Below are 72,089 nucleotides of genomic sequence, written 5' to 3' on the forward strand. Positions count from 1 at the left end.
TTTGAATTTTTGTCAAATTAATTTTTAGCTATCATTTTGTCACTTACAGGTTTTATAGCACACAAGGGCTTCCAGAGGCTCCTAATCATGTTCCTCCTGATAGAGATCAAGAAGTTTTAAGTTTAAGAGAAAAATGCTTCCAAAGGTACTTTACTAATGATGTGGAGAGAAGGAAGGTTAATGAATAATATGCTTATTTTTTGGCGGGTTGTAGAGAGTTTGGATCGATTGATTCCTTGAAGGATAGAGGACTTATGGAGCCGGCAATTTGGTGGGTTTCTTATGGAGCTTCAACACCCCTAATCTAATCTTTAGCTTTGAAGGTACTTAGACATCCTTGTTCCTTCTTATGTTGTGAGAGGAATTAGAGTACATATTCTTTTATCCAATCTTTGAAGAGGAACAAGATAGCACCATAAAGAGCCGAAGATTTGGTATTTGTACATTCCAATCTTCGTTTTCTATCAAGGAGAATTCCATAATATAATGTGGGTGAAACTAAGATGTGGGATGTTGGGGGAGATGCATTTGATTCCTTAGAGGGTAGTGGAATACTTGAGATTGCAAATCTTTCACTTGATGGACCGGACTTGGAGGCCATGATATTTATCGATGAAAGGGATGGAAATGACGATGAGTTTCTAGAAGATCTAACTCAATAAAGAGGATTATAGAGTTCCTTTTATTTTTTGGGCTCTCTCTTATGTGTTATCAACTGATCACTGTTCTGTTATTGAACTTATGTGATCATTGGCCAATGATGAAAGATGCATATATTGTAGATTTTGGTTATTGAATTTAGGACTTTTAGGTGATAAATTAAGAATGTTGAACTTAGGCGATGAACTGATGAATGAAGAATGTTAAACATGTTGGAAATGTACTTGGATTTTATTTGTCTAATTTTGTTGATAACCTTGCTTGGTTCTTAATTGCTTAGATGATGAATTGATATATTTCTTTTATTGCAGTATTTTTTTTTATGGTGTGAATTTTGAATATATATATAATTTTATAGGCGTATCCCCGTTGTGTCCGTGTCCTATTTTTTTGAAATTTTTCGTGTCACCGTATCTATGTCGTGTCGTACCTATCTCCTGTGTCCTGTGTCCGTACTTCATAGATAATAACATAAGCAAGTTCCGTTATTGGAGACACTTCAACCATATTTGCAAAGTCCGATTCAAGATCCACATTTTCAAAACCCTATTTGGAGAGGAGGTGAATGCCTTTCCAAAACCCCATTTGGAGAGAGTATAGTCTTTTTAGAAAAGAGGATGCCACTCTGATAGTATATCCATGGTGGTCGTGAAGGACAAAACCGCTACCCATGCCATTGATGTGCGACGGAATGGTAACATATATGTTGAGCTTGATTTATACAAAAGTTGGGGGAAGCTAGTGATTGGGATGTGAAGGGGTGGAGGAAGGAGATGGATTCATGAGAGAGTCTTGGGAATTGGATTCGCAAAACTCATGAAAGCAAAAAAGGGCATGATCCATTGTTGATTTAGGATCCTAACAATGATGATTAAAGTGTCAATTGTTGCAGCTCTTCCAAAGTTACTAGCAAAGAAAGTGAAAAAGCTCTTGAAAGAGCCTGAATCAGGGTGGGACCGCCAGAGAGAAGATAAGATGTTCCATATCTGAGCCCATGAGATGCAGTTGATGGATCAGAAATACAATCACAAGGGACTGATATTCCAGGTAGTGATCGAGGAAGGATATTGGAAGAACAGACGAATGATTCTTCTTTAAAGCCATAGACTAGACAAATGCTACAATCAACTATATGCCTGATTTTGAGAATTTATAAGATAAGAAAACAACAGTGAGCACACTGCCAGATGAAAAATTGGAACTTTCGCCTTATTTTTAACTTCCATATATCCGGCTAGTTTAGGGTGGATGTGGGCGTTGCTACTTCCCGTCGAAGGAGGAGTAATGATTTGGAAGGTTTTAGGGACATGGCTACTTGGTAGGCGCTACTAACAGAGAATTGACCTGAAGAGGAAGCTTCCCAGAGGATAAAATCTTCACCACCTTGCTCTCTAAGTGGAATTTCTAAAATAAGATTGGCGTTTCTAGACTTAAAAATTTCTCTAATGAGGGAAATATTCCATCAGATGGGGCAAGGAATTGTTAAGTCAGCAATGGTGGAGATGGGCAATTGTCAAGGATTAGGGTGGGAATGTAATGGTTGTTTGGGTCGAAAAGTTATTGGTTTTCCCAGCAAATGATACGAGAACCATTAGAGATATACCATTTCCTACCTTTGAGGATGATAGGGATAGTGTTATGGATACGATGCCATATCCAGGAAGCTGTGGATTTGCAAAGGGATTCAAGTAAGGAGTTGTTATAGAAATATTTGGATTTAAGGGTCTAAAAAATGAGGGAATTGTCATCTTTGAATACGCGACATGCTAGTTTAGAGAGAAGGGCCAAATTGAATGAGTGAATGTCTCTAAAACTAAGACCTCCTTATTTTTTTTGGAGACATAGAGTGCCCCATTTTATCCAGTGGGAGTGAGTATAGTCCTTAGAACCAATCCACCAGAATCTCATCATCTTTTGCTGAAAGTTGTCACAAGTCTTGATTGGGAGTTTATAACATAACATTGAATAGGAAGGCATTGAGGCTAGGATAGATTTGAGGAAGACTTCATGTCCTACTTTGAAGAGAAGTGAACCTTTAAGAACCTTGATTTTGGAACTTACTATCTTCTAGAAATTTGAAAGAGGCCAATTTGGAGCCTTTAAGCACAGCAAGGAAACTCGGGTACTTATTACTCTATCCTTGCTCTTGGATATGTAAAATTTTGACTATTTTCCTTCAACGGGTAGGCTTTGTATTGTGTTAAAGAAAACTACAGATTTATAAAAGTTTATTACTTGTCCTGATAAAAGCTTATATCTTATGAGTAGGTTTTTCAAGTTATGGGTTTCAGATATAGAAAAGTAAAGAGTCGTCTGCAAAAAAAAGATGAAAGATTGGGGTGCAATACCTGTTAAGTTTACAAAAACACTTTATGAGGTTTTGATGGTGAGTATGATGAAAAGGTGTTGATAGGCCCTTAGTACAAATAAGGAACAAATATGGGGATATAGGGTCACCCTGACGTAGACCTTTAGAGGGCTTAATAAAATCACACGATTTGCCATTGATGGTGATAGGGTAAGAGACAGTTGAAACACATTCCATGATCAGAGTGATGCAGTGGTCATGAAATCCCAAGTGTTTCATCCTCAGTTGGAGAAAATCTCAATCAACGCGGTCAAAAGCTTTAGCAATGTCCAATTAGAGGGCAGGGTACCCAATTTTACCATTTTGTCGTCTACGAAGACTGTTGAGAAGTTTATGAGCAATGATGATGTTGTCATGGATTAATTTACCAGGGACAAATACACTTTGGTTATTGCCGATGATCCCATTAAAGAGTGGTTTGAGGTGGTTGGCAAGAACTTTTGAGAAAATTTTATAGAGGACATTGTATAGGGCAATTGGTCTGAAGTGAGACATTTGGAATGAGTTATTGATTTTGGGGACAAGAACTATGTTACTGTGGTTTAGGCTCTTAAAGAGATGACCATTTTAGATAAATGAATTAAAAGCTTTGAGAAGGTCATGCTTAATAGTGCTCCAGTTATATTGGAAGAAGAAATGGGTGAAACCATCAGGCCTTGGAGCTTTAAAGGAGCCCATACTATGAATAAAAACTTGCATGTAGTTCTTCTTCTGGGCCTTTTTATTTTTATTATTAGAAGAATGTGATTCATATCATAAGTGACCTTAGGAGTTATTAAATTCCAGAATTCAGTGTCTTGGTGAGACCATTGGGTGAGGTATAGGTTGGAGAAGTGACCTTCTGCTACTCTCCTAACATCTTCTTTAGAATCATGCTATTGGCCTGTAAGTTTTCAATACCCAAAATGGTTTTCTTTTGTCTTCTAATAAGAGTTTTCATATGAAAAAAGCTTGTGTTGTGATCACCATGTTTTTTAGGAGGTGAAGTTGATCGATCTTGAAGATGCTGGATTCTGTCATTAGAGTTGTAGTTCCTGCTATGGTTCCATAATTTCAGTTAAAGTTTACAAGACTTCAGGTTTTCTTAAAATTGGAACATATTTGATTTAGAAGATGGCGAGTTCCAGACTGACTTGATGAAGGAGTTAAAATCTCTTTCTTTAACCCATTTTGAGTCAAAATGGAATTGCCTCTTAATAGGAGAAAGAATTTCATTAAAGTTAAAGATGAGGGCGTTATGATCAAAGTCAAAGATAGGGACTGTACACACAAATTTTGTAAGTCTGCAAATAGAGACAAAATATGGAGCAAATATAATATTTTTATTAATTTAGAAAATTTGAGTACAATCCTCTGTAATAATAGTCTTTACAAAGAAGGCAGTCCTCTGATTCGATCTCCTTTTTTTTATGTTGGTTGGATCCAAGGGCTGCACGAGCTTGTTCTTGAATCACCGTGGAATTTGATGAAGATGGCTGCACAAGCTTGATCTTGAATTACCGTGGAATTTGGATGAAGAACGGCACGTCTTTGGATGTGCTTGTTGTTGATCACCGTGGAATTTGGATAAAGAACGACACGTCTTTAGATGTGCTTATTGTTGATCACCGTGAAATTTGATGAAGAACGGCATGATTTGATGTGCTAGTTGTTCTTCGTTTTCAGAGAGGATTTGTTGAATTTGATGAAGAATGGCACGGCTTTGGATGTGCTTAATGTTCTTCGCTTTTGGGTTTGGATTCTGAATTTGTGTATCTGACTTCTGAGTTTCTGGATTTCTGAGTCTCTGGATTTCTGGACTTCTGAATTCTGAATTTGTGTCCTTTGTTTCTGGACTTCTGAATTCTGAATTTGTGTCTGAATTTTTGAACTTCTGAATTCTGAATTTCTGTCCTTTGTTGAATTTGAGGAAGAATAGCACGTCTTTGGATGTGCTTGTTGTTCTTCGTCTTCAGAGAGGAGAGAATTTGTTGAATTTGGTGAAGAACGGCACAACTTTGGATATGCTTGGTATTCTTCGCCTTCAGGTTTGCCCTCCGGATTTCTGGCCCTCTGGATTTCTAATTCTCTTAATTTCTGGACCTTCTGGATTTCTGGACTCTGAATTTCTGAATTTTTGTCCTCCTTCTCCCTTCCCCAGGCCTCTATTTATAGGGTTCTTGGGTTGATAGGATGATGACACGTGTCATCTACTGATAAGGATAAAATTATAACTGGGCCGGGCCGGTTATATTATGATAATTATCCTTAAAAATAATTATTCCAAATATATTTTATTAGGAATAATTATCTTTTTATTTAACCATCTGGTCTGGGCTAATTAAATAATTTAAGTAGACCAAACTTGGGCAATTAAAAAACTTAATTAAACATTAGGCCCATATTTTATGGGTCCATTTGTCAACACCAAAGCCCACTAAAATTTTAGTGTCTACAGGGACATTATGGAGCTTGTTATGTTGGAACAAGGAGAGCCATTCCGGTGTGTAGGGGCCATGATGGAGGCGAGATCTAATAGTGTGACTAGAGCTTCTATTGTTACACCAAGTGAAAAACGGACCTTTGAAGCCCATGCACGTCCATGAGCTTGCAGTCTTTAATAAAGGTTTTGAAGCTCTTCAAGATTCATTTCAACTTTGGGTCACCCCTCTTTTTTCAAAGTTAAAGGTAATAGAATTGAAGTCTCTCGTAATGATTCATCTCTTACCAAGAGTCAATTGCTGTTAGAATGTTGAAAATGCTTTTAGTAGTATAGCTGTCATAAAACTGTTGTTAATAAAACGCAGTCATGCGTTTAGTGACACATTGTATAAAACACTTTTTATACTTGAAACACTTTTAAATTTGTTTGGTAATAATGTTGCATAAATCATTTTTATTACTAATTTTACTATATTACTCTTACACTAATAAATATGTGTTAATTTCCTAATATTAAAATATTATAAAATTTCATTGAGTTCAATAATTTATGAAGATCAACTTGTATTGGTTTTTATTTATTTATTAAATATCACATATTTTGTTTATGATATAGTATTTTTATTTAGTACTAAATTATAAATAAGTTAAACATAATTTAATGATTATTAATGTGATGCGGATTGGAAGGCAGCACTGGTGAGGTTGGAAGGCAGTTGCAGAATCCAAAAAAACTAGGATATAAATTTAATAAAAAGATTCGGTGAATTTTCGATGATAATCATTCGGTTGTTCTATCATTACTCTAAATTTAAACTAGGATATTCATTTCCTGTTGTACCCAGAAAATTTAGGACATTTGTTTGCTATTTGTTTGTAACAGGGACAAGCTTGTATCTATAAAAAATAAAAAGGGATTACATTGTCTAAAAAAACTTAGCTATCTAAAATAATAAACCTCTACACGTAATGCAATTTTAAAATGTACAATTCATAACTTTACTTAAGCGCCTTGAACATATTTGACCGTAAATTTTTTAAAATAAAAGTGCTTATCAGTGATAGAGAACAATCCAAACAGGCAAACACCCACCAACCCACCTTTGAAGATGCCTGAGGTGGATCCATTGAGAGACTCGGGTAGCACCATCATCGGAAACATGGATTGATGCGAGGAACCATGGTCATGTTTTATTGTTATAAAATTAATGGGACTAAACTAAATTGAATTGTGATAAATTGATTCGGTTATGAATTTTTTAATAGTTCAGACCAATAATTTAGTTCAATGGATACTATCAATTTATTTTTTTATTCGACAAACTAACCTATCTGGTGTGCGTTGGTTTTGATGTTTTAATTTTTGTCAGGTATATATTATAGTAGTAAACAATGGAAAAAATGTGTTTAGTAAAAAATATTTTATTTTATATAGCGCCAAAACGTTTCGTTAATAGTAGTTAAAATTCGAAACACCAATTTAGTGTTCTACATGTTTTCACAATGTAGTACCAGGTATTGTAGCAATGAACATTATAAAAAGAATAAAAATGAAAAATTCTGAAATGACCCTTTTAAATTAGTCATTTTATTTTTTAAACTTGTTTCCCAAGGGCTAGCAGAATCGAAATAGCGAAATTCTTGCCTGAAGTTCTTCTGATTATCTCAAGGGCCTAATGGCTGAAAGCAGAGGATGAGGGGCAAGCCGAATGCCCATCACGAGAACGCATCAGCTTTCAGCTAATGGAAAAATCTCTTCTTTTTTTCTATTCTTTTCGTTCTACTTAGGTGGAGCAATCCGAACTCTCGACAGAAGCTTAAGAAAGAAAGGAAGTCACTTGTGATCCGCAACATTTATTTATCAAACATATTTTTACGTTTTTGTTTTAATTTTTTTTTTTTTTTTGCAACAATAAGCATTACCAAGCATGAATTTGATTACTATTCAAGACACTTATTGTGTTTCGAATTAAAATAAAAATGCAAAAACAAAACGTATACTAAACAAATTCTAATATTTTAAAAATGTTTTGAAAAATATCATTCAATCACCTAGATGAAAATTACCACACAAAACAAATATTGTAAAGAGCTTTGACAAGCAATTATGTAATTATATACTTAGTAATTATAGTCAATCAACAAAATGCTTTAGAAACCAATTATAGGGATTTGGAGTGGAGCATTGCCCCGTGGTAATTACATGCTCTACTCCTGATTATATTTCTTTCTCCCCTTAAATGTGAATTCTATGTTGTTTGGTCAAAAAAAAAAAAAAAAATGTACTGATAAGCAGAACGTAATTACTACATACGGAGAATATTAGTTGACAAACCTTTTAAAAATATATATATAATATTTATACAGTCCAGCTGTTCACATTCGCTTGATCATTGAGGCGCCCTATGTCTGGCCCCACTACAAGCATCAAAGGTATAGGAGCTTTGGGCTCCCAATTCAGCTCCATAATTTTGGCTATCAAATCATTTTCTTACTCTAAATATCAGATGTAGAGTTACAAAGAAGAAATAGTATGACTATTTATTTTATTTATTTATTTTTATGAAACTCACACATTCATTACAATTACTCCGTATATCTTATTATGGTCAAAATAGCATATTTTATACTGACAAAATCCCACTTAAATCATAACAAACAACTCCATATTTCAATTATGCTATATATATACACACACACACACATATTTATATAACGGTCTTGTTTGATTCATAAACAATTTCATATTTTTAAAAGCAGAATCAAATTAAAAAGTAAAAACTCGAACCGGTGTAATGCTAGCAATACAGGCTAGCAAAGCTTTGTTGGATTGCTAGCCACGTCAGCAATTGTGCTGATGTGGCTTGCAACAGTATATTGCTATCTTTTAGTCACGGTATGGGTTAATTGATATTTATTATTTTTTAAATATTTTTTTAATACATATAATATTTTGAGTAAAAAAAATTTAAAACATATTTATTTTTTAGTTTGCTTGTATTTTTTAAAACGGTTACTTTTTCAATTACTTGAAAACTTTTTTATTATATATTTGAATAGAATACTTCTTTTAATACATTTAAATTAATATATTTTCTCATAATTAAATAAATCAAAAATACATTATGTTGAGGCTGAAATTCGCGCAATCCGATACGATATCGTTTTCCTGCAAGGAAGAGAGGAGAAGATCGATGAACCTTGACGGCACCGGTGTGGTGCCTGCCAAGAGCTCTCCGACGATCAAATTAGTCACGGAGGTCTAAAAAGAAGGCAGGGATGGCTTGATGCCCTATTTATGGCTGTCAATTGGAATCAAAATCGTTCCGCTGATATCTATGGTTGACCTTATTTTCCGCTTTTGCGAAATCATAGGAGATTTATTACCAGATTTGTTGGGATATAATTTAATCCTTTTGACCTCCTCCAGTTATAGTAGGATTATTCTTACTTGTTGAACCACGTCAGATTTGATTTCATTATTCTTGATAATGAAATCTACAATCTTATCGAGGGTATGGTAGGTTTATATTTTTTCCTATCAGTTGCCCCCAATTCCCAAGCTTACACGTCTAGCTTTGGGAATGTTATAAATAATAATAATATATATATATATTTTTTTCCAACCCCGGTGAACAGTACTCGCGGGTACTATTCAGGGAATTTTTTTTTTCTTGTGAAATCTAATCAATCTTATCGAGGGTAGGGTAGGTTTACATATTGTTTCACAATTACATAAATAAAATAAAAAAAAGACATTACATATTTTCTCACAATTAAATAAATAAAATAAAAAGACATTGCATATTTTCTCACAAATATAAATAAATTACATATGACCACCACCTTCATTTAAATTACATATAAAAGGAAATAGTAATGAAAAAAAAAAAAAACCGTTTCTAACAATATGATTTTTTTAATAAAAAATTCATATATATTTGTTGACAATTTTTTAAAAAAAAAAAATTTCAAAAGACTGAGAAATAGAAATCATAAATATTTATTTCAAAATAAAAATAAAATAAAATAATCAAAATCATAAATATTTTTTTTACAATAAAAATAAATTACATATAAAAAGAAATAGTAAAGAAAAAAACCAAAAGAAAAAAAAGAAAAAAAAAGAAGAAGAAAAGAGCCATTGCAGTAGTTGTGGGCCTTGTTTGGCTCGCAATAGCATTTTTCCTGTTGCGATGTCCTTTGCTATTCTTCCTTCCGGGTCTCACAAATTGCTATTGTACCAAGCCAAACACTAGCAATACTGACTTCCTAGCTGGCAATAAAGGCCTACTACCGATTACTCTTAGTTTGATGTTTTGTTTGGAAGTGTGGAATTGATTATTTAAAATTAGAATAGTTGGAATTTTATTATTTAGACATATACTGTAATTGCAGTAGACAAGTAGGGATAAATTTGTAATTTGAGCCGATACCTCCGTTCACCTCTTTAGTTTCTGCACTCCAAATCCATTGAATTCACAACTCTTCGCTGGAAACAAAGTGTCGAAGCCATTTACAGCAGAGCAGAAAACTAGAAAATGGTAGCATTTCCTCTCTCTCTCTCTCTCTCTCTCTCACACACACACACACACACACACAAAACATGGTGGTTCAGATTTGCACATTGTATTCGATCAATCTCTGAATTTTATGCACTCTTAATCTGTTCATTCTAGGGTTTTGAGTAACTTCTTTTTTGGGTGAATGTTTTGAGTAGTTTCACTTGAATTGATCTAAACATCTCTACTCGACAACAGATTGTCTTGTGTTTAAAATCATATATGATCCGTTTTAGTTGTGATTTCACTATGTCATTTTGTATTTCAGCTTCGAAATTATTCATTTATGCTCGGTTGCCGAGAAAATGTGGGAAACGAAAATTAATTAGACGTTAGAAACAAATTTTGTTGTTGTTGTTGTTGTTGTTGTCTGAGTCTATAATACAATTCTTTGGTTCAGCTGGGCTGAAGTTTTTATTTCATTGAAAACCAAAACGATTTTGGTCACTGGGTTGAAAATTTTATGTTTGATTATTTTCCCCTTGTTAGTCTCAGCAACCAAACAAAGATTTAGTTCGAAATTAAAGTGGGCATTTATCTTTCTAATTATGTAACTATTTCATGGAGTTGGATGTTACAATTTCATTGTTGATTCATTATATACGGCAATATAGAGTGAAAATTGGATGTATAATATACAGATTATTGTAAATTCTTCTATGCACTTGTTCATATTGCTCCATTTATCAAAATTTGGAGCTCTTTCTCAAAAGATTGTCGTCTATGATTGAGTAATGCAACGGTTGTTTACGGATCATTTAACTTGGTGATCCCAAACTAGAATTATGGTTAATGCACTTCTCGCGCAGGAACTCCTTGATAGTTTAGTTCTGCTAGAGATGGTTCTTATGATACCCTTTCTAAAAGTAATTTTCTTTCCTTGTAGACAAAAATATTATTAAGCACACGTACTACCTTCCAATAGCATTTCCCTAACCTGGGATTTGTGTAATTTCTTTTTCAACCGTGAAAATGTGACTAAAAGAAATTAATTCCTATATGTTCAATGACAAAAATTTGCTGCCCAACTTGTACCCTTCAGACAGGGAATGTAATCAAAGAAGAAAAATCTTCCATCATTGTTTTGATGTCCTGGATTGGCTATATCTTCTGTGAGATATTGGTTCTTGCTTCTTATTGGTTCAATAGTCACTTTTGGATCTGATTTAATTGATATTCTTCTCAGCTGCCACTTTTGCCTGTCATATAGATACTTAATTCTACCCATTGAAGAAATTTCAATGACACAAACAAATTACTTTTTTATTTCATTTGCATCTCTCTCAGATGCACACTCCTTTAGTATGCACACACCTTTAGTATGATAATTATCAAGGTCTCAGATGCACACTCCTTTAGTCTGCACACGCCTTTAGTATGATAATTATCAAGGTAAGCATATAAAAAAATGGACAAATATTATAGTTATTTAGTTTATTTGTTTGCCTTTGGTTAACAAAATATAGTTCTCTGATAAAAAAAGGCAAAGATGGCTATGTGATCTTTTAGCGGTAGGATACATCACTACATCTTTTTGGTGGAGCATGTATATCTCTTTATTTATTTCTATTTTATTTTTTATTTTTTATTATTATTATTTTTTGATAAGTAAGATTTTATTAAAAACGCTCAAAAGGGGAGCGGAACCCAAAGAAACAAAAAACAAAACAAAACAAAAGAAACAAAAGGCCAAAGGGCGCCTTAGACCTTCAAAGAGGCCAAAAAAACAATAATCATGTATATCTCTTTAACAAGGTAGATAACTTTAAGTCTCAAAAAAGAAAACAAAGGTCTGCAAGATTGCAAAACAACTTTGTATAGCTCATAATTGTTTTATCTGTTTAGCATTGTTGATATGCAAAATATATAATTTTTTTTTCTAATTTAAAAATAACTCCCTCAAATGGGAAATTGTTCTCCTATTTGCTATAGTTTTTTTCTTTCTTTAGAAAGTTTCAAATAAAGAAAAAGATAGAAGAAAGAGAGATCAAAGCAAGGATGAATAAGTGGTTTTATTCACTCAATTATACCAGATTTGGATGTAAGCTACCAGTAGCACACAGCCTTGTATTTTCTGAAGGCCGATGCTGACAAATTGTGAACACGAATTGTTGTGGGCTATGCAATGTAAATTACTCTCCCTATGGATTATGTCTACCATGGAAGATGTATCTGCTTATGTTTTGATCAACAACAAATGCGTTGAATTATTTCTGATTATATATTGCCATTGTCACACATTTTGTTACTTTAAAACTGTGTTATTTATTTTAATTTTATTTTGTTCTGCGGCAACATAGCACTTAAAAAATGTGCACAAGCATATGAATAGTATGCTCATTCAATAAATTATTTTTTGATAAATTGTCATTCAATAAATTATCTTCATTTAGTAATTTATAACTTCATGATGCTCAAAGCACTTGGTATTCCTTGAATACCAAAAAATTTAGAGATTGAGGCTGTCAGAGTACTATTACTGAATTATCCATTCCACAATGTTATTTGATCCGTAATGTCTACTACATAGTTGTCTGACATCATGACATTAGTTCTGGCACATCCCTTCAGAATGAAATCCACTTGGTTTGTGACACACTTGGGCATATATAAAAAGGGGGGAAGTGAAAAAACACCCTCACTATAGTCATATGGTGCATATAACCCTTTCTTGTTTGGAAAGCACCCCTAACCTTCACTTTCGGTGCAAATGAGGACCTAAAGTCATTTTGCCGTTAACGGATGTTTGAAAAGACAAAAATATCCTTCTCAGGAAAAAAAGGGAAAGAAAAGAAGAAGTAGAGAGACAAAACGGGCACACACGGGGTAGCTCAACTGGTAAGGCCTTTGGAGGTACTTCCCTTAGGTATCTAGTTCGAGATTCATCAAATATGAGATATGAACTTAAATGATGCACGTGGTTTGCGGGCAATTGCATGCATCCGGAGTTTGCAAGCCATCTAAGAGTCCAAAGTGACTAGGGGGTGAATTAATTCCTTGTTACTAAAAAAAGGGCAAACCAAACATCGTCATCTTGGTTTGCCCTAAAACCCCGACCTTTGCATTCTCTCACTGTCAATGAGTGGCCCACCTTGATCTGTACACAATCTCTCTAATTATACATTCTCTCTCATTCCGTTGGCTAGTGACGCACATTGATATGTACACGGTTGAGAGAGAGAGAGAGAGATCTGGTCAGGTAACCATGCATTGTCATTTACGAAATGGCTTTTAGACCCAAAGAAGAATTGGTTCGCAGCTCTAACACATGAATGCCTTCTACAAGCGCCTTTGCAAATACAGTTCCCTTCGATTTTCTCTCTCTATATATGTACATATAAATAAATATTTATATATATCGTCAGGTTTCTCTTCTATTTCAATTTTGAGTCACTAATTCTAAACCTATCATCAATTCTTCATTTGAGTCCTACTTTATTTTTCAATTCTTATATTTAATATATACATATATGAATTAAGGTCTTTGGTACAATGATTTATACAATCCGATATGCTATAGGAAGCCCTGATTAAAAAACTTACAGTTACAGCAAGAGAGAGAAACAGAGTTGCAGAGGGAGTTCCTCCTTGTGTGGGTGTATATGTATATATATGTGTATATATACATGATTGTGGAGTATTCTTGGAACAAAGAAAGGATATTTTTTGGTTTTCATAACTTAAGCAAGTCCGGTGACATGCGCGTGATCACTTTAATGGTCAAATTGTAACGGCAATTAGATGGAAGGTGGTAGTTTGCAACGATTTTAAAAAATATAAGGACTTTTATGTACACAAAAAGTAGTACAGGGGTGTTATATGCACAATATGAATACAATAAGTGTGTTTTTTTTTTTTTTTTTGTAATTTTTCCTAAAAAACTGTTGGTTTATTTCCTTGAAGGTCTTATATGAAGGCTTAGGGTCTCTCTCCCTCCCTCCCTCCCTTTTGGGCATAATTACTGACATTCTTGTTAGTTGTGGACCAAGCCACCATAAAGGTTTTGGTTTAAAAGGATTTAGAGATGGGTTTGATTTAAATGTACTTTGAAGTTTATGAAGCTCTATGTGACATGCAGATTGGGGCAAGTGGATTTCTTAGTATTAGACCTCCCCTAAATTAACATAAAATGTAACAAAAAGTTGGATACGTTTACGTAGGCACGAGCTACACATTTAAATACATTATCTGTTAGATATTTGTGCAATGTATGAATTTAAATACACTATGTGTTAGATATTTGTGCAATATATGCTGCTATTATTGTTTATGCCTTTACGGATATAATTAACTATGATATTAATTAAATGGGATATCTTAAACAATGGGGGTTCTATCTATCTCAGCCTTGGAAACCTTTTTTGTGCTCTGAAATGTGCGGTTTTTATTCTTTTTCCATCATCGTCATTACATGTGGAGGATTGAGGTGTCCAATTCGGGAAGCGGAGACGTATATCATTATATAATTTTTTAACCCATGCCAAGTTGTGTTGACGTGAGTACATGGAGAAGAAGAGAAAGAAGAAATCCATGTAACACTTAAAAAACTTGTTAAATTTTGCGTTTTTCCCCAAAATAGACAAGCCCAGTGGCCCGAGTCTTCTGATATATAGTATTTAAACTTTTCTAACTTATTGGGAAGATTTTGTTGATTCCCTCAAGATAAAGATTTGCCAATATAATAATCATTTTCTCTGACAACAAATGCTCAATTTTTTTTTTTTTTATAATTATTTTCTTTATTTTTTATTTTTCTTCAATGAAGCCTTTTTATTTTCTTTTCTTTTTTTCTTTTGGGTTACAATAACATGAATGACTGTATTTGTTTGTGGGAATGGAGGAAGGTTGGAGTCTGATTTCCAAGCAATTTATGGAGGTTATGCATGGTAGAAATTATTTCCCCTTTTCATACAATAGATAAATTATTATTTATTTATTTTTATTTTTTACTATTAAGGAGGTTAACCAAACAATGAAATTGTACAGCAAATGGCTGATAAATTATTCATTATGATTAGAGGTTGCAAGAAATCCCGTAGTTAGTGGAAAGTTACAATTTTTATGATATTTTTCTTCTTTGCTCTGGTTAATAGAGCTTGTATCACTGATCCGAGCTTTGAGATAGAATGAAAATGACCTCTTCCTTCCAGCACATCTTTTTATATCAATGGTTCTTTATTCAGTGCTGTACTGTGGTGTGTATTGATTTCCCTAATAACATTTGTTTTGTACTATATCACTTGTTTTTTGGCAGGACGGGCATGACACAGATGATCCAAAACAGAGTACTGCTGATATGACAGTATTTGTGAGTTCCTAAACTGTAACTATTTTCCATAAATTTATGTTTCCATATTCCTCAAAAGTCACATACAGCTCTGAGCCTTTGAGATACCTCCATATGGTCAGAAGGATGCTGTAGTGATCTTTACCCAAAAAGGATGTTGTAGTGATGGCATGGTCTCATGGCTGGTTAGGACTTGGGAGTGTATAGATCTCTAGATTTAGCAGTTTCCTGATCAATCAATTTTTATGGCATAATAGTTTGGACATTTTTGGACAGTTTGGTCATTTCTTGTAGGTGGGAGTAGGATATGGTCTGGATTCTTGCATGTGGTTTTATTGGGCTGCTACTGCCATGCCATGTGTATATCATCATTTTAGGCTACATTGCTAGATGTTGAATATCTGAATACTGAGGTATCTGCATCATTTCCCCAATTTCCATCATTGGGGCTGAGAATGCTAATCAATTACAACACTCACATACATGAGGAAGAATATGTAGTTCTACTTGGGGTCTGAATTTCAGAGTACCTGTGTTCCTTTCTCATATTAGGTCGTTTGGAGAATCCTAATCAATTAAGAGGCTCATATATAACAAGGAAGAAGAGGATGAGAAATTAATAGAATGTTTATGGATTTTATCCTCCACCTAATTATTACGTTATGACCTATGGCTGAAGTAAATATGACTTTTCATTCGCTAAACGGTTTTATTGCTTTTTTCCTCCTCAGGTACAAAATCTTCTTCAGCAAATGGTTAGTTTGTTACTTCATATAAACTTTCCCTTTTTAATACAAAATGTAAATTTCTTGCTGAGACATTGTATTTTGCAGCAATCCAGGTTCCAGACAATGTCTGATTCCATCATTACCAAGAATATCCTTTTCATTTTTTCCATGTTAACAGTATTTTGTTAGAGTGAATTACATGAGATGTCTCATGGAATTAAAACCACTCCATTGATGTTATATAGCATTTAAAACTTGTCTATTAAGGTTTTTCGTAGTAGTTCAATTGAATAAAAACAAGTAGGATTAACTCATCTTGTATTAGGGGCCACCCGGGAAAATCATGTGCAAGGGCAGTTTTAGTAGTTGTAGAAGATACGTTGATTTGCATTTCTCTTAAAACATTTAGAGGACTCTCTTTGGCAATGACTTAATTCTCTTGTCTTATGATGGCATATATCAGATGCTTCCATACACTAGAAAAAAAAAAAAAAATAGTGTTATTTAAATTCCATGATGTGTTGAATAGCCATTATAATAAACAGATTTTGTTTGTCACTCTTGGCTGTAGTCTTTTGCATCTCTCTCTCTCTCTATCTGTGGGAAATTACGGTTTAGGGTTCACTTAGTTATTTTTGATCTAAATGATGGATTAATATTCATGGGATTCAAGTCTGAAGTACATTAGTATCGTCTTTTTATTTTGAAATTGATATGAATATTGTTTCCTTAACCATATTGCACTTGATGAGATGGGCAGCCGGATAGATGAACTAGAGCAGAGCATCAATGACCTCAGAACCGAGATGGGGCAAGAGGGCTCACCATCTCCTTCGGCCACGTCGAAGGCAAAGGAAGAACCCAAGGCAGCTGATAATTCCGCATAAGTAGTATCACAGCATGAGATGTTGCTTTTAATGGTCTGGTTTCTTGTGCTTGATTTGGTTGGTTGTGATTTTTAGATTCAGAACTGAAAAACAGTAAATTGGTTTGAGAACATATGAATGTCTTCGGGTTCTGTAATTGAGGCTGTTACTTTTGATGCGTAATTTGTAACAATTCTCTTGTAGAACTAACTCATGAGGATTTGAAATCATTTGTTATGAATCTGAAGAGAAGGTACGCTTTATTTCCGAGAGTATAGAGGCTTCTGCTCACGGCATTGCACGAATCCGGTTTGCGTTGTCACACCCTGAATGAAGATAAAGTTTCAAATAACAAGCTGTATCCACATATTGTGGTGATACTGATTAGTTATAGTGATTTGAGTGTGAATATGATAAAGACATATGAAACCTATTTTGAGTGGTCTCAAATAATGCTCAGATGTCAAAATGGTTGGATCAAATTCATTGTGTTGCGTTTGGAGCAACCGTTTTGAATTGGTGCCTTGAATTTGGAATTGTGGAACTGAATTTCTCCCATTTCTAAATTTAAGCTGATGATTCGATATTTTCAAACATAGCAGGTATTTTCAAACATAGCAGCTGATTCGGTGTTTTTAAACACAACAAATTATTTTCGTGATAATAATGTAAATAATATAAATGTTTACTTGTTGGCTGAATTTGTCTTAAGCTTTGTATTAGAGAAGATTTTGGGTAACAAAATATTTGTTCCAAAAGAGTAAAATATCATAATTTTAACTTGAAGCATATATTTATAGTGTTTTTTGTAAGTAAATTATTCATATTAATGGATGTGAAGGTTCATTTTATATTCGAAATTGAAATAATTTTGTTTGCATTTCTTGTAGAATATAGAAAGTGATAAACACTTATGACAAAAGTGTAGCATGATTAATTTAGCATCTAATAGTAATTTTAGTAACTTTTTCCCAATGGATACATACAATTCTCTTGTTGTCGGTCACCCATGGTGAGAATTAAAATCAAATTGAAATGACATTAATTATCTCTTTACATTCGACAAAAATATTAATAACATATCAGTCACAATTTATATAAATCAATTGAAATTGATATTCCAACTCTACAATACCAAAAAAACATAGCATCTGCTTTCCCATCTTCACCCGGGATGTGGTCACCCCGACACGCCAAGCATGACACCACATATTAGCTGGACTAACACCCACCTAACACACAACACTCCCGTAGACCCGTTCACTTCCTAGTACTAACCCACTTGTGACGAATTCTAATTTTAAACAAAATTCATATATTCCCATTCACTTTTTCGTCTTTTAACACAAGTAGAAGAATTCTTATTTTAACACAAAATTCATATATACCAATTCACTTTTTCATCTTTTAAACACAAGTGAATGGGTATAGTGGTGTAAGATGCATCTAAATAAAAACAAACATATGTGCATTTTTGAATTAAATGTAAATTATATAATTGTAATTGATTGGTGATATTTTTGTTTTATTTTGTTTCCCGTTCACATGTGAGATGTAGGACCAATTTAAATACATTAATTTGAATTAATATCATACAGCCAATTATTAGTATCACCAACACCAATCAATTATGATATTTATATTACGCATAACACACCGACACGCACATATATATATAAGTATATTACAATTTACACACCACGCGTATTACATATGATGCTGATTCAAAAGACATTTTTTTAACAAACACCAAAAATATTATCATTATGTATGCTCCATTTAAATATGATTCCCAATAACAAACCACAAAATTAAAATTACAAGTAAAAATATTGCTTATTTATAAAAATTAAAAATTAAAAATTAAAAATGGAAAATAAAATAAATAAATAAACAAAAAGCACTTAACGGCGACAGCGAGTGATGGCACTGCATCCGCGAGTGTAGGGGTTGGCCTGAGCTCCCGGTCGGCAATTGTAGTACGAGGCGCCGCGTCGCGAGCAGGGGACACTGTTCCTGCTCAGCGCACCGTAGCTTATGTACCGCCTCGTCGCTAGGATGCGCCGGTTGATCTCCGAGTCCATCTCGAACTCGTCGTCCCCGCCGTCAAGGCACTCGCCGATCGATCCCGTGCAGGTCGCCGGAATCCACCCCAGCTGGTGGTGGTCCCCACTAGAAACAACAGCAGCGGCATCAACGGCAGGAGATGAAAACATCGTGTGGCTGAGGATAAAGAAGAAGAAGAAAGTCACACACAGCACCGAGAAAACACCGGACCTCCGCATTCTTGCTTCTCTATTTCTCTCTCTAACTTTCTATATTTCTCTCTCTAAACTCTGAGCGGACTGATGAGGCAAAGGGAATGGTGATCTGGGGCAGCTATAGAATTACAAATGTCGAGGTGGGTATGGAAATGCCACTGGAGTTGGGAATACTTACAAAGATGCCACTTGACCTTTTAGGACTTTGCTTGTAATATAACTAATACTTGAGACTGAATTAATGGACACCCACTAACTTGAGTTTTTTTGGACTAGATTCTCAACACCTATGGGTTGTCTTGTGTGAGATGATGAGCTGTTGTTGGAGGCTTGACAATTACATATGCATAAATGTGTCAAGGTGTGAGAGAGAGTATTGGAAATGGATTTTCTTTGAAAGAGTGGGAATTGAAAATTTAATTTTGCAGGTAATTTCGGCCTTGATTATGATGGAACAACTAGAAGCATTTTATTTGTCAATATGGAATATTTGCAAGTTTGGTGAGAAGAACTCTTTAACCCAAAGCAAGTCGAATTTGGGAAGTCGGTAAAAAGGAAATATATATATATATATTTTATACATCAAACTCGATAGAAATTTTTGAATATATATAAAATCTTTTGCTCATCAATAGGAACGGATTTAGGAATTCATATGGGGAACAAGTTTATATAGATGCATTTTTTCATAATTTCAGTGGGACAATTTCAAAATTTTATAGGTATAAATACAAACAAAATTTCACACATCCATGCCTGATCGATAAGCAAAAAAATTCACCACATTAAACATGGTGGCGTGATTGACGTCAAATACGATTGATACATATTAATAATTAGGGTTAATTTCACTGACACCTCCTGAGGTTTGACCAATATCAGTTTAAAATATCTTTCGAAAATAACTATCAGTTAGGTCCAATTTCACTTTTTCGTTACTGTCTCCGTTAAAAACGTGAAAAAAGACATTTAATACAAAATAGCAGATAATGTAAATGACTCTTACACCCCTCATTAAACTCTCACCTACCCACTCTCCCGCCAATACATAAACACACTATTTCTCTCTCCACTATCTCTATCTGTATCGAATGTTCTCTCTCCTCAAGGGCGCTTTTGTCTGTCTGTCTGTCTCTCTTCTGTCTATCAAAACCACTTTCTCTCTTCTCTACAGATACGACCCACAGATTAACAAAACCATGAAACCCTAACTAGTTTCAGAGTCGTAGTTCTAGAGTCCAAACTTCATACCCTCATAAACTCAAAACCATCTTCCATCCAAACCAACTATCTTCTCCACCGGTAAGCTTCATTTAGATCCACCATTTTCGGCGAATACAGAGAGCTTCGCTTTGATCAACAACAGGTTATGGGTTGTGGGTTTGATAAAAAGTAAACAATAGGTTATGGGTTTGATGAACAATGCAAAATGCTTGGACCTCTGCCCTGGCTTGACACTTTCCTCGCCGACGGGGTCTACAACATCACCGCCTATCCCACTTTGATGCCCAACATTGTTTCCTTCCACTTTCTCATCCAAAATTAGGGTTTTTATTTTTTTTATTTTTACATTTGTTTGTTTCTTTAATTTGTTGAAATCCCTTTGTTTCAGTCATCTCCATTTGAACTAGATTGTTACATATATGTATGTTTATCTATATATTATTGATATATAAATGTATGTAATTGAAATCCTTTTGTTTCAGTATGTAATTAAAATTCGAGAGCTGCCCCTTCCCATCTCGAATTTTGGCCAACGCGATCACACCATCTCGAATGCCCCCCACGCTGTCTCTCTCTCTCTATTTCTCTCTATATCCATATATCAAGAACCATCATAACATCTAGCTAATTAATGATTTTTTTTCTTTTATATATATATATATATATATATATATATATATATATATATATATTAATTTCAATATCTCAAGGGGATGGAGATCCAATACTGATTGTTTTGGACATGATTTGGTGTTACACTGCATGTCACTGGAACCCAATAGTCTATCTCAACAATACCCATATTAATAGTAAAATTCAGTCTCAATATAGTTATTCTCAATTATCAATATTCAGTAATTAATTTATCATGTTCATTGTTATACTCTCTCTCTCAACTGTGTATGTTATTAGGCATTTTGCTTCCAATTAATTATTACCACCATTGGTTATTGATACCAAAACATAGTGAGAGAAACATAACCAGAAAATAGCACAGGGAGAACAAGACCCATTCTCGGCAACAGTAGTGAATGACAAAAACTCAACCGATAATGCTCAAATGACATGCTCAGATAACGTGGCTTCCGTCTTCGGCGCTGCGAGAGGCATGTGGTCGAGCTCGGAACAATGGGTCTCTGGATCGTCTTCCTTCCTCGCCACAATAGGTTTTAGTCGGCAATTTCCATGGTGAAGGTTGAGCTTTAGAATCCAACAAGCTCTTGCCGGAACTGAATTAGTGATGGTCGCCGGAATTGAGAACAATGATGGTCTTTGAAGGTTAGAGAAGGGCAAAAATGTCATTAAAATAATGGAGGGTAATTTAGGTATCTAAATGAGGGTAAATATGTTATTTCAATTATTAAAGAAATAATTAAATGGGTTAAACCAAAGTCAAAGGGTAAGTGTAATGTGAGTGATAGTTATTTTGGAAAGATGTTTTATACTGATATTTGGCCAAACCTCAGGGGGTGTCAGTGAAATTATCTCTAATAATTATTATTTTTTACACTTATATCATATTCACCATACTGACTATGGAAAAAGTTTTTACTTGCTATATGAGTATTGACTACTCTAATATATTTGTGTAGTTGAAGTGGTTTGTATCAATATGATGTAGTGGATAACTATTATGATAAGTGCTCAAATGTGACGCATTTTAGCACCTAAGCTAGGGTATTTTAGTCCATTCGTTTATCTTACTTTCATGTCTTAGATACTTATTTGTGTTTTTGTCTATTTCAGGTCAATAAAGTTTAAACAGGCTAACAAGAGCCATTTAGCTCAATTTTGGAGCTAAGAAGCAAAGTTGGAAAGAAGCCAAGAAAATTGCACCAGAGGAGTTTCAATCGATCGAAGGGAATCCCGATCGATTGAAGAGGTCTAAAATCGATCGAGATGAGACGGTGCCAGCTCAGCCAATTGGATAAGACCTGGAAGATATTTTGATGCCACGTCAGCTTCGATCGATTGATCGAAGCTAAGTGTTGGATCGATTGAAAATGCTGCTGGCAGTAAGCTCTTTAATTCTCGAGCGCGCCGATTTCTACCTAACTTATGTAGTTGTGAATTTCCTCCAATCATGGGCTGTACTGACTTGGTCCTTACTCAAAGGAGTATGTAATTGATTTATTGAACCATATGGTATCATATCATGATATAAAGATATTACCAATTATAGAAAAAAATATTCCTCTCTAGAACTAGGGTTTTGGGAAGAAAGTAAGGATGAAGATGATGATGCCAATCTCCATGCCTGATCGATAAGTAAAAAAATTCTCCACATTAAACATGGTGGTGTGATTGACGTCAAATACGATTGATACATATTAATAATTAGGGTTAATTTCACTGACACCCCATGAGGTTTGACCAATATCAGTTTAAAATATCTTTCGAAAATAACTATCAGTTAGGTCCAATTTCACTTTTTCGTTACTGTCTCCGTTAAAAACGTGGAAAAAGACATTTAATACAAAATAGCAGATAATGTAAATGACTCTTACACCCCTCATTAAACTCTCACCTACCCACTCTCCCGCCAATACACAAAAACACTATTTCTCTCTCCACTATCTCTATCTGTATCGAACGTTCTCTCTCCTCAAGGGCGCTTCTGTCTGTCTGTCTCTCTTCTGTCTATCAAAACCACTCTCTCTCTTCTCTACAGATATGACCCACAGATTAACAAAACCATGAAACCCTAACTAGTTTCAGAGTCGTAGTTCTAGAGTCCAAACTTCATACCCTCATAAACTCAAAACCATCTTCCATCCAAACCAACTATATTTTCCACCGGTGAGCTTCATTTAGATCCACAATTTCCGGCGAATACAGAGAGCTTTGCTTTGATCAACAACAGGTTATGGGTTGTGGGTTGTGGGTTTGATAAAAAGTAAACAATAGGTTATGGGTTTGATGAACAATGCAAAATGCTTAGACCTCTGCCCTGGCTTGACACTTTCCTCGCCGACGAGGTCTACAACATCACCGCCTATCCCACTTTGATGCCCAACATTATTTCCTTCCACTTTCTCATCCAAAATTAGGGTTTTTATTTTTTTTATTTTTACATTTGTTTGTTTCTTTAATTTGTTGAAATCCCTTTGTTTCAGTCATCTCCATTTGAACTAGATTGTTACATATATGTATGTTTATCTATATATTATTGATATATAAATGTATGTAATTGAAATCCTTTTGTTTCAGTATGTAATTAAAATTCGAGAGCTGCCCCTTCCCATCTCGAATTTTGGCCAACGCGATCACACCATCTCGAATGCCCCCCACGCTGTCTCTCTCTCTCTATTTCTCTCTATATCCATATATCACGAACCATCATGACATCTAGCTAATTAATGATTTTTTTTCTTTTATATATATATATATATATATATATATTAATTTCAATATCTCAAGGGGATGGAGATCCACTACTGATTGTTTTGGACATGATTTGGTGTTACACTGCATGTCACTGGAACCCAATAGTCTATCTCAACAATACCCATATTAATAGTAAAATTCAGTCTCAATATAGTTATTCTCAATTATCAATATTCAGTAATTAATTTATCATGTTCATTGTTATACTCTCTCTCTCAACTGTGTATGTTATTAGGCATTTTGCTTCCAATTAATTATTACCACTATTGGTTATTGATACCAAAACATAGTGAGAGAAACATAACCAGAAAATAGCACAGGGAGAACAAGACCCATTCTCGGCAACAGTAGTGAATGACAAAAACTCAACCGATAATGCTCAAATGACATGCTCAGACAACGTGGCTTCCGTCTTCGGTGTTGCGAGAGGCATGTGGTCGAGCTCGGAACAATGGGTCTCTGGACTGTCTTCCTTCCTCGCCACAATAGGTTTTAGTCGGCAATTTCCATGGTGAAGGTTGAGCTTTAGAATCCAACAAGCTCTTGCCGGAACTGAATTAGTGATGGTCGTTGGAATTGAGAACAATGATGGTCTTTGAAGGTTAGAGAAGGGCAAAAATGTCATTAAAATAATGGAGGGTAATTTTGGTATCTAAATGAGGGTAAATATGTTATTTCAATTATTAAAGAAATAATTAAATGAGTTAAACCAAAGTCAAAGGGTAAGTGTAATGTGAGTGATAGTTATTTTGGAAAGATGTTTTATACTGATATTTGGCCAAACCTCAGGGGGTGTCAGTGAAATTATCTCTAATAATTATTATTTTTTACACTTATATCATATTCACCATACTTACTATGGAAAAAGTTTTTACTTGCTATATGAGTATTGACTACTCTAATATATTTGTGTAGTTGAAGTGGTTTGTATCAATATGATGTAGTGGATAATTATTATGATAAGTGCTCAAATGTGACGCATTTTAGCACCTAAGTTAGGGTATTTTAGTCCATTCATCTATCTTACTTTCATGTCGTAGATACTTATTTGTGTTTTTGTCTATTTCAGGTCAATAAAGTTCAAACAGGCTAACAAGAGCCATTTAGCTCAATTTTGGAGCTAAGAAGCAAAGTTGGAAAGAAGCCAAGAAAATTGCACCAGAGGAGTTTCGATCGATCGAAGGGAATCCCGATCGATCGAAGAGGTCTACAATCGATCGAGATGAGACGGTGCCAGCTCAGCCAATTGGATAATGCCTGGAAGATATTTTGATGCCACGTCAGCTTCGATCGATCGAAGCTAAGTGTTGGATCGATTGAAAATGCTGCTGGCAGTGAGCTCTTTAATTCCCGAGCGCGCCGATTTCTACCTAACTTATGTAGTTGTGAATTTCCTCCAATCATGGGCTGTATTTCTGACTTGGTCCTTACTCAAAGGAGTATGTAATTGATTTATTGAACCATATGGTATCATATCATGATATAGAGATATTACCAATTATAGAAAAAAATATTCCTCTCTAGAACTAGGGTTTTGGGAAGAAAGTAAGGATGAAGATGATGATGCCAATCTCCAAGCTAGTTCTTGAGGGTTCCATGACCACTACAATGAGTGGCTAAATCCTTCTCTTGGGGCTAGAGGCTTGCTTCTTAAACCTAGCTTTTGTATTTTTTGGGGGATTTTAGCTGTAATAAATGTTTTGATCTTGAATTAATATAAATCTTGTGATTTCTATTTGATTTGTATGGATTAATGCTTTCAATTGATCATTTAATTCTATCATTGGGATGATCCCTACTCACTCGAGCTATATTTTTAGTTAGAAGTGGTAGTGACAATCTCTAAATTTAAACCTGGTCACACTACACACTTCATCTCATTTTGCATGCTTTGGTATTAACCACACCATATTACAACGTGAGTCTTATCCTACATTGAATTCAGATGAAAAGTGATATGGATATAAATGGGTTGAATGTTAGTTTCTCCCAATAGTTTAAGTTATTAGGTCGGATTCCAAAGCATCCAATTCATTATAGTTGGTATCAGAGTCAAACATAGTCTTTAATTCGGTGCCACACCAAGTACCCGACCCGAATACGTCCGGGTGAGCACCATCGGGTAGGCAGGGTGGCTCACATCGCATCCGGATGGGAAGTGAAATGTCACGTAATAAGCTTAAACTTCAGGGTCAGAGCACGAAACACCTGGCCTCTCGTTACAAATAAGCTCAAATGTGGATCCCATTCACCACATTAAAGGGATGGAACCCATACGCTAACAAATAAATTAAAAAAATTAGTGTAAGAATCAATTTGGCAAACCAAAATATATTTGGCAACCTAATCCACTCTAATGAGGGTCGCCAAATTTGGCAACCCGTATACCAATCGCGGGCTTGTGCATGTTGGCCCGCTTCCCCTTTTTTTAAAAAAACAAGGCCAAAGCATTATAGCAACGACTGTTTGGCTCAAATAACTGGAAAATAAAAAAATTAGTTTTTTGGTGTTTTTTTTCTCTCTCTCTCTCTCTCTCTTTGTGACGGCCCAAGTTTTTCAACCCGATGCATCAGTGATGAAGCGAAAGTTGACCCGATAACGGATCCGAAATGCGGAAGCGAAAGATAAAACTAAAGTCTATAGAGATATAAATCATCCCCAAGACACCAATGTGACCTTTCATGAAGTCACAGAACTTAAAGAAACAACCAAAAGCAAAAATTAGGATGAAAGGGTCAAATGGTGCCCTATGGCACCAATGACACCCAAGGGAACAAGATCTAGTTCAAACTAGACCACGTACGCCATTAGATGGCTAAAACAAAGTTAACGAAGTTGAGTAGGAACAAACGAAATGATAAAAGCCTAAAGAGACAACAACCAAACAAAAACCTACAAGGCAACTCCATTTCGGTCGGCCGAAGTGAGACAGGAAAAAAGAAAAGAATGAACCTTCATTTCGGTCGACCGAAATGACAAACCGGTCGACTGGTTTGTGGCTCGAGATGAAATTGGCTACTGAAATTGACAAAACACTATTCAAATCAATTTGAACAATGAACCGGTCAACCGAAATAAGACACTGGTCGACCGAAATAGGTCAAAAATGTGAAAATCAGACCTGCTATGCACCAAGGTTGAAAAGAGTTCTTAAGTCTCATTTGAATCCCTCATGGCATGATCAATTTATGTTATACGCTATTGTGTGATGATATGAACATACACGCAAGTATAATATGACATTTTAAACATGCTACGATGACCTATGGCCTTATTACAATTCATTTACAAAATTTGACATGCCAAACCTCCAAAGTTAGGAAAATTACATTTCAAAGGCTAAACTTGAAATTTAAATACATACACTTGAACTTTAAGGTTTATGGCCCTTGGCCTCATATCATATATATATCAAATACATTGCAAAGAGTGTACTCATGTACACATTACATGTTTAGAGTCAAATATACACATTTTGACAAATAAGGCTACAAATGGCATTTCAAGCCAACCTTCACAAAAATGGAACATTCAAGTCCACAATTCATTCAAGCATAATGAGAATCTCAACCTTGATTCCTGTACCTGAAAAATATCCCCAGTAACTTCGGGGTGAGTAACATAAAGTTACTCATAGGAAATCAGTATGCATTGACCTAGCATTTTACAATTTTATCACCTTAAGGTGAAACATATTAAAGGGGCTCATGCCACCTAACGTCTATGTCAAGGGTGAGACTCAGGGAGCATCCTAAGCTACTATAGATCATTTCTAGCATAAATCACATCATCCATGCAATTCAAACCACATAGAAACATGATATACAAGTAACAAGATATAGATTCTCAAAGTCAACAACTTAAAATCTAAAATGCGTAGACAACCAAAGTGGGTCATGCCACCTAATGTCTATGCTCCACATGAATCTATAGGATCATTCCTAAGTTACTTTTGAACAATATAGCATAGATGTACTTGACAACATCAAACCCTGCAATGATTCATTAGAAATTATAAAACATGAATGTACTTAACAACATTAAAGGTATACTATGATTCATTCAAAATCATAATGCATAAATGTACTTAACAAGATTAAATCGCCAATAACCAAAACCACAAGTCACAATTAAACATTGGTTGTCAACTTGGAATTGAATGCGAAATCAAATAGTGGAATACTTGGACATCTAAGCTCAAAATTCTGCCGAGACCTTAATGGTTATTCCGGGCATTAACCCGCTGGGAAGACCACCCTAGTGCGCACTATCTCAATGGGGAGAACTCATACCTTCTACACTAGAGCCAAACTCTAGCCATATCATAGTAATAATGTCCCAAGTGACTCCAAAATAAATAAGTTAACAACTTCTATCGTATTGAATAGTACATGAAACTACCTTCATGCACAAGTAGGTTGAAACCACACAATACATGTTCTAAATCCACAACTACTATAGGATGACGATGTCGAATCTTCACAGTGCGATTCGTTACACGCTATAATAACATCACATGTCGAATCTTCAGTGTGCGATTCGTTACATGCTATAACAATATAATCCAATATTGAAAACATAAACTCATAAATCCATTACAAGTCTAAAATCATGCTCATAAATCCATTACAAGTCCAAACATAATATCAATGTCAACACATGATTAAATCAATAATACAATAGAAACATAAATTAATTAAATGAAACAATTAATTTCCCTAAGTTTCTAATCTCAATCAAATGGTCCCTAATTAATATATATTAAACAATATAGCATGGTCATTACATACACCAAATCAAAAACTTAATTAGGCCATTTGAACAATAAAATGGAATTTAATCAAATTATGATAATCAATTCCCTAATTTCTAAAACAACATCAAATGGTCCCAAATTAACATATGCTAGTATGCAAATCCTAGTCCTCACCAATATCAAGTTAAAAACTTAATTAGCCAATGGAACCTTTAAAAAAGATTTTAATTAATCCTTTTAATTAAAATCTCTAGATTTTCATACTTATCCAAATGTTCTCAAATTAAAGTGTGTTAAAGAACATGCCAAGACTTAATTTAAAAGCATATCACAAATTAATTTATGCAAGGTACATCCATGAGAATTAAACTTTCACAAAAGATAATTATTAAATAAAAAGTGCTATTCTTATTCAAATAATTCTAATTTAATATATGTTAACAAATATATCAAAACATAATTTATCATCATGCCACATTTCAATTCTAAACTATATACATCCTTGTGGATTAAATCTTATACAAAGAAATAAATATTACTAATATTCCAGATTTGATGCAAGGCATGCAAACAAGTTGTATAACCATGGAAAACACTCAATACAACACATACAAAATCCTAAAACACTCTTTACCTCAATTTGAAATAAAAATCTCAAAAGCCACCAAAATGAAACCGCTCTGAATCCGACGAAACTTCTAAGTTTTGTCAGGGACAACACGGTGAACAAAAACCCCAAGGAAGCCCCATCAAAATCACAACTTGACTTCAAACCTAAAATCAAGAAATGGCCAAAATGAGATTCCAATCAGTGGAATCGGAGGCCTCGCCAAGGCGAACATAAAACACTAAGGCACCAAGGCGTTTTACTAAGGGGAAGAAGCTCAAAAGAGGAGAGAGAAGGTGGCAGCCCTTGGCTGCCTTGGAATCCGGCCAAGAGAGGGGAGAGAGAGAGTGAAATCTGATTTTTCACTTAAAAACCCCCTATTTATAGAAAACTCAAAAAGTGTCTCGAACGGGCCTCGCCGGGTCTGGAAAAGTGGAATTCACGCAGACGCACTCAAACGGCAAAACACTGTGAATAAAAAAGAACCAAAATAAGAAAATATGAACAACAAAAGAAACGACGTCAAAAATTGAGTCCCGAGGAGAGAGATATGCCCCGAACAAGTTCAGCGGCAATCGGGACCAGAAACCCTGAAACTGGAAAAAAACAACAGAAGGAAATTCTAAGAGTACACGACTTGACAAAAAGTGAAAAAGAATCCTGTACGAGGATCCAGGCTCAAAAGAAGGCATTTAGCAATAACTTTTATTAATTGCACAATGGCCCATCCAAAAAGTGAAAACTGCACTAATGACCCAGAATGAAAATATCTTCCAAAAATATTTTCTTAAAAACCCTTGAAATAAAAAATCTTCAAAAGATATTTATGAAAACACCCCAAGAAAGGAAATGTTTCTGAAGAACTGTGCATCCATGCCCCTATGGACACCGGGAGCAACCAGAGTACCTTTCTACAAAGGTAAAGATATGTATTTTGTGGAAACCACTTAGAATGAAGATACGTGAAGTCAAAAACCAACTTCGAACACAAAAAGTGTGGCTGTGCCAACAAAGTGACAAACGGGGAAAATACAAAATAGGAAAAATGATGAAAAGTGAATAGTGTCAAAAAAATGAAAATGTGGAAATGACGCGGTTCTCAAATGAAGTTGTCAATCCAAGGAAAAGAGTCTCGGAAATCATTCCAGAACACTCGAGAAACCGAACTCAGAAAGGAAAAGATCAACGGAAAAAAAATATCCGTGAAAATCTGAGAAAAAGGAAAGGAAGGAAAATGACCAAGTCATTACATTTTTGCTTGAACAATACTGAAATTAAGAGCCATTAAGTCACTGTTTAGCTGACACAAATAATGCCAAAACACTTTTGTGGACAACAAATGTAAAAAAAGTACAAATTAAAAAAAAAAAAAATTCCTTGCTTTATAGGAAAGAAGTTAAATACATTGAATACATATTTTCATATTTTTTATTCATCATTCGGTTTGATGAACTAAATCAGATAGTCATATGAGTGAGAAAAACAATTTCTAAATTCACAGTAAAAAGATTGAGTCCATTTCCTATGTATAAGAATTAAGTGAAAGTAAACATAAACAGTAAAGGCTATTTATCATAAGATTACACAAACAATGCCTTAATGGTTATATTTTCTCAAAAAAAAAAAAAAAAACTTTTTATTTTATTTATTTATTTATTGGCCTTTCTTTTCTCCTCTTTAAATACATCAATCCCTATCATCATTCACCTCACATCCAACCCATGTATATGTGACTCAAAATAGTGTATATGTATCATATGTAATATTATTATTTAAATATTATGGAAAAATATAATATATTTATATATATAATTATTATTATTATAAAATAATAATATGTATTATTCTCTAATAAAATATATTTATATGTTAGTATAATAATAAAACTGAACTATATAAATAAAGAACCTGGTAATAGGCCGAGTCTAGAATTGAATTCTATTTCCTTAAGACAGATTCGCTTCGCTATGGTGCTGACGGACTTTGTAGCGTCTGTCTCATAGGATACAACAACATTTCTTTCTTCGGTAGCAGCACTGCAAATCGGAGAAATGGGCGAACCGGATCGGTGAAGTACTCTTTCTGAACCAGACTCCCACACTAATACTATGTGTATGCAAAGAAATGAGAAGAAACAAAGAGAGGAAAACTCAGAAATACGTAGAGAGAAGAATTCTGAGTTTTGGTGTGTTTTTTAAGTGACCCAATGGGGGTATTTATAGGTATGCAGGTGCCTTCTCAATGAACCCGAATAGCTAAAAGTGCCAATTTTTGCAATAAGGCCACATTATACACATCTCTAGCATGAAAATAAACACTTCTTGCACTAATACACTAGCATGCTTTCAAAATCAACACACAGTCATTTTAAATTCATCTTTCCACATACCAAAGCTAATTTAAGAAGATTCATGCATCTTTGTTCAATGAAATGTAAAGTTTAGAGTATTAGAAATGCCTACCTCACTTGTGTGCTAGCCAACCATGCCCTTGGCCAAGCCCTAATTTTGTACCTCCTCTAAACCCTAGCAATGGTGGTCTCAAATGATAGCCTTTGTCAAGCTCTTCCATTTCCTCTTCTTGGCCTTTCTCAAATTCTTACCCTAACCTCTCCAAATTCAAGCTTGAAACAATATGTGCATATATGTATATAGACATAGAGAAAGAAGGAGATGAACAAGAGGGATAAAGGGCCTTGCCTAAAAAATGAGAAAGAAAATGGGGTAGCTTGGTCTTGCAAATGAAGGTGTGATTCTAAGCATGCCAGTGACTAGGATTGATGTTTGTTGTGTTGATGGGCCCACGACCATGTTTGTGAAAGCCCCGTGCCATCCACGTCACAGATCTGTGACTTTTCGAGTTTCACTTGACAGTTCGATCGATAAAACTTTTTACTCAATCGATCTGTAATAGATCGATCTCACTTATTCTCGATCGATCGAACTTGCATCGATCTCACATTTTTCTAATTGATCGAACTTCACAGATTTACTTCACACATTTCATACACCATCTCTTGTGTTTCATGCTATCTCATACATGCCCAATGCCAGTGTTTTCCACATTGGATGCATTCCATACTTATACTGTCTAACATGTCTCACATCATGTCACTCATTCCTTGTCACTTGCATAGATTCATGTTCCTTATCTGTTTTGTCTATCTTATTTGACATACATGATTCTATCAACTGTGTTTTAATTCTTTATACTGGCACTGACTCCCATTTTGTAAGTTTTCCTTTTATTTTGCAAGCCATGGCTAGGGTCAAGACTGTAGCTCGCGGATAGTATCACCGCATGGCCAGGCAGAGTTTGGACGACGAGGCAGGTCCATCTCATGCCCAGGACCTGATTCAGGAGGAGCTAGCAAAGCCCACTCTACCTTAGTCTCCAGCTGATAGTCGATTACAGTCTTCCGTTGAGGCATCTTCTTCGCAGGCTGACGCTGAAGCTGAGCAGATACCATCTCCATCACCACTGCCAGCTCAGCCAGCCCAGCACTTAGACCGGCCATTACATAGATACTCATGCCTTCGAGTGGCGCGCGAGTCGGTTTTCGATACAGACTTCTTTTACCGATCGGTACTTACCCGATCAGCATATGATGATATATTACGGAGGGGCATCTCAGCCATACTAGCCCCTGTTATATACCCAGTGTACCCGAGGTTAGTCCGGATGTTCTTCCAGAACCTCCGACCTGCCCCGAGTAACCTGGCGGAGCTGCGGACTACCATCGACGGCCATCCTATCACTATCACGGTGGATACATTGTCCAGATCGTGCCACTGTCCACATGTCTGCCCTCCAGAGCTACAGGACACATATCCGACTCTCTACAGGCCATCATATGTAGACATGGCCGTTTTACTCACAGGTCACTATGTCGGTGGTGAGACCTTCGCCACCCGGACTTATCTGCCAGACGATCTTTGGTTTCTATTCGGTCCTATACCAAAATATTTTCATGGCTGGCCACAAGACACAGAGGCGCGGTGACTATCTTACAGCTCTATACGCCTTCCATATAGGGCACTGGCTGTCCATTCCTGCGCTCATCTGGAGCGTCATGATGAAGCTGTATGTCGACCACATCAGCAAGGCCAAGCCCAAAAGGGCTAAGTATCTCCTATTCGGCCATCTCGTCACATAGATTTTGAGAGACCAGCGCTATCCTTCCTAGCTACGGGAGCAGACTGAGTGGTGGTTGTCGCGCTCCGAACCCAAAGTTTATTCAAATGTGGCCAAGTTTTACATTTAGAAATTGCCACTACTATCTTTCACAAAAAATATAGCTAGGTTGAGTAGGGATCGTCCTAAGGGATTGAGGGTCGCACTAGGTTGAGGAATCAAAATTAGGATTAGTAGGTCGAGTGATTAAAATAGTGGTTGGTTGGTTGAATTAAACTATATGCAAATTAAAATAAGTAAATAATAATGCAATAGAGAGAATAAAAGAGAGAGAGATCTTGGGGTTTAGAGATCACCACTAAGCATAACTTTTCTACACCCTTAATGAATGATTAATGAGAGAAAAAACATGTATTGTAACAAAGTGTGTGTGTGTGGTTGTTCTAACAAGCATGGATGACAAATTAAGCATATATTGTCTAAACAACAAGGTGGATAGCACAACATATCAAATTAAGCCATTAATCATTTCTTTAAGCTTACAATCCAAACACATCACAAGGTTAGAGATATATGTTACTTGCTTTTCATAAATATGGAACATCAACAACAAGCATGGATTGTCCTCCCATTTAACAACTACACTACAATTAAGCTAATGGCATGAAATTAAGCTAATTAAACTAAGGGAGAGGTACAATCCATTAAGAAATGAGTATGAACCATCAAATAAACCACAAGAACATGACATTAAGCACTATGTCTTGACAATCTCTAGACTTATAGCATCAACACACATAGACATGCATCAATAACACAAGAAATAGAGACAAACACATGAACATCTATTCTAGCATACATAGACATATGGATAGAATGAAATGATCAATTGGAAGCATTAAACCATATAAATCATTGAAGAAACAAGATCTATATATATATAAGTGTTAAGACATGAATCACAATACAAATCTCCTCAAAAATACATAAATCAAGAAGTAGAAAGCATGTTTAAGGCTAACTCTAGCCCTAAGAGGATGTCTAGCCACTCATGGATGATGTTCTCCAACCCTCAAGGGCAAGCTCCATGGAAGAAATTTGCTCCTTGGTTGATGAAGAGTTTCTAATGGTGTCTCTAGCCTCCTCTTTTCCTTTTGCTTCCTCACTAAGAATTCTCTAAAAAATCCACTCTAAATGAATCTACAAGGTATGATATGATATGATGTAAAAAGTAATCCTTATCCTTATATAGGTAGGTCAAATGACACCCAAAATGAGTTGGGGTCGTACACAAATATTCCCCAATGATTGGATAAAGGGCAACTTTTTGTGAGTTGGTAATTTAACTTTTTCGCACTGAAGGAAGTTTGATCGATCGAACCTTGGACTTGGATCGATCGAACATGGTTGAGATCTATCGAACTTAGGCTGGATCGATCCATGATGGCGGCGCCTTTTTGGATAAAAAAAATTTGAGATATTTTGAAGATATTTTTTGGAAAAGGACAAAAGCGGTTGGTAGGGTGGTACAATTGGATAAGATCAATTATTTGGATAAGGACAAGAATGTTTGATCGATCAGAGAAGGAAGTTTGATCGATCAAACTTTTGAGATCTTTGTACAGGGACAAACATGGCTCAGATCCATCTTGAAGTGCCGAGATCGATGAAAGTTGGATCGATCGAACTTTTCTTGAGATCGATCGAAGTTACTGAAATTCCACGCTTTGCTTCCTTTTGCTCTACTTTGCTCATTTCTTTGATTCATCCCAGAATTACTTCAATTATGCTCTTATTTGGCTGAGTTAGCTTATTTTTGGGATAAGTACCTGAAAATGGAAATAACATGAAATCAATACAAAACAGTAAAATAAGATAGATAAAGGTCCAAGAATACCTAAGCTTAAGGGGTTTAAATACGCACATTTCAGCGCTCATCACACACCAAACTTAAATATTGCTAGTCCCTAGTAATGAACAACAAAGTAAAGGAATAAAATGAACAACTATACAACTATGAACTAGAAAGCAATAAATAGATAACGCCACTTTCGTAGGGAATACGATTGTACTTAGCATATGCAGTAAGCCTTTTAAACCCCTAGGTTACCCCAAGTGGACGAGTAAAGTCTCGTGAGGGTTTCCAGAAATGATACCCACAAACATTAAGCTCATTCTTTCAAAAGAGGTACCAATATTGCAAACAAGCATTGGGAGAAAACTACCTCAAGTACGCAATTTTTTAAACATTTCTAAGCAATTTTCCAAAATCTCAACATCAAGCAAGCAAGTATGGTCCTCCACACATCAAGAAAATGATTATGCAAATTAAAACAACTCTAGAATCCTTTTTGAGTGGATCGGCATCAAATATGTTGCTATCTTAGCCAATTAAAGAAGTAATCACATCCTTACCCTCAAACTAGCACACAAATCTAGTACCGATCATCAAGACAAAAAGTGGACCTTTTATTAAAACTTTATTGTTCTAGGTGCGCTTATTCTTTTCACTCAATTTTTTTTATTTTTTTTATAGGACCAAAGATGGAAGCATAGTGCAATATGTTGATCTATTAAGCTTTCTAGCGATTCATGAGGTCGAGCGTTAGGTCAATGACTCCCAAACCGGACGGCTTTAGGGCATTAGGTGTTCAAACACCCCTACGGATTTACAAGCTCAAATCAACTAGGCTACAAATCAAGACAACCTCCATCTAATCATTTCCCACTTCTCATCTTTTGGGAGAAATCCTCACTTTTTTATTATTTTTGCAACTTTTTTCTTTTTTTTTTTTTTTTTTTTTTTTTTTTTTTTTTTTTTTTTTTTGATCAAGTTCAATTATTAACCTAGAGTTTGGGCCCTCCACCTTTCGGCGCGAGAAGTTTAGTGCTTGATGAGGCTAGAATCCCGGCTACTTAGTGAAAAGGGGTTGTTATCCACCTTTATCAAGAATGAAAGCTTTCAATGCACTACTAGCTTAATTGGGATATAACCAATTCAATAATCAACAAAGCATGTACCCCACAAATGAATGCTAGTGTGCGCCTGTAGTAGTGTAGAATACTAGAGTGAATCTCAAAATAATTACAAAATCAAGATGATGTGGACCACAAGTGTAAGCAAGATATTAATCTTTCAAAAAATTTACTCCTAAATGGCATCCACAAGGCATACAAGGAGTATTGAACTCTCAAGTCATGTAATTTTTAAATTTTAAGCAATATAGTCCTCAAAATATCAAAATCATAGGTAATTATGGACCAATCATAGAAAATCCCTCAAATACATAAGTCATGCTCAAAATTTTGTATTTTACGATGAAACATACTTCAAGAAACTCATCCAAATGCTTGTAAGGTTCTTCACTTGGAAGTCCATGATAATTAGAAAGCATTTGAATGGTTTGTGGCTTGATTTCATAGTGGTGTGCTCTAAATGGTGGCAATTGAATGCATATGGGTGCATTATATTCATTAGGCACATAGTGATCTCTTAAAGCAAGGGGAGGATTAGCAATTGGAGGTGTAACATGGGCACCTTGGTTGCCTTGAATGATGAGAGGTGGTGGAGCATAGATTAGCCTTGGCATTCCCAATGGAACTTGGTCTTGTTATTGTGGTGGATGAACATATGGCCTTGGCATGCCTAATGGAACTTGCATGTTATTATGATGCACATTGGGGGTGGAGGATACCTTGTTGGTCTATGTAACCAAGGTCCTCCACATGGATGTCTAGCCACTCATGGATGATGTCCTCTAACCCTCAAGGGCAAGCTCCATGGAAGAAATCTGCTCCTTGGTTGATGAAGAGTCTCCAATGGTGTCTCTAGCCACTCATGGATGATGTCCTCCAACCCTCAAGGGCAAGCTCCATGGAAGAAATCTGCTCCTTGGTTGATGAAGAGTCTCCAATGGTGTCTCTAGCCTCCTCCTCTCCTTTTGCTTCCTCACTAAGAATTCTCGAAAAAATTCCCTCTAGATGAATCTACAAGGTATGATATGATATGATGTAAAAAGTAATCCTTATCTTTATATAGGTAGGTCAAATGACACCCAAAATAAGTTGGGGTCGTACAGCAAATATTCCCCAATGATTGGATAAAGGACAACTTTTTGTGAGTTGGTAATTTAACTTTTTCGCATTGAAGGAAGTTCGATCGATCGAACCTTAGACTTGGATCGATCGAACATGGCTGAAATCTATCGAACTTAGGCTGGATCGATCCACGATGGCGGCGCCTTTTTGGATAAAAACAAATCTGAGATATTTTGAAGATATTTTTGGGAAAAGGACAAAAGCGGTTGGTAGGGTGGTATAATTGGATAAGATCAATCATTTGGATAAGGACAAGAATGTTCGATCTATCAGAGAAGGAAGTTGGATCGATCAAACTTTTAAGATCTTTGTATAGGGACAAACATGGCTCAGATCCATCTTGAAGTGCTGAGATCGATGAAAGTTGGATCGATCGATCTTTTCTTGAGATCGATCGAAGTTGCTGAAATTCCACCATTTGCTTCCTTTTGCTCTACTTTACTCATTTCTTTGATTCATCCCAGAATTGCTTCAATTATGCTCTTATTTGGCTGAGTTAGCTTATTTTGGGGATAAGTACCTGAAAATGGAAATAACATGAAATCAATACAAAACGGTAAAATAAGATAGATAAAGGTCCTAGAATACCTAAGCTTAAGGGGTTTAAATATGTACTTTTTAGCGCTCATCATTGAGTCTGGGGCCTGTTCATTCAAGAAGAAGGATTGGGATAAGAGCTACAATGCTCTTATCAAGAATCTGTGGGACGACGGTGCCGAGGCAGCTGAGGAGTTAAAGAGAGAGGAGATGGAGCAGGCAGCGGCAGCAGCAGTAGACCCGGCAGCGGACGACGTCGCAGTCGATCCGGCTGCCGTGCACATGGACATTGATTTGGAACAGCCTGCAGAGGACCCAGAGCAGCACTCTCCAGTTGGGTCGCCTATTCAAGATGAGGAGCAGGCTCAGGATCATTATTCTCCCAATCCAGCCACACCTGAGGCTCCTGCTCACATACTCGACTTCGGAGAGTGACTTCAGACTCTGGTGGACGCCGTGGTATCTATCCGCGCAGAGACTATCTCCATTAGAGCTGACATTGTTTCCCTCCGTACGGATGTCATGACCGCATTCAGAGATCTATCCAGAGACATCCGCGGAGCGTGCCCTGCCCGTCCTACCTTCTCTTCCTGATCTCTCTATCCCTTTACTCCTGTCATTTTATATATCTGTGATACATTATTACTGTTACTCTATTTTTGCGAACAGTCTGTTGGCCCTGATATTATGCTATGATGTATATTATTTCTGTTTATACATGCTATATTGTGGATGTCATACCTTGTATTGATATATCTTTTTGTGATTGACTCCATCAGGTGCATCCCAGTGACTTCAGTGAGAGAGAGTACTGCCCAAAATTTTCAGGACCACCCTTATACCTCTCTCTACTTTCAATTGCTAACCCATTTACACTTGCATGTCCACTGTGCACCGTTATTATCCCTTTTGTTGTCTGATGAGTGTTATCCAAGTGCCAAATTTTCAGGACCACAGTTAATCCCAAGTTTATGGGGGGGGGGGGGGGGGGGGGGCTATGCCACCTACTTTGGATACTTCTGTTCCGGCTATTCTTTGCTATAGTTGCACTAGTATACTCTTTCCTTTTGTTCTCTTTGCACATTGAGGACACTGTGCCATTTAAGTTTGGGGGAAATAATGTGATTTGTAGTGTTTGCTTTAATTTAAATTTTTTTAGCATAACTTGTGTATTTGAGGAATTTTCTATGATTGGTCCATAACTAGCTATGATTTTGATCTTTTGAGGATTATATTGCTTAAAATTTAAAAATTGCTTGACTTGAGAGTCCAATACTCCTTGTATGCCTTGTGGATGCCATTTAGGAGTAAATTTTTCGAAAGATTGAAATCATGCTTGCACTTGTGGTCCACATCATCCTGATTTTGTGATTATTTTGAGATTCACTTTAGTATTCTACACTAGCACAGGCGCACACTAGCATTCATTTGTGGGGTACATGCTTTGTTGAGTATTGAATTGGTTATATCCCAATTAAGCTAGTAGTGCAAAAAAAAAAAAAAAAAAAAAAAAAAGAAAAAGAAAAAGAAAAAGAAAAAGTTGCAAAAGCAAACAAAAAGTGAGGACTTCTCCCAAAAGGTGAGAAGTGGGAAATAATTAGATGGAGGTTGTCTTGATTTGTAGCCTAGTTGATTTGAGCTTGTAAGTCCGTAGGGGTGTTTTAACGCCTAATGCCCTAAAGCCGTCTAGTTTGGGAGTCATTGTCCTAACGCTCGACCTCAAGAATCGCTAGAAAGCTTAATAGATTAACACATTGCACCATGCTTCCATCTTTGATCCTAAAAAAAGAAAAAAAAAAAAAAATTGAGTGAAAAGAATAAGCGCACTTAGAACAATAAAGCTTTAATAAAAGGTCAACTTTTTGTCTTGATGATCGGTACTAGATTTGTGTGCTAGTTTGAAGGTAAGAATGTAGTCATTTCTTTAGTTGGCTAAGATAGCAACATATTTGATGCCGGTCGACTCAAAAAGGATTCTAGAGTTGTTTGGATTTTCATGATCGTTTTCTTGATGTGTGGAGGACCATACTTGCTTGCTTGATGTTGAGATTTTGGGAGATTGCTTGGAAATGTTTGAAAAATTGCATACTTGAGATAGTTTTCTCCTAATGCTCGTTTACAATATTGGTGCCTCTTTTGAAAGAATGAGCTTAATGTTTGTGGGTAACATTTCTGGAAACCCTCACGAGACTTCACTCGTCCACTAGGGGTTACCTAGGGGTTTAAAAGGCTTGTTGCATATGCTAAAAGTAATCGTGTTCCCTACGAAAGTGGCGTTATCCATTTATTGCTTTCTAGTTCATAGTTGTATAGTTGTTCATTTCATTCCTTTACTTTCTAGTTCATTGTTAGGGACTAGCAATATTTAAGTTTGGGGGTGTGATGAGTGCTGAAAAGTACGTATTTAAACCCCTCAAGCTTAGGTATTCTAGAACCTTTATCTATCTTATTTTCCCACTTTGTATTGATTTCATGTTATTTTCATTTTCAGATACTTATCCTGAAAATAAGCTAACTCAGCTAAATAAGAGCGGAAATGAAGCAATTCTGGGATGAATAAAAGAAAGGAGCAAGGTAGAGCAAAAAGAAGCAAATGGTGGAATTTCAGCAATTTTGATCGATCTCAAGAAAAGTTTGATCGATCCAACTTTCATCGATCTCAGCACTTTAAGATGGATCTGAGCTATGTTTGTCCCTATTCAAAGATCTCAAAGTTCAATCCATCCAACTTGATTCTCTGATCGATCGAACTATCTTGTCCTTATCCATATAATTGATCTTATCTAGCTGTACCACTCTACCAACCACTTTTGTCCTTTTCCCAAAAATATATTCAAAATATCTCAAATTTGTTTTTATCCAAAAAGGCGCCGCCATAGAAGATCGATCCAGCTTCAATTCGATAGATCTCAGCCATGTTCGATCGATCTCACCACAAGTTCGATCGATCGAACTTCCCAAATCCCGAAAAAAATCTAAATTCCAGCTCATTAAAAGTTATCTCATATCTAATCATTGGAGGAATATTTGGTGTATGAGCCAGCTCATTTGGGGTGATATTTAACCTACCTATATAAGGAATATGAGCCACTTTTTGAGATATACTTAGAGAGAGGGGATAGGCACAATTTTCATATCTTAGTGAAGAAGAAACGAAAGGAGGAGGCTAGAGACACAAGCATGGAGTTCTTCCATCAACCAAGAAGATGAGCAATCTCTACCATGGAGTTAGCCCTTGAAGGTTGGAGGACACCATCCATGAGTGGCTAGACATCTTTTTGGGGCTAGAGTTAGCCCTAAGCATGCTTTCTACATCTTGATTTATGTATTTTTGATTGATATGGTTTAATGCTTCCAATTGATCATTTCATCATATCCATATGTCTATGTATGCTAGAATAGATGTTCATGTGTTTGTCTTTATTTCTTGTGTTATTGATGCATGTCTATGTATATTAATGCTACAAATCTAGAGATTGTCAAGACATAGTGCTTCATGGAATGTTCTTGACGTTTATTTGATAGTTCATACTCATTTCTTAATGGATTGTACCTCTCCCTTAGTTTAATATCATGTCATTAGCGTAATTATAGTGTAGTTGTAGTTTAGATGTTAAATGGGAGGACAATCCATGCTTGTTGTTTGATGTTCCATACTTATGAAAACAAGTAACATATATCTCTAACCTTGTGATGTGTTTGATTGTGAGCTTAAAGAATTGATTAATGGCTTAATTTGATATGTTGTGCTATCCACCATGATGCTTAGACAATATATGCTTAATTTGTCATCCATGCTTGTTGAAACAACCACACACACACACACTTTGTTGCAATATATGTTTTTCCCCCTCATCAATCATTCATTAAAGGTGTAGAAAAGCTATGCATAGTGGTGATCTCTAAACCCCAAGATCTCTCTCTTATTTTCTCTCATTTACATTTAATTGCCTACTTTAGTTTAAATTGCATCTTAGTGTAATTTAACCACCAACCAATCTTTTGATTACTCGACCTACTAACCCTAATCTTGATTCCTCAACCTAGTACGACCCACAATCCCTTGGGATGATCCCTACTTGCCCTAGTTATATTTTTAGTGAAACGTAGTAGTGGCAATTTCTAAATGTAAAACTTGGCCACATTCATCATAGCTCCACACCACTATCTTTTAGTGCACAAACTTTGGGTCGGTGTGCGACGAACCACCAATCACTTAATCGTCCTCTTGCTCCTGTAAATCAAAATCTCGAAGTTTTCCTTTGGCGTTTAAGAGGTAGGACTAGGGATAGTCATTCTAATCTTCCAACCTTTGACCTTTCATCATTTTTAATGGAAGACCCAATAGAGCCAATTGTAGATCCCATTGAAGATCTTGGTCACGTGGATCATACTGTCGTGCACCACCTACCACAAGTTCATATTGTGGATCCTCAAGGTGTGCATCCACCCTTGGGAATGCCACGACCAATCAATCTTGTTGTGCAACAACCTAATCTAGGGATGCCAAGGCCAAATGGTGTTCCCCCAATTGGTGAGCAACAACAACAATATGTTTAAATGGTATACCCTCAACAAGGTCAAATGCCATACCATTATCAATGTCAAATGCCATATCCTCCTCTCAATCCTTTCAATCCTCCAATGGTCCTTAGGGATCGTTACACTCCAAATCAATATAATGCACCCACTTGCATTCAATTGCCAAATTTTCGTGCTCATCATTATAAGATTAAGGCTTCCATCATTAACATGTGCCCCTTTTCTATTGGTTGAGTAATGAAGAGCCTTATAAACATTTAGATGAGTTCTTGGAAGTCTGTTCTACCGTGAAAATCATGGATGTTCCAGAAGAAGTCCTAAAAATAAAGCTTTTCCCTTTCACTCTTGGGGATAAAGCTTAATATTGGTTCAACAACTTGCGGTCAAATACGATCACCTCTTGGGCACAATTGCAACAAGAGTTCCTAAAAAAATACTATCCCGTGAGTCGAACTGATTCCGATCAACTTTGTAAGCCTACTTTGGTATTGAGTATTTACCTGTAAGAACTGAATTCTTTGCAATGGATAGTTGTAAACCTAAAAAAGGGAATCCAGTAAAAAAAATTTCTTACATAGAACCATTCATATATCATATATGTGTGGATATAGATAACATATAAATTTTCTAACATATTGATTTTATATGGATCCATTTGGTTGATTCTTGCTCGAGCCGGATGATGAAAAATTATCATGTCCGATAATGAGAACTTCCATTCGTGAATTTAAATAAGAAGAAGGAGAACCCCTTTATGAAGCATGGGACCGTTTGAATGACTTGCTACGGAAGTGTCCACATCTTGACATTCCTAAGTGGCAATTAGTTCAATGTTTCTCAAGTTTATCCGATGTTAATAAAGGCATTGTTAATGTTTTCTGTGGCGGCAGCTATATTGAAAGAAATGAAGATGAAATTTGGCATCTTTTCAAAAAAAATGAGTGAAAACTCAATGCATAGATCTTCATCTTTTAGGGGTGGTCACCTAGCAAATGTGGGAGGAAAAATAGCTCTAAATCAAATAGACTCTTCCATGGAAATTGCCGTCGAGGTCAAAAATCTTACTCAAAGGTTTGATACTTCCCTTTTGAATCAAGGACCAGTAATTCAATCTTATCCTCATCAGTCCGATGAAATGTGCATGACTTGTTCTAGTTACATTCACCATACTTCAAATTTCCCTCTTGGACAAATCATACCAAGTGAGTCTTAAGAACAAGCAAATGCCACTTTCATTTATTAAGGGAACAACCCTTATTCCAATACTTACAATCAGGGGTGGAAAAATCATCTAAACTTTGCATGTAGAAATCAACGAGACAGTGCAAACCCTCCTCAAACTCAAGGTTACCAAGCAAAGTATGTTCCCCCACATCGCCAAAATCAAAATCAGACTTCTCAAGGTTACCGTCCTTCATTCTATCCTCATAATGTGAATCAATACTCTCATCCTCAAGCATCAAATTCTCAAAACTCTCATCCTTAAGCATTAAATTCTCAATCTTACTCTAATCTAAATCAAGTGCCTCCTACGAGTCCCGCTTTTGAGGACAAGGTCTTGTAAGCCTTAGGTGATCTTCGAAAATATAATCAATTATTTCATTCTCACTCTCAATCAATTGCAAAGCTTGAAGCTCAAATCGGGCAATTAGCTAATTCTTTAAATGTGAGAGAGAAAGGTAAGTTGCCTAGTCAAACTAAGACCAATCCTGAGGGGCAATTCATAGCGCAAGCAAGTCCTTCATTGGAATTTTCTGGAAATGAGCAAGTTCAAGCAATTACTACCTTGAGGAGTGGTAGGAAAGTGGATAATAAGGTAGAGGTACCTAAGGAGGATAGTGAATTGACACAACCTAGTGGTTGCATCCATCCCATTCAAAATCATATTCTTACTCCCTTGGATGCTAGTGGTTCTAAAAAGGACATTTTATCATCTTCATCATCATCTCTCCAATTAGAGAAGCCTTATGAGCCAAAAGCTCCATTTCCTCAAGCTTTGAGAGAGACTTCATTATTTGGGAAACAAGAAGGAAAAATTCATGACATGATGGAAGTGTTTAAATAAGTGAAAATTAATCTTCCTCTTCTAGATGTAATTAGGCAAATTCCACCATATGCAAAGTTCTTGAAGGACTTGTGCACACAAAAGAGGAAAAGTAAGGGAAGAGACCTTAAGAAAGTGCTTTTAAAGGAACAAGTGAGTTCCATCATTCTGTCTAACACTCCTCCTAAGTTCAAGGATCCGAGTGCTTTGACCATTTCTTGTGTTATTGGAAACCAAGAGATTCGTAGAGCTCTCCTTGATTTAGGTGCAAGTATCAATCTCATTCCATACTCTGTTTACTTGCAATTAGGATTAGGGGACTTGAAGCCAACATTAGTAGTAATCCAACTAGCCGACAAATCAATTAAGAAACCGAGGCGAATTGTTGAGGACTTCTTGATTAAGGTTGATAAATTTTATTTTTCGGTTGATTTTGTGGTACTTGATACTGAGCCAGTCCCTAATCTTACCAATCACATTCCAGCTATCCTAGGAAGACCATTTCTCGCCACTGCCATTGCCACCATTAATTGTAGATCTGACATTATGGACATCTCTTTTGGCAACATGATGGTTAAGCTTAATGTTTTCAATGTGAGTCAACATCCCATAGATGAAGACGAGTGTTTCCTAGTGGATATTTTGGATGAAACCATAGAGGAGACTCTTCCCTCTATTCTATCTAAGGATCCTCTTGAGGTGTGCCTTTGTGAAATGTTTGAAAGTTGTGGTTTTGATATAGAAGGATCTATAAGTGAGGTGAATGCTTTGATGGACTCTGTGGCCACCTTGGATTTCCCACCTTGGAAAAGCAAGAAAGATCCTCTTCCTTCACTCTCTAGTACTACACTGGTTCCTTCTCTCACCTCTCCTCCTACTCTTAAGCTTGAGCCTCTTCCATCCAATCTCAAATACACCTTCTTAGGCCCGAAAGAGACTCTTCCGGTCATCATTACTTCAAATCTTGAAAATGACCAAGAGAATGATCTTTTGGAAGTACTTAAAGTTAACAAAGAAGCCATTGGATAGGTGTATAATGTCAATTTTTTGGATATGGTGGAGAAGTATTTAGAAGTCTTCATGGATGATTTCTCGGTTTTTGGGTCCTCATTTGATTCATGTCTCCAAAATCTCAACAAAATGCTTTAAAGATGTCGTGAGACTAATCTTGTGTTAAGTTGGGAAAAGAGCCACTTCATGGTTCAAGAAGGAATCGTGCTTGGACATGTCATCTCTAAAAGAGGAATTGAAGTAGATAGAGCGAAAGTTGAGCTAATTTCTGAATTGTCACCACCTACTACGGTGAGAGAAATCTGCTCCTTTCTAGGATATGCCGATTTTTATTGCTAGTTCATCAAAGACTTTAGCAAAATTTCTAGTTCTTTGTGAAACCTTCTTGCCAAGGAGACTCCATTTGTCTTTGATGAAGCACGCCTAAATGCTTTTCATCAACTTCGAACTCTTCTATTATCCGCTCACATCATGCAACCTCCAAATTGGTCCTTACCATTTAAGATTGAGCGTGATGCTTTTGACTTCGCAATGGGTGCTATTTTGGGGCAAAGGGTAGGAAGTTACCATGTGCTATATACTATGCGAGTAAGACTTTCTCAGGTGCCCAATTAAACTATTCTACCACCGAGAAAGAATTATTTGTCGTAGTATATGGTGGTCTCCGTCGTCCTACCATAAGCTTAAGAATGTGCATTAAGGCGAGGGCCAAGAGTTTTATATTTATAGAAGCCACTACTACCTTTCACTAAAAATATAGCTAGGGCGTGTAGGGATCGTCCAAAGGGATTGTGAGGATCGAGCAATGTCGTGGAATTGTTATTAGGGTTAGTAGGTCGAGTGATCAAACAATTGGTTGGTTGGTTGATTAAAGAGCAACTAAATTAAACTAAGTAATAACAAAGAATGTAATTAAGAGTAAGTAAGAGAGAGAGAGATCTTGGGGTTTAGAGATCACCACCAAGCAATACATTTCTATATCATTGACAAGTGATTAATGAGGGCAAATGGTGTGTTGCAATATTGGTGTGTGTGTGTGTTTGGTTGATTCAACAAGCAAGGATGACTAGTTAAGCATGTATTGTCTAAACATCATGTGAAAGGCATAATATATCTAAGCAATGAAGCATATATTGTCAAAACAACATGTGAAAGGCACAATAAATCAAAACAAGTCATTAATCTTTTCATTAAACTCACAAACCAAATTCAACACAAGGATAGAGACATATGCTACTTGCATTCAAAAGCTTGGATCATCAGACAACAAGCATAGATTGTCCTCCCATTTAACACTACACTACATCTACTCTACTAGCATGAAAATAAACTAGGGAAGAGGCACAATCCATCAAGGCATAAGCATGAACCATCAAGAGAATCTCAAGAGCATTCTTTTAAGCACTATGCTTTGACAATCTCCAAACTATAGCATCAATACACATAGACATGCATCAATAACACAAAATCTAGAGACAAGCACATGAACATCTATTCTAACATACATAGACATATGGATAGAATGAAATGATCAATTGGAAGCATTAAACCACATATATCATTGAATAAACAAGATCTATATATATCAAAGTGTCAAAACATCAATTACAACACTAATCCCTCAATAATACACAAGATTAAAATATAGAAAACTTGCTTGGGGTTAACTCTAGCCCCAAAAGGATGTCTAGCCACTCATGGTGATATTGCTCCAACCCTCAAGGGCTAACTCCATGGTTAAAATCTGCTCCTTGTTGATGAAGAACTCCAATGGTGTCTCTAACCTCCTCCTCCTCTAACTTCCTCTCCAAGAGATGATATAAAAATAATGTTGGCTCTCTTTGTAAAAAAAATTCCTTATCCTTATATAGGTAGGTCAAAATGACAACCAAAATGAGCTGGGGTCGTGCACACAAGATTCCCTAATGATTGGATAAAGGACAACTTTCAATGAGATAGAATTTTAACTTTTTCGTACTGGAGGAAGTTCGATCGATCGAACCTTAGACTTGGATCGATAGAACTGGCTGAGATTTATCGAACTTAGGCTGGATCGATCCAACTGGTTGAGCTTTTTGGGAAAAGACAAATCCGAGATATTTTGGAGAGATATTTATGGGAAAAGGATAAAAGTGGTTAGTGGGTGGTACAGCTGTGGATAGGATCAATCATTTGAATAAGGACAAAAATGTTCGATCGATTGAAGGATAGTGTTAGATCGATCGAACTTTTGGGACTTTATGCTTTTGGGTCTAGGCTTGGATCTATCTTAAAGTGCTGAGATCGATCATTGTTCGATCGATCAAACCTTGAACTTGGATCGATCGAACTTTGCTGTTTCCCATTTTTGGCTTCATTTGCTTTCTTCTTTCTCCACTTTGCTCCTTTCTTTGTTTAATCCCAGAATTGCTTCAATTAAGCACTTATTTGGCTGAGTTAGCTTATTTTTGGGATAAGTGCCTAAAAATGGAAATAATATGAAATCAATCTAAAACGATAAAGTAAGATAGATAAAGGTATTAGAATGCCTAAGCTTAAGGTGTTTAAATACACACCTTTCAGGGCTCATCATACCCCCAAACTTAAATATTGCTAGTCCCTAGCAATAAACTAGAAAGTAAAGGAATGAAATAAACAACTATACAAATATGAATCTAGAAAATAATAAATGGATAACACCACTTTCGTAGGGAACACGATTGCACTTAGCACATGCAACAAGCCTTTTAAACCCATAGGTTACCCCTAGTGGACGAGAGAAGTCTCGTGAGGGTTTCCAGAAATGGTACCCACAAACATTAAGCTCATTCTTTCAAAAGAAGCACCAATATTGCAAACAAGCGTTGGGAGAAAACTACCTCAAGTATGCAATTTTTCAACCCTTTCTAAGCAATCTCCCAAAATCTCAACATCAAGCAAACAAATATGGTCCTCCACACATCAAGAAAATGATCATGCAAATTAAAAAAACTCTAGAATCCTTTTGAGTGGACCGGCATCAAATGTGCTGCTATCTTAGCCAACTAAAGAATTAATCACATCCTTACCCTCAAACTAGCACACAAATCTAGTACCGATCATCAAGATAAAAAGTGGACCTTTTATTAAAGCTTTATTCATCTAGGTGCGCTTATTCTTTTCACTCGATTATTTTTATTTATAGGATCAAAGATGGAAGTATGGTGCAATGTGTTGATTTATTAAGCTTTCTAGCGATTCATGAGATCGAGCGTTAGGTCAATGACTCCCAAACCAGACGGCTTTAGGGCATTAGGCATTCAAATACCCCTACGGACTTACAAGCTTAAATCAACTAGGCTACAAATCAAGACAACAACCACCTAATCATTTCCCACTTCTCACCTTTTTAGGAGAAGTCCTCACTTTTTTTATTGCTTTTGCAACATTTTTTTTTTTTTTTTTTGAATAAACATTCTATTATTAACCTAGAGTTTGGGCCCTCCACCTTTCAGCGCGAGAAGTTCAGTGCTTGATGAGGCTAGAATCCCGGCTAATTAGTGAAAATGGTTTGTTATCCACCTTTATCAAGAATGAAAGCTTTCAATGCACTACTAGCTCAATTGGGATATAACCAATTCAATAATCAACAAAGCATGTACCCCACAAATGAATGCTAGTGTGCACCTGTGCTAGTGTAGAATCCTAGAGTGAATCTCAAAACAATCACAAAATCAAGATGATGTGGACCACAAATGCAAGCAAGATATCAATCTTTCAAAAAATTTACTCCTAAATGGCATTCATAAGGCATACAAGGAGTATTGGACTCTCAGGTCAAGCAATCTTTAAATTTTAAGCAGTATAGTTCTCAAAAGATCAAAATCATAGCTAGATATGGACCAATCATAGAAATATCCCTCAAATACACAATTTCGATCGATCTCAAGAAAAGTTCGATCGATCCAACTTTCATCGATCTCAGCACTTCAAAATGGATCTGAGCTATTTTTGTCCCTATTCAAAGATCTCAAAGTTCGATCGATCCAACTTGATTCTCTGATCGATCGAACTATCTTATCCTTATCCAAATGATTGATCTTATCCAGCTATACCATCCTACTAACCACTTTTGTCCTTTTCCCAAAAATATCTTCAAAATATCTCTGATTTGTTTTTATCCAAATAGGTGACGCCATAGAGGATCGATCCAGCTTCATTTCGATAGATATCAGTCATGTTCAATCGATCTCACCACAAGTTCGATCGATTGAACTTCCTAAATCCCGATAAAATCCAAATTCCAGCTCATTAAAAGTTGTCTCATATCCAATCATCGGAGGAATATTTGGTGTACGAGCCCAGCTCATTTGGAGTGATATTTGACCTATCTATATAAAGAATATAAGCCACTTTTTGAGATATACTTAGAGAGAGGGGAGAGGCACAATTTTCATATCTTAGTGAAGAATAAAAGAAAGGAGGAGGCTAGAGACACAAGCTTGGAGTTCTTCCATCAACCAAGAAGAGGAGCAATCTCTACCATGGAGTTAGCCCTTGAAGGTTAGAGGATACCATCCATGAGTAGCTAGACATCCTCTTGGGGCTAGAGTTAGCCCTAAGCATATACATCTTGATTTATGTATTTTTAAGGAGATTTGTATTGTGATACATGTTTTGACACTTTTATATATATAGATCTTGTTTATTCAATGATTTATATGGTTTAATACTTCCAATTGATCATTTCATTCTATCAATATGTTTATGTATACTAGAATAGATGTTCATGTGTTTGTCTCTATTTCTTGTGTTATTGATGCATGTCGATGTATATTAATTCTATAGATCTAGAGATTGTCAGGACATAGTGCTTCATGGAATGTTCTTAAGGTTTATTTGATGGTTCATACTCATTTTTTGATGGATTGTACCTCTCCATTAGTTTAATTAGTTTAATATCATGTTATTAGCTTAATTGTAGTGTAGTTGTAGTTTAGATGTTAAATGGGAGGATAATACATGCTTGTTGTTTGATGTTCCATACTTTTGAAAGCAAGTAACATATATCTCTAACCTTGTGATATGTTTGATTGTGAGCTTAAAGAAAGGATTAATGGCTTAATTTGATATGTTGTGTTATCTACCATGATGCTTAGACAATATATGCTTAATTTGTCATCCATACTTATTGAAACAACCACATACACACACTTTGTTACAATACATGTTTTTCCTCCTCATTAATCATTCTAAGGGTGTAGAAAAACTATGCGTAGTGGTGATCTCTAAACCCCAAGATCTCTCTCTTATTTTCTCTCATTTACATTTAATTGCCTACTTTAGTTTAAATTGCATCTTAGTGTAATTCAACCACCAACCAATCTTTTGATCACTCGACCTACTAACCCTAATCTTGATTCCTCAACCTAGTACAACCCACAACCCCTTGGGATGATTCTTACTTTCCCAAACTATATTTTTAGTGATAGGTAGTAGTGGCAATTTCTAAATATAAAACTTGGCCACATTCATCATAGCTCTACACCACTATCTTTTCGTGCACAAACTTTGGGTCAGTGTACGATAAACCACCAAGTTTTTGGCGCTGTTGCCGGGGATTGATTGAAGGCAACGTTGTATTTGTGGAATCAATTAGGAATTAATACTCTTTTGATCGTGTCTTTACTTTATTTTCATTTTGGTTACTTATTGTGTTGGTTCTTAATTGACTAGGTGCATTGAGCTAGGAAGCAAGCAAAGGAGCATTCAAGCAAAGGAGCTAAGCAAAAGAAGGAAAAAGCAAAAAATCTAAAAATTTGCAAAGCTAAAATTGGAGTTGAAGTGTTAAAGGACCTTTGTAAGCTCTTTCTTAACTCGTGAAGTGTTAAATCGTCGGCCCGCGTGGAAGCTTATATTTCAATTCTTAGATAAATCGTGAGCCCACGTGGAGGCAATTTACTTTTCTTGCATATTGTTGATAGCATGGGAGTATGGGAACATTGTACGTGGAGAAAGTTTGTTGATTGTTAATTTGTTATGAAGGTGAAGTGTTTGTCATTATTGCTTGTTGTGTTGCATTGTGCATGCATGGTCGTAGATCATTGAGACACACTCTTGTCCCTCTAAATTTTCATCTTGAATTCATTGTTCGAAACCCTAGGGGAAGAGGAAGTTCTAGTCAATCTATTTCATCAATAGAAAGACATAATGAGGACCATGTGGAGGACCTCGGTCACATAGACCAACAAGGTATCCTCCACCCCAATATGCATCATGATAACATGCAAGTACCATTAGGCATGCCGAGGCCATTCGTTCATCCACCACAACAACAAGGCCAAGTTCCCTTGGGAATGCCAAGGCCAATCTATGCTCCACCACCTCCCATCATTCAAGGCAATCAAGGTGCCCATGTTGCACCTCCAATTGCTAATCCTCCCCTTGTTTTAAGAGATTACTATGTGCCTAATGAATACAATGCACCCACATGAATTCAATTGCCACCATTTAGAGCACACCACTATGAGATCAAACCACAAACCATTCAAATGCTTCCTAACTATCATGGACTTCTAAGTGAAGAACCTTACAAGCATTTGGATAAGTTTCTTGAAGTATGTTCCACCATGAGATACACGAACATGCCGGAAGAGGTCTTAAGGCTTAAACTTTTTCCATTCACCCTTAAAGACAAGGCAAAATATTAGTTTAACAATCTTAGACTTTTTTCAATAACTTCTTGGGCAGAAATACAACAAGAGTTCTTGAAGAAGTACAATCCAGTTTCTAAGACCAATGCTATGAGAACCTCAATTCGAGAGTTTTTACAAGGGGATAGGGAAACGTTCCATGAGGCATGGGAAAGATTCAATGAATTGCTTAGGAAGTATCCACATCATGACATGCCCAAATTGCAATTAGTTCAATATTTCTTCAAGAGCTTATCAAACAATTACAAGGGCATGGTTGATGCTTCCATGGGTGGCTCTTACATTGATAGGCATAAGGATGACGTGTGGCGTCTTTATAAGAGCATAAGTGAGAATTCTTTGCATCAAACTTTATCTTCTAAGAATGGTAGGAATTCAAGTGGAAGGAAGAGTGTTGGCTTACATCAAGTCGACCATTCCAATGAAATAGCCGCCGAGATAAAATCCTTATCTCAAAGGTTTGATCAATTCTTGATCAACCAAAACTAGGCAAATCAAGTATCTTCCATCCCTAACCATTCCCATTATGCATCCAATGAGATATGTATGACTTGTTCAAGTGTTTTGCATTCTACTTCCAACTGTCCCAATGGACATGTGTAAAGTGAGCATCATGAACAAGTCAATGCAGCTTTTGTTAATCAAGGGAACAATCCTTGTGGCAATCATTATAATCCTTGTTGGAGAAATCACCCGAACTTTTCTTGGAAAAGCCAAGGAAAAGGCTCAAACCCTCCCCAAAGTGGTTTCTAAGGGAAGTACATTCCACCTCCACTACAAAGCTAAGGTTCCCAAGGACATAGACCATACCAATCACAAGGAAACCAATTCTCTAATTCTCATTTTCCTAATTAACCATCATATTCTCAAGGAAATGCTAAGAGTCCCACTTTTGAAGAGAAAGTTTTGACCGCTCTAAGTACTCTAGAGGCGAATACTCAATTGTTTTATTCCCATTCTCAATCCATTGCTAAGCTAGAAACCCAAGTAGGGCAAATAGCTAGTACTTTGAATGCTAGAGAGAAAGGGAAAATACCTTTGAATGCCCCACAAAAGCAATAATGTTTTGTGGAGACTCATTCCTCATCGGAAGGTCACACAATAGAGCATGTCAATGCGGTGACTACCTTGAAAAGTGGGAAGATTATGGACAATCAAGTGGGTATGTCCAATGAAGAGAGTAAACTGGTGCAACCACAAGTTGACACCCATCCCGTTTCATACCTTATTCCTCCTTCATTGCATGTGCATGATTTTTCAAATGAGAATGTGTTGAACAGTGATTTGAAAAGTGATTTTGAAAAGAAAAATGTGCAAAATGATTTCAAAACTTCTTGTGTTGAAGAGACTTCAAAGAAAATTTCTGAAAAGGTTTTTGAGCCAAGGGCTCCATTTCCGAATGCCTTAAAAGGATCAATTTCAAATGACAAGCAAAAGGCCAAAGCAAATAAAATCATGGAAGTATTAGGCAAGTGAAAGTCAATCTTCCACTTTTGGATGCAATCAAGCAAATTTCGGCTTATGCCAAGTTTTTAAAAGGCTTATGCACCAAAAAGAGGAAGAACAAAAGCCAAGCACCTACGAAAGGGGTCTTAACTGAGCAAGTAAGCTCAATTTTGCCGCATAACACTCTTCCGAAGTTTAAGGACCCCGGTTCACCTACCACTTCATGCATCATTGGAGATCATATCATTAATTGGGCTCTTCTTGACCTAGGATCAACTGTTAATATTCTTCCATACTCAGTATATGTCAAATTAGGCTTAGGAGACTTGAAACCGACGTCGGTGCTTTTGCAACTTGCCGACCGATCCATCAAAAAGCCTAGGGGTATCATTGAGGACGTATTGATTAAGATTGATAAATTCTTCTTCCCCATTGATTTCATTGTCATTGACATGGAACCGGTTCCAAATCTTAAGAGCCAAATTCTTGGCCGTCCTTTCTTGGCAACCGTGAATGCCAACATTAACCGTGAAGTTGAATATCTTCAATCCAACCCCCAATTCATTTGACAAGCATGAAGAAGTTAATGTTGTATAAAAATGTCATGACCTTAAATGTGAAGGAATTGAGTTTTTGTGTGAAACCAAAATTCCAAAAAGTCCATCTTCAACCTTGAAACCAAAGAAAGTTGTTTCAAAGTCTTGTTTTGAAAGGGCGTGGAAGCCCAAAGATTGTTTTGACTAAGGACTGAATACGTCTTTTGAGCTTAATCCAACAAGTTCCTTAAAGAACCATTTGTTGGGTGGAGTTCAAAACACTTATCACCCCATCAAGAAGGGGATGCACTACAAGATGTTTGATCCGGCTAAAAGAGCCCAACGTCTTACTAGAGACATTAAAGACTAGCAAGACATTTCGTAGGGTGTCAAAACCCTATTCCTCCCTCATTTCTATCTTTAATTTCATTTCTTGTCAAGTCTAGATATTGGCTTTGAGTTCATATGCATTGCTAGGAACTGTGATTAGGATTGCATGTATTTTTATGTTGAAATTGAGTATTTTGCATAAGTTCGATCGATCTCAAAATGAGTTTGATCGATCGTACTTCCCACCTGCATCAAACCTGCATCCAAATCACTCTCTGTCCAATCGTTCGAACAAAACTTGCATATTTCAGCTCTTTGTCCCATTATTCGAACTTGTTCCTAGATTAATCTTTAGTTCTTCAAACGATCCAACTTTATCTTGGATCGATCTGTAGTTCTAACACTTTGAAATTTTTTGAACCTGCATCCAAAAGCCTCTCTGTCTCATCAATCGAACATTTCTTCAAATCTTTGCATTCTCAATCGATCGAAAGTATTCTGAGATCGATCTTGGATAGATCGATCTTTGTTCTTTATTTTTCAATTTTGACTTTTTTTAACTTTTTTTTAATTTCTTAATTTCAAAAATTCCAAAAAAATATTTTATTATTTTTATTGTCATTTTTATTTTTATTTTCATTTCGAAAAAAAAAATCCTAAAAATATTTTCACTTTTTATTTTATTTATTTTTATCTTTTATTTTTTAAAAATCCCAAAAATATTTTGTCACTTAAGAGGAGAGATCGATGTCAGTTCGATCGATCTGAGGATTCTGTTCGATCGATCGAACTGGCAAGGGAAAGGCTTTAAAAATCGATTCAGTGTCATTCGATCGATTTCACAAGAATTGATCTCAAACCTTCGTTCCCCCTTCGTCGCTGCATCCCAACTCTTCTCCATCTTCGGCGACCATCCTAGGTGTCGATCCTCTCTTTTCCATCGTAGATCTCATTCGCATCTCACCCCCTTCGCATCTCCACTTCTTTCTTGATTCCGGTGAGATCCAATTCCTACTCTTGTGATTTCAAGCTTCGATTTGATGCTTACATGCTCTAAATGTTAAATCTAAGTTGTTATATTGATGAATATCTACATTGATGAAGCTTTGAGCTCTGTGTATATATGTGTATATATGTTTTGTATAGATCTTGGATTTTATTTGATTTTCGGAGTTATGGGCCGAATCCAGTGACTAGGATTGATGTTTGTTGTGTTGATGGGCCCATGACCATGTTCGATCGATCAGACAAACATGGCTAAGGACAAGAATGTTTGATCGATTAGAGAAGGAAGTTGGATCGATTGAACTTTTGAGATCTTTGTACAGGGACAAACATGGCTCAGATCCATCTTGAAGTGCTGAGATCGATGAAAGTTGGATCGATCGAACTTTTCTTGAGATCGATCGAAGTTGCTGAAATTCCACCCTTTGCTTCCTTTTGCTCTACTTTGCTCCTTTTTTTGATTCATCCCAGAATTGCTTCAATTATGCTCTTATTTGGCCGAGTTAGCTTATTTTGGGGATAAGTACCTGAAAATTGAAATAACACGAAATCAATACAAAACGGTAAAATAAGATAGATAAAGGTCCTAGAATACCTAAGCATAAGGGGTTTAAATATGCACTTTTCAGCACTTATCACACACCAAACTTAAATATTGCTAGTCCGTAGCAATGAACTACAAAGTAAAGGAATGAAATGAACAACTATACAACTATGAACTAGAAAGCAATAAATGGATAACGCCACTTTCGTAGGGAACACGATTGCACTTAGCATATGCAACAAGCCTTTTAAACCCCTAGGTTACCCCTAGTGAACGAGTAAAGTCTAATGAGGGTTTCCAGAAATGATACCCACAAACATTAAGCTCATTCTTTCAAAAGAGGTACCAATATTGCAAACAAGCATTGGGAGAAAACTACCTCAAATATGCAATTTTTCAAACATTTCTAAGCAATTTCCCAAAATCTCAACATCAAGCAAGCAATTATGGTCCTCCACACATCAAGAAAATGATCATGTAAATCAAAATAACTCTAGAATCCTTTTTGAGTGGACCGGCATCAAATATGTTGCTATCTTAACCAACTAAAGAATTAATCACATCATTACCCTCAAACTAGCACACAAATCTAGTACCGATTATCAAGACCAAAAGTGAACCTTTTATTAAAACTTTATTGCTCTAGGTGCGTTAAGTCAATGACTCCCAAACCGGACAGCTTTAGGGCATTAGGTGTTCAAACACCCCTACGGACTTACAAGCTTAAATCAATTAGGCTACAAATCAAGACAACCTCCATCTAATCACTTCTCACTTCTCATCTTTTGGGAGAAGTCCTCACTTTTTTATTGCTTTTGCAACTTTTTTCTTTTTTTTTCTTTTTTTTTTTTTGATTAAGTTCAATTATTAACCTATAGTTTGGGCCCTCCACCTTTCGGCGCAAGAAGTTCAGTGCTTGATGAGGCTAGAATCCCGGCTACTTAGTGAAAAGGGGTTGTTATCCACATTTATCAAGAATGAAAGCTTTCAATGCACTACTAGCTCAATTGGGATATAACCAATTCAATAATCAATAAAGCATGTACCCCACAAATGAATGCTACTGTGCGTCTATGCTAGTGTAGAATACTAGAGTGAATCTCAAAACAATACAAAATCAAGATGATGTGGACCACAAGTGTAAGCAAGATATTAATCTTTCAAAAAATTTACTCCTAACTGGCATCCACAAAGCATACAAGGAGTATTGAACTCTCAAGTCATGCAATTTTTAAATTTTAAGCAATATAGTCCTCAAAAGATCAAAATCATTTCTAATCATGGACTAATCATAAAAAATCCCTCAACTACACAAGTCATGCTCAAAATTTTGAATTTAAAAAAGAACACTGCAAAGCACTATTACCCTCAAACTTAAATGGCACAGTGTCCTCAATATGCAAAGAGAACAAAAGGAAAGAGTATACCAATGCAATTAAGGCAAAGAGTGGCTGGGACTGAAGTATCCAAAGTAGGTGGCATAGCCCCCCCAAACTTGGGATTAACTGTGGTCCTGCAATTTGGCACTCGGATAAACTCATCAGATAACAAAAGGGGATAATACAGTGCACAATGGTCATGCAAGTGTAAATGGGATACCAACTAAAAATTAGAGAGAGGTAAAAGGGTGGTACTGAAAATTTTAGGCAGTACTCTCTCTCACTGAAGTCATTGAGATGCACCTGATGGAGTCAAACAGACAGATATAAGAATATAAGAATATGACATCCATAAAGAAAGCATATATATAAAGCAGGATAAAGTGCATAGTACATCATAAAGTCAAAGCCAACAGACCGACTGCAAAATAGTATACAGTGACAAAAATGTAGCAAGTATCACAAATATCAAGTATAATAAGGAAGAGGGACTGGGAATCTCAGGTGGATAAGGCAGGAAGGGCAGGGCGTGCTCCGCGGATGTCTCTGGATAGATCACGAAATGCGTCCATGATATCCGTGCGGAGGGAAGCATTGTCAACTCTGAGGGCGACAGTCTCTGCGTGGATAGATACACTGAGTCCTCCAGAGTCTGAAGACGCTCTCTAAAGCTGGGTATGTGATCTGGAGCCTCAGGTGCTGGATCGAGAGAATGATGATCCCGAGTCTGCTCCTGTGCGTGAATGGGTGACCTAGTTGGAGAGTGCTATTCTGTGTCCCTGCAAGCTGCTCTAAATCAATGTCCATGTGTACGGCAGCCGGATCGACTGTTGCGTCGTCCGCTGCCGGGTCTGCTGCTACTGCCTCGTCCGCTGCCGAGTCTGCTGCTGCTACTGCCTCCTCAGCCTCTAGCTCCTCTACCGCCTCTACTGCGTCATCCTGTAATCTCTTGATAATAGCATTGTAGCTCTTATCCCAATCCTTCTTCTAGAAGGTACAGGATCCTCTCTCAGGGTGCTCCCGTAGATAGAAAGGATAACGCTGGTCAGGCAAGATCTGGGTAATGAGGTGGCCAAATGGGAGAGATTTAGCCCTTTTGGGGCGTTCCTTGCTAATGTGATCATCATAGAGCTTCCTCATCACGCTCCAGATGAGCACAGGGATAGATAGCCAATGCCCTGTATAGAAAGTGTACATAGCTGTCAAGTAGTTGCCTCTCTGCTGAATCTTATGGCCGGCCATGAAGACGTTGCGGAACAAAACTGAGTCAAATAGGTGCGGGTGGCGAAGGTCTCGCCATCGGCATAATGTCCAGTAAGGAAAATGGCTATATCTGCATATGAAGGCCGATATAACCTGGGATATGTCTCCTGTAGCTCTGGAGGGCAGTCATGTGGACAATGGCACGATCTAGATAATGTGTCCACAGTGATAGAAATCAGATGGCCATCAATGGAGGTCCTCAGCTCTGCCGTGTTACGCGGGGCAGGCCGGAGGTTCTGGAAAAACATCCGTACTAGCCTCGGGTAGATCGGGTATATGACAGGGGCAAGAATGGCTGCATGGCCCCTCCGTAGTATATCATCATATGCGGATCGGGTAAGTACCGATCAGGAAAAAAAGTCTATGTCGAAGATTGACTCATGCGCCACTGGAAGGTGTGAGTATCTGCGTAATGGCTGGTCTAACTCCTGGTCTGGCTGAGCTGGCTGAGCTAATAGAGGTGAAGTATGCTCAGCTTCTGCCGAATAGGAAGGAGATGCGCCAGCATCAGAGTGTAATCTACTGTCAGAATGGAGAGACTGTATGGGCTCAACTGGCTCCTTCTATGTGGGGTCCTGGGCATGAGATGGACTAGCCCCGTCATCCAAAGTCTGCCTGCCTCGGCGGTGATAGTGTCCGCGGGCTACAGTCTTAACCTTAGCCATGGCTTGAAAAATAATTGAAAACTTGCAAGGGAAGTCAGTGCCAGAATAAAAAGTTTAAAGTACAAAATAGAATCATGTATGTCAAGTAAGATAGACAAAATAGATAAATGTCATGAATCTATGGAAGTGACAGGATGTGAACATGCTAAGCAGTATAAGTGTAAAATGCATCCAATGTGGAGAATCACAGGCATTGGGCATGAATGAGAGAGTATGGACACAAGATAAGATGCATGAAATGTGTACATGAAATCTGTGAAGTTCGATCGATCACAAAAATTGTGAGATTGATCTCACATGATTGATCTAAGAAACTGAGAAACTAAGTTCGATCGATCTCACTAGATCAATTTGAGAAATAGGTTCGATCGATCGAACTGTGCGAAGAACATGTACAGTCACAGATTTGTGACGTGGATGACACGGGGCCTTCACGAACAAGGTCGTGGGCCCATCAACACAACATAACATTAATATTAATCACTTAATGAGGCCCATATTCCCAAAATCAAATCAAAAATTAAAAATCTAACAAAAGATATATACACATATATATACACATATACATATATATAGAAAGTGAGTCGAAGCTTCATCCATGGAGATTTTCATCATCAAAATAGCATGGATCTAACATTTAAAGCATGTATGTATCAAATGGATGCTTGAATCACAAAGGGGGATTCGGATCTCACCTAAAGACCGAGAGAAGAAGTGGAGCATCGAAAGGGGTGAGATGCAAAATCCAAGAGGAGAGCGAGAAAAACGACACTCTAGATGCTCGCCGGAGGTCCCGCCGGAGATGGGAGAGTGGATAGGTGCAACGGCGATGAGAGGGTTAGGGCTTTGAGAGGGTTAGATCGATCTTTAGAATCGATCTACAAACCCTCGATTCATTTTTGAAAAACTTCCCCGAACTAGTTCGATCGATCGAACTGAAATGATCTCTCCTTTGAAATTTTTTTGAAAATTTTAACATCTTTGAAAAAAATAGAAAAACTAAAAAATAAAAATTGAAAATTTGAAAAAAAATTTGGAATTTTTTATTTTTTTTGGAATTTAAAATTAAAAAGTCAAAACAAAGTCAAAGTGATGAATTCCAAAAATGAGATTAATCGGAACAAATGTTCGATCAATCTGACAGAAAGCTAAAAATATGCAGGTTTTTGGGTTCAAAATTTTTTCTAAGTGTTGGAACTCAAGATCGATCGACCTTAAAGTTTGGATCGATCTAAAGACTTATGATCGATCTGAGGACAAATTCAATCGATGGGACAGAGAGGTGATTTGGATGCAGGAGGATGCAGGTCAAAAATTTTCTAAGTGTTGGATGTAGGTAGAAGTTCGATCGATCGAATACTCCTTGGAGATCGATCGAACTTATGCAAAATGCTCAATTTCAACATAAAAGTGCATGCAGTCCAAATCACAGTTCCTAGCAATGCATATGAACCAAAAACAAGTATTTAGACTTCACAAGAATTGAAATTAAAGATAGAAATGAGGGAGGAATAGGGTTTTGACACCCTACGAAATGTCTTGCTAGTCTTTAACGTCTCTAGCAAGACGTTAGGCTCTTTTAGCCCGGATCAAACATCTTGTAGTGCATCCCCTCCTCAATAGGGTGATAAGTGCTTTGAACTCCACCCAACAAATGGTTCTTTAAGGAACTTGTTGGATTATACTCAAAAGACGTTTTCGGTCCTTGGTCAAAACAATCTTTGGGCTTCCACGCCCTTTCAAAACAAGATTTTGAAACAACTTTCTTTGGTTTCAAGGTTGGAAAAGGACTTTTTGAAACTTTTGTCTCGCACAAAAACTCAATTCCTTCACTTTTAAGGTTATGACATTTTTCTACAACATTAATCTCTTCATGCTTGTCAAATAAATTGGGGGTTGGATTAAAAATATTCAACTATACCTTCATGTGGCCAAATGAGATCTTCATTATCCCCGTCCTACAATTGATGTTGGCATTCACGGTTGCCAAGAAAGGACGACCAAGGATAACGGGAATTTGGCTCTTAGGATTTGGGACCGGTTCCATGTCAATGACAACGAAATCAACGGGAAAGAAGAATTTATCAATTTTAATCAAGACATCCTCAATGATACCTCTAGGCTTTTTGATTGATCGGTCGGCAAGTTGCAAAACTACCGACGTCGATTTCAAGTCTCCTAAGACTAATTTGACATATACCGAGTATGGAAGAAGATTAACACTTGCTCCTAGGTCAATAAGAGCCCGATTAATGATATGATCACCAATGATGCATGAAGTAGTAGGTGAACCGGTCCTTAAACTTTGGAAGAGTGTTATGCTGCAAAATTGAGCTTACTTGCTCGGTTAAGACCACTTTTCTACGTGCTTGGCTTTTGTTCTTCCTCTTTTTGATGCACAAGTCTTTCAAGAATTTGGCATAAGCCAAAATTTGCTTGATTGCATCCAAAAGTGGAAGATTGACTTTCACTTGCCTAAACACGTCCATGATTTCATTGACTCTAGCCTTTTGCTTGTTATTTGAAATGGATCCTTTTAAGGCATCCGAAAATGGAGCTTTTGGTTCAAAAACCCTTTCAGAATTTTTCTTTGAAGTCTCTTCAACACAAGAAGTTTTCAAATCATTTTGCAAATCTTTCTTTTCAAAATCACTTTTCAACACATTCTCATTTATATGGTCATGCACATGCAATGAAGGAGGAATATGATATAAAACGGGACGGGTGTCAACTTGTGGTTGCAACGGTTCACTCTCTTCATTGGACACACACACTTGGTTCTCCACAATCCTTCCACTTCTCAAAGTAGTCACCGCATTGACATGCTCTATTGTGTGATCTTCCGATGAGGAATGAGTCTGCACAACACATTGTTGCTTTGTGGGGCATTCAAAGGCATTTTTCCCTTCTCTCTTGCATACAAAGTATTAGTTATATGCCCTATTTGGGTTTCTAGCTTTGCAATGGATTGAGAGTGAGAATGAAGTAATTGTGTGTTTGCTTCTAAACTGCCCAAAGTGGTCAAAACTTTCTCTTCAAAAGCGGGACTTCTAACATTTCCTTGGGAATATGATGGTTGATTGGGAAAATGAGAATTTGAAAATTGGTTTCTTTGTGATTGATATGACGATCTAAAACCTTAGGAACTTTGGCTTCGCATTGGAGGTGGAATGTACTTTCCTTGAAAACCACCGTGGGAAGGGTTTGAGCCCTCCCCTTGGTCTTTCCAAGAGAAATTCGGGTGATTCCTCCAACTAGGATTGTAATGATTTCCATAAGGATTGTTCCCTTGATTAGTAAAAACAGCATTTGCTTGTTTATGATGCTCACTTTGCACATGTCCATGGGGACAATTGGAAGTAGAATGTAAAACACTTGAACAAGTCATACATGTCTCATTAGATGCATGATGAGAATGGTTAGGGAAGGAAGATACTTGATTCGCTGAGTTTTGGTTAATCAAAAATTGATTAAACCTTTGAGATAATGATTTCATTTCGGCGGCAATTTCATTGGAGTGGTCGACTTAATGTAAGCCAACACTCTTCCTACCACTAGAATTTCTACCATCCTTTGAAGATAAAGTATGATGCAAAGAATTTTCACTCATGCTCTCATAAAGACGCCACACGTCATCTTTATGCCTATCAATGTAAGAGCCACCCATGGAAGCATCAACCATGCCTTTGTAATTGTCCGATAAGCTCTCAAAGAAATATTGAACTAATTGCCATTTGGGCATGTCATGATTTGGACATTTCCTAAGCAATTCATTAAAGTGTTCCCATGCCTCATGAAATATTTCTCCATCCCCATGTGAAAATTCTCGAATTAAGGTTCTCATGGCATTGATCTTAGAAACCGAATAGTACTTCTTCAACAACTCTTTTTGCATTTCCGCCCAAGAAGTTATTGAAAAAGGCCTAAGATTGTGAAACCAATATTTTGCCTTGTCTTTAAGGGTGAATGGAAAAATTTTAAGCCTTAAGACCTCCTCCGGCATGTCCGTGTATTTTACGGTGGAACATACTTCAAGAAACTCATCTAAATGCTTGTAAGGTTCTTCACTTGGAAGTCCATGATAATTAGGAAGCATTTGAATGGTTTGTGGCTTGATTTCATAGTGGTGTGCTCTAAATGGTGGCAATTGAATGCATGTTGGTGCATTATATTCATTAGGCACATAGTGATCTCTTAAATCAAGGGGAGGGTTAGCAATTGGAGGTGCAACATGGGCACCTTGGTTGCCTTGAATGATGAGAGGTGGTGGAGCATAGATTGGCCTTGGCATTCCCAATGGAACTTGGCCTTATTGTTGTGGTGGATGAACATATGGCCTTAGCATGCCTAATGGAACTTGCATGTTATCATGATGCACATTGGGGTGGAGGATACCTTGTTGGTCTATATGACCAAGGTCCTTCACATGGTCCTCATTGTGTCCTTCCATTGATGAAATGGATTGACTAGAACTACCTCTTCCCCTAGGGTTTCGAACAATCTATTCAAGATGAAAATTTAAAGGGACAAGAGTGGGTCTCAATGATCTACAACCATGCATGCACAATGCAACACAACAAGCAATGACACAAACACTTCACCTTCACAACAAGTTAATAAACAACAAACTTCCTCCACATACAATGTTCTCATACTCCCATGCTTTAACAATATGCAAGAAAAATAAATTGCCTCCACGCGGACTCACGATTTATCTAAGAATTGAATTACAAGCCTCCACGTGGGCCGACGATTTATCTAGAGATTGAGTAAGAAAAAGCTCACAAAGGTCCTTTAGCACTTCAACTCCAAATTTTTAGCTTTTAGCTTAGCAATTTTTTTAGATTTTTAGCATTTTTCCTTTGCTTGCTTAGCTCTTTTGCTTGAATGTTCCTATGCTCATCTTCTTAGCCCCATGCTCCTTGTCAAACAAGAACAAACACAATAAGTAGCAAAATTGAAAACAAAGTAAAGACACGATCAAAGAGTACTAATTCCTAATTGATTCCACAAATTCAACGTTGCCAATCAATCAATCCCCAGCAACGGCGCCAAAAACTTGGTGGTTGTCGCACTCCAAACCCAAAGTTTATGAAAATGTGGCCAAGTTTTACATTTAGAAATTGCCACTACTACCTTTCACTAAAAATATAGCTAGAGTGGGTAGGGATCGTCCCAAGGGATTGAGGGTCGCACTAGGTTGAGGAATCAAAATTAGGGTTAGTAAGTCGAGTGATCAAAATAGTGGTTCGTTGGTTGAATTAAACTATATGCAAATTAAACTAAGTAAACAATAATGCAATAGAGAGAATAAAAGAGAGAGAGAGATCTTGGGGTTTAGAGAACACCACTAAGCATAGCTTTTCTACACCTTTAATGAATGATTAATAAGGGGAAAAATATGTATTACAACAAAGTGTGTGCGTGTGGTTGTTCTAACAAGCATGGATGACAAATTAAGCATATATTGTCTAAACAATAAGGTGGATAGCATAACATATCAAATTAAGCCATTAATCCTTTCTTTAAGCTCACAATCCAAACACATCACAAGGACAGAGATATATGTTACTTGCTTTTCATAAGTATGGAACATCAACAACAAGCATGGATTGTCCTCCCATTTAACAACTACACTACAGCTAAGCTAATGGCATGAAATTAAGCTAATTAAAATAAGGGAGAGGTACAATCTATTAAGAAATGAGTATGAATCATCAAATAAACCACAAGAACATGACATTAAGCACTATGTCTTGACAATCTCTAGATTTATAGTATCAACACACATAGACATGTATCAATAATACAAGAAATAGAGACAAACACATGAACATCTATTCTAGCATACATAAACATATGGATAGAATGAAATGATCAATTGGAAGCATTAAACCACATAAATCATTGAAGAAACAAGATCTATATGTATAAAAGTGTCACGACATGAATCACAATACAAATCCCCTCAAAAATACATAAACCAAGAAGTAGAAAACATGCTTAGGGCTAACTCTAGCCCCAAAAGGATGTCTAGCCACTCATGGATGATGTCCTCCAACCCTCAAGGGCAAGCTCCATCGAAGAAATCTGCTCCTTGGTCGATGAAGAGTCTCCAATGGTGTCTCTAACCTCCTCATCTCCTTTTGCTTCCTCACTAAGAATTCTCTAAAAAATCCCCTCTAGATGAATCTACAAGGTATGATATGATATGATGTAAAAAGTAATCCTTATCCTTATATAGGTAGGTCAAATGACACCTAAAATGAGCTGGGGTCGTACAACAAATATTCCCCAATGATTGGAAAAAAGGATAACTTTTTGTGAGCTGGTAATTTAACTTTTTCGCACTAGAGAAAGTTTGATAGATCGAACCTTAGACTTGGATCGATCGAACATGGCTAAAATCTATCGAACTTAGGCTGGATCGATCCACGATGGCGGCGCCTTTTGGATAAAAACAAATCTGAGATATTTTGAAGATATTTTTGGGAAAAGGACAAAAGCGGTTGGTAGGGTGGTACAACTAGATAAGATCAATCATTTGGATTAGGACAAGAATGTTCGATCGATTAGAGAATGAAGTTGGATTGATCAAACTTTTGAGATCTTTGTACAGGGACAAACATGGCTCAGATCCATCTTGAAGTGCTGAGATCGATAAAAGTTAGATCGATCGAACTTTTCTTAAGATCGATCGAAGTTGTTGAAATTCCACCATTTGCTTCCTTTTGTTCTACTTTGCTCCTTTCTTTGATTCATCCCAGAATTGCTTCAATTATGCTCTTATTTGGCTGAGTTAGCTTATTTTGGGGAGAGGTACCTGAAAATGGAAATAACACGAAATCAATAGAAAACGGTAAAATAAGATAGATAAAGGTCCTAGAATACCTAAGCTTAAGGGGTTTAAATACGTACTTTTCAACCCTCATCACTGAGTCTGGGGCTTGTTCATTCAAGAAGAAGGATTGGGATAAGAGCTACAATGCTCTTATCAAGAATCTGCGGGACGACGGTGCCAAGGCAGCTGAGGAGTTAGAGAGAGAGGAGATGGAACAGGCAGTGGCAGCAATAGCAGACCCGGTAGCGGACGATGTCACAGTCGATCCTGCTGCCGTACACATGGACATTGATTTGAAGCAGCCTGCAGAGGACCCAGAGCAGCACTTTCCAGTTGGGTCGCCCATTCATGATGAGGAGTAGGCTCAGGATCATTATTCTCCCAATCCAGCCACACCTGAGCCTTCTACTCACATACTCGACTTCAGAGAGCGACTTCAGACTCTGGAGGACGCCATGGTATCTATCCGTGCAGAGACTGTCTCTATTAGAGCTGACATTGTTTCCCTCTACACGGATGTCATGACTGCATTCAGAGATCTATCCAGAGACATCCGCGGAGCGTGCCCATCCTGTCCTACCTCCTCTTCCTGATCTCAGAATCCCTTTACTCCTGTCATTTTATATATCTGTGATACATTATTACTGTTACTCTATTTTTGCGAACAGTCTGTTGGCCCTGATACTATGCTATGATGTATATTATTTCTGTTTATACATGCTATATTATGGATGTCATACCTTGTATTAATATATCTTTTTGTGATTGACTCCATCAGGTGTATCCTAGTGACTTCAGTGAGAGAGAGTACTTCCCAAAATTTTCAGGACCACCCTTATACCTCTCTCTATTTTCAGTTGCTATCCCATTTACACTTGCATGTCCACTATGCACTGTTATTATCCCTTTTGTTATCTGATGAGTGTTATCCAAGTGCCAAATTTTCAAGATCATAGTTAATCCCAAGTTTGGGGGGGCTATGCCACCTACTTTAGATACTTCTATTTCGGTATTCTTTGCTATAGTTGCACTAGTATACTCTTTCCTTTTGTTCTCTTTGCACATTGAGGATACTGTGCCATTTAAGTTTGGGGGTAATAATGTGATTTGCAGTGTTTACTTTAATTTCAAAAATTTTAGGGATTTTCTATGCTTGGTCCATAACTAGCTATGATTTTGATCTTTTGAGGACTGTATTGCTTAAAATTTAAAAGTTGGTTTACTTGAGAGTCCAATACTCCTTGTATGCCTTGTGGATGCCATTTAGGAGTAAATTTTTTGAAAGATTGATATCATGCTTGCACTTGTGGTCTACATCATCCTGATTTTATGATTGTTTTGAGATTTACTCTAGTATTCTACACTAGCACAGGCGCACACTAGCATTCATTTGCGGGGTACATGCATTGTTGATTATTGAATTGGTTATATCCCAATTGAGCTAGTAGTGCATTGAAAGCTTTCATTCTTGATAAAGGTGGATAATAAATAATAACCCCTTTTCATTAAGTAGCCGAGATTCTAACCTTATCAAGTACAGAATTTCTCGGGCCGAAAGGTGGAGGGCCCAAACTCTAGGTTAATAATTGAACTTGACCAAAAAAAAAAAAAAAAGAAGAAGAAGAAGAAAAAGTTGCAAAAGCAAATAAAAAGTGAGGACTTCTCCCAAAAGGTGAGAAGTGGGAAATGATTAGATGGAGGTTGTCTTAATTTGTAGCCTAGTTGATTTGAGCTTATAAGTCCGTAGGAGTGTTTTAACGCCTAATGCCTTAAAGCCGTCTAGTTTGGGAGTCATTGACCAAACGCTCGACCTCAAGAATCGCTAAAAAGCTTAATAGATCAATACATTGCACCATGCTTCCATCTTTGATCCTAAAAAAAAAAAAAAAAAAAAATTCGAGTGAAAAGAATTAGCGCACCTAGAACAATAAAGCTTTATTAAAAGGTTAACTTTTTGTCTTGATGATCGGTACTAGATTTGTGTGCTAGTTTGAGGGTAAGGATGTGGTCATTTCTTTGGTTGGCTAAGATAGCAACATATTTGATATCGGTCTACTCAAAAAGGATTATAAAGTTGCTTTGATTTTCATGATCATTTTCTTGATGTGTGGAGGACCATACTTGCTTGCTTGATGTTGAGATTTTGGGAGATTGCTTGAAAATGTTTGAAAAATTGCATACTTGAGGTAGTTTTCTCCCAATGCTTGTTTGCAATATTGGTGCCTCTTTTGAAAGAATGAGCTTAATGTTTATGGGTAACATTTTTGAAAACCCTAGACTTCACTCGTCCACTAGGGGTAACCTAGGGGTTTAAAAGGCTTGTTGCTTATGCTAAAAGTAATCGTGTTCTTTACGAAAGTGGCGTTATCCATTTATTGCATTCTAGTTCATAGTTTTATAGTTGTTCATTTTATTCCTTTACTTTCTAGTTCATTGCTAGGAACTAGCAATATTTAAGTTTGGGGGTGTGATGAGTGCTGAAAAGTACGCATTTAAACCCCTTAAGCTTAGGTATTCTAGAACTTTTATCTATCTTATTTTCCCGCTTTGTATTTATTTCATGTTATTTCTATTTTCATGTAATTATCCCCAAAATAAGCTAACTCAGCCAAATAAGAGAAGAAATGAAGCAATTCTGGGATGAATCAAAGAAAGGAGCAAAGTAGAGCAAAAGGAAGCAAATGGTGGAATTTCAGCAACTTTGATCGATCTCAAGAAAAGTTCAATCGATCCAACTTTCATCGATCTCAACACTTCAAGATGGATCTGAGCTATGTTTGTCCCTATTCAAAGATCTCAAAGTTCAATCGATCCAACTTCATTCTCTGATCGATCGAATTATCTTGTCCTTATCCATATGATTAATCTTATCCAGCTGTACCACCCTACCAATCACTTTTGTCCTTTTCCCAAAAATATATTCAAAATATATCAGATTTGTTTTTATCCAAAAAGGCACCGCCATAGAAGATCGATCCAGCTTCAATTTGATAGATCTCAGCCACGTTCGATCGATCTCACCACAAGTTCGATCGATCGAATTTCCCAAATCCTGAGAAAATCCAAATTCTAGGTCATTAAAAGTTGTCTCATATCCAATCATTGGAGGAATATTTGGTGCACGAGCCCAGCTCATTTGGGGTGATATTTGACCTACCTATATAAGGAATATGAGCCACATTTTGAGATATACTTAGAGAGAGGGGAGAGGCACAATTTTCATATCTTAGTGAAGAAGAAAAGAAAGGAAGAGGCTAGAAACACAAGCTTGGAGTTCTTCTATCAACCAAGAAGATGAGCAATCTTTACCATGGAGTTAGCCTTTGAAGGTTGGAGGACACCATCCATGAGTGGCTAGACATCCTCTGGGGGCTAGAGTTAGCCCTAAGCATGCTTTCTACATCTTGATTTATGTATTTTTGAGGAGATTTGTATTGTGATACATGTTTTGACACTTTTATATGTATAGATCTTGTTTTTTCAATTATTTATGTGGTTTAATGCTTCCAATTGATCATTTCATTCTATCCATATGTCTATGTATGCTAGAATAGATGTTCATGTGTTTGTCTCTATTTCTTGTGTTATTGATGCATGTCTATGTATATTAATGCTACAAATTTAGAGATTGTCAAGACATAGTGCTTCATGGAATGTTCTTGACGTTTATTTGATGGTTCATACTCATTTCTTGATGGATTGTACCTTTCCCTTAGTTTAATTAGTTTAATATCATGTCATTAGCGTAATTGTAGTGTAGTTATAGTTTAGATGTTAAATGGGAGGACAATCCATGCTTGTTGTTTGATGTTCCATACTTATGAAAGCAAGTAACATATATCTCTAACCTTGTGATGTGTTTGATTGTGAGCTTAAAAAAATTATTAATGGCTTAATTTGATATGTTGTGCTATCCACCATGATACTTAGACAATATATGCTTAATTTGTCATCCATGCTTGTTGAAACAACCACACACACACACTTTGTTGCAATACATGTTTTTCCCTCTCATTAATCATTCATTAAGGGTGCAGAAAAGTTATGCATAGTGGTGATCTCTAAACCCCAAGATCTCTCTCTTATTTTCTCTCATTTACATTTAATTGCCTACTTTAGTTTAAATTGCATCTTAGTGTAATTCAACCACCAACCAATCTTTTGATCACTCAACCTACTAACCCTAATCTTGATTCCTCAACCTAGTACGACCCACAATCCCTTGGGACGTTCCCTACTTGCCTTAGCTATATTTTTAGTGAAAGGTAGTAGTGGCAATTTCTAAATGTAAAACTTGGCCACATTCATCATAGCTCTACACCACTATCTTTTAGTGCACAAAATTTGGGTCAGTGTACGATAAACGACCAATCACTTAATCGTCCTCTTGCTCCTGTAAATCGAAATCTCAAAGTTTTCCTTCGGCGTTTAACAGGTAGGACTAGGGATAGTCATTCTAATCCTCCAACTTTTGACCTTTTATCTTGGTCATGTGGATCATAATGGTGTGCACCACCTACCACAAGTTCATATTATGGATCCTCAAGGTGTGCATCCACCCTTGGGAATGCCACGACCAATCAATCCTGTTGTGCAACAATCTAATCTAGGGATGCCAAGGCCAAATGTTGTTCCCCCAATTGGTGAGCAACAACAACAATATGTTCAAATGGCATACCCTCAACAAGGTCAAATGGCATACCATTATCAAGGTCAAATGCCATATCCTCCTCTCAATCCTCTCAATCCTCCAATGGTCCTTAGGGATCGTTACACTCCAAATCAATATAATGCACCCACTTGCATTCAATTGCCAAATTTTCGTGCTCATCATTAGGAGATTAAGGCTTCCACCATTAACATGTGCCCCCTTTTCTATTGGTTGAGCAATGAAGAGCCTTATAAATATTTAGATGAGTTCTTGGAAGTCTGTTCCACCGTGAAAATCATGGATGTTCTGGAAGAAGTCCTAAAAAATGAAGCTTTTCCCTTTCATTCTTCGGGATACAGCTTAATATTGGTTCAACAACTTGCGGTCAAATACAATCACCTCTTGGGCACAATTGCAACAAGAGTTCCTAAAAAAGTACTATCCCGTGAGTCGAACTGATTCCGATCAACTTTGTAAGCCTACTTGGGTATTGAGTATTTACCTGTAAGAACTGAATTCTTTGCAATGGATAGTTGTAAACCTGGAAAAGGGAATCCAGTAAAAAAAATTTCTTACATAGAACCATTCATATATCATATATGTGTGGATATAGATAACATATAAATTTTCCAACATATTGATTTTATATGGATCCATTTGGTTCTTATAATTCTTGCTCAAGCTGGATGATGAAAAATTATCATGTCCAATAATGAGAACTTCCATTCGTGAATTTAAATAAGAAGAAAGAGAACCCCTTCATGAAGCATGGGACCGTTTGAATGACTTGTTACGGAAGTGTCCACATCTTGACATTCCTAAGTGGCAATTAGTTCAATGTTTCTTTTCAAGTTTATCCGATGCTAATAAAGGTATTGTTGATACTTTCTGTGGCGGCAGCTATATTGAAAGAAATGAAGATGAAATTTGGCATCTTATCAAAAAAAAATGAGTGAAAACTCAATGCATAGATCTTCATCTTTTAAGGGTGGTCACCTAGCAAATGTGGGAGGAAAAAAAGTTCTAAATCAAATAGACTCTTCCATGGAAATTGCCGCCAAGGTCAAAAATCTTACTCAAAGGTTTGATACTTTCCTTTTGAATCAAAGACTGGCAATTCAATCTTATCATCATCAGTCTGATGAAATATGCATGACTTGTTCTAGTTACACTCACCATACTTCAAATTTCCCTCTTGGACAAATCATTGTGAGTCTCAAGAACAAGCAAATACCACTTTCATTCATTTAGGGAACAACCCTTAT

General features: G+C 36.6%; 2 protein-coding genes, 2 non-coding genes and 1 pseudogene across 4 annotated transcripts; 1 reads left to right on the forward strand and 4 right to left on the reverse strand.

The window, feature by feature from the left end:
- The first annotated feature begins 9,833 nt into the window (after window positions 1-9,833).
- On the forward strand, window positions 9,834-17,164 carry LOC132294612 (heat shock factor-binding protein-like). Its single transcript, XM_059792526.1, has 5 exons — window positions 9,834-9,993; window positions 15,266-15,319; window positions 16,030-16,053; window positions 16,132-16,174; window positions 16,771-17,164. Exons 1-5 carry the CDS (start codon window positions 9,991-9,993, stop codon window positions 16,911-16,913), a joined length of 267 nt encoding a protein of 88 aa, XP_059648509.1. The 5' UTR covers window positions 9,834-9,990; the 3' UTR covers window positions 16,914-17,164.
- A 1,484-nt stretch (window positions 17,165-18,648) lies between these two features.
- On the reverse strand, window positions 18,649-19,282 carry LOC132294624 (rapid alkalinization factor-like). The gene has a single exon (XM_059792535.1). The coding sequence runs from the start codon at window positions 19,175-19,177 to the stop codon at window positions 18,797-18,799; it is 381 nt and encodes a 126-aa protein (XP_059648518.1). The 5' UTR covers window positions 19,178-19,282; the 3' UTR covers window positions 18,649-18,796.
- A 23,858-nt stretch (window positions 19,283-43,140) lies between these two features.
- Window positions 43,141-43,247, reverse strand: LOC132282851 (small nucleolar RNA R71). Its single transcript, XR_009471903.1, has one exon. It is a non-coding gene; the product is annotated as a small nucleolar RNA R71 (small nucleolar RNA).
- Window positions 43,248-52,259: 9,012 nt separating this feature from the next.
- Window positions 52,260-52,358, reverse strand: LOC132283679 (small nucleolar RNA R71; annotated as a pseudogene).
- A 19,175-nt stretch (window positions 52,359-71,533) lies between these two features.
- On the reverse strand, window positions 71,534-71,640 carry LOC132283607 (small nucleolar RNA R71). Its single transcript, XR_009472063.1, has one exon. It is a non-coding gene; the product is annotated as a small nucleolar RNA R71 (small nucleolar RNA).
- Between the last annotated feature and the right edge of the window lie 449 nt (window positions 71,641-72,089).

The sequence above is a fragment of the Cornus florida genome, unplaced genomic scaffold, assembly GCF_030987335.1.
Source record: "Cornus florida cultivar Cherokee Brave unplaced genomic scaffold, ASM3098733v1 CherokeeBrave_3.0.0_Hap2_Chr01, whole genome shotgun sequence".
In the NCBI taxonomy this organism is placed as follows: domain Eukaryota; kingdom Viridiplantae; phylum Streptophyta; class Magnoliopsida; order Cornales; family Cornaceae; genus Cornus; species Cornus florida.

What these genes read in the sequence shown, in the direction of transcription:
- LOC132294612 (XM_059792526.1), top strand. An exon ending in AAAATCTTCTTCAGCAAATG is followed by an intron (nt 16,054 to 16,131) that starts GTTAGTTTGTTA and finishes TGTATTTTGCAG; the next exon opens with CAATCCAGGTTCCAGACAAT. An exon ending in TGATTCCATCATTACCAAGA is followed by an intron (nt 16,175 to 16,770) that starts ATATCCTTTTCA and finishes ACCATATTGCAC; the next exon opens with TTGATGAGATGGGCAGCCGG.
- LOC132294624 (XM_059792535.1), bottom strand. Translation starts at nt 19,177, where the DNA reads ATGCGGAGGTCCGGTGTTTTCTCGGTGCTGTGTGTGACTTTCTTCTTC.